General features: G+C 39.1%; 1 protein-coding gene and 1 non-coding gene across 4 annotated transcripts; both read right to left on the reverse strand.

Moving 5' to 3' along the window:
• Positions 1–26,826: 26,826 nt before the first annotated feature.
• Positions 26,827–26,933, reverse strand: LOC145151702 (small nucleolar RNA R71). Its single transcript, XR_013732262.1, has one exon. It is a non-coding gene; the product is annotated as a small nucleolar RNA R71 (small nucleolar RNA).
• An 11,595-nt stretch (positions 26,934–38,528) lies between these two features.
• Positions 38,529–45,746, reverse strand: LOC145153540 (kinesin-like protein KIN-5D). 3 transcript variants are annotated; one of them, XM_079075479.1, is made up of 23 exons: positions 45,571–45,746; positions 45,038–45,208; positions 44,796–44,925; positions 44,547–44,705; positions 44,001–44,456; positions 43,826–43,923; positions 43,580–43,736; positions 43,426–43,495; positions 43,271–43,347; positions 41,558–41,590; positions 41,398–41,478; positions 41,209–41,320; positions 41,052–41,138; positions 40,786–40,961; positions 40,544–40,705; positions 40,354–40,461; positions 40,097–40,255; positions 39,926–40,009; positions 39,632–39,837; positions 39,408–39,509; positions 39,193–39,293; positions 38,911–39,062; positions 38,529–38,828 (listed from the first exon to the last, which is right to left on the reverse strand). In XM_079075479.1, exons 2-23 carry the CDS (start codon positions 45,178–45,180, stop codon positions 38,664–38,666), a joined length of 3,018 nt encoding a protein of 1,005 aa, XP_078931605.1. In that variant the 5' UTR covers positions 45,181–45,208; positions 45,571–45,746; the 3' UTR covers positions 38,529–38,663. The 3 variants fall into 3 exon arrangements, with proteins under 3 accessions (XP_078931605.1, XP_078931604.1, XP_078931607.1); XM_079075478.1 differs by lacking the exon at positions 45,571–45,746 and adding an exon at positions 45,389–45,516; XM_079075481.1 differs by lacking the exon at positions 45,571–45,746 and adding an exon at positions 45,288–45,516.
• Positions 45,747–72,089: the final 26,343 nt, after the last annotated feature.

Consider the following 72,089-nt stretch of genomic DNA (forward strand, 5'->3'; position numbering starts at 1 on the left):
TGGTTTTGACGATTCACATGGATAAGAACACATACACCATAAAATCTAAGAGTCATAAGGTTTCTCTCCGATTCATGAAAATGATGGTGAGGAAACACTTCCACCAAGTAGATTTGAAGTAGATGGCAAAAGGTCTAAACAATTGAGACTATGATTACGACATCCCTTTTCATAGTTCTGAAATTGTTTAGACACGCATGCATGCTATCTAAGGAAACGTGTATGATTTTGATAAAGTTTTATCAAAGCATCTCGTATCAGAAATCTGAACTTTGGTAAGAAAGTCAATAAAGTATTGATTTCTAGAAGTCCAGTTGATTTCTGAGTACATGTCAAAGCTAGTGGGAGCATAAGTGTTATGCTAATAATCATCATGTTAGTGGGAGCATGATAATTATTGTTAGTGTTGCAAGTTAGCAATGTTAATTATAGAAAACAAAAGTTTCAATTCGTGAGGCTGCAGGGATTGAAAAAGTTGTTTTGCTATAATTAAGGGAGAGGATATACTTCATTTCAGTTCTAAAGGCTTAGATTGAGACCTTAACCATCTTTAGTCAAGAATATATATATGAATTTCATGTTGGATTGGTTCAACTTAAGGAAATTCTATATATTGCGTTCTCAAAATTCGATTATGATTACGGCATCCCTCTTCATAGTCAAATTTTGAAAACATGACAAATAAAAATATTGTAGCAAAAGACTGGTCTAGAATCATGTCTTTTATGTGAGACATCATGAATCGTGTACCATTTGCTTTGGGTACAGGATCGATTGCATGTGCTATAATATTTGTCATTTCTAAATTTTTCCAAATGCCCAGAGGCATTAAGAAGGGAAAAGGTCTAGAATTGGATATGACTAAAATGATTAAGCAATTGTCGAGGACAATCTGAGGTTTACCAAAGATTGGTTGCTCAGGGACAGTTGGAAGTATAGTGCTAATTTTGGAAGGACCATATTGACATATTCTGAAAAGAGGCATCTCTTATTCAGAAGTTATAGTCAAAATGAGAATATGGAGTTGTCTCCATAGGTGGAAGTTATCTGTGTAAGATTAGAAAACTTAATGCAAGAAGCATGTCCAAAGCAATGTACTTTGAATATGAGACTTAGTTTCCATGGAGTTGATCTCCATTGGAATACCTTATAATGACTGTTGACAAGTCTTTGTGACTTTGTACATATTCATTACATGAGGGTCAGTGCATATAAGTTTAAAATCTAAACAAATTTCGATAAATGATAGGAATTTGAAATTCTCACATTTTTCGATAAGGATTTGGGAGTGTGAAATTAGAATCATTGAAATTATGTTCAATTGGTTTATTTCACAAAGTAAGGATCATAGACAAACATGGAGTGCATACTTGGTGTATGGCAAAGCTATTGTTTAAGAAAAACATAGTGTACATGCTTGGAGCATGGGACAACTAGTGTTTTTAATTCAAGTATAAAGTTGATAAAACCGAAACAATGAATAATGAGTAATCAGTATGGTGATAAATAAAAGTGTTTATTTATATTCATAGGGTTTGATACCATATTTGATTCATTTATTCTTGTGTTTCACTTTGCATGTTTTTACTTCCAGAATAACTAAGTCGCTCTTCCTGAATGATTAAGTTATTCAAACCATCCACAGTCGGTCATATGTTGGAAGTAGATATGAATCAAGACTGTCATGGGTTGGTTTGTAGAGGTCCAAGTTGGTGGACAAAGTGGTGCTACAACACTCATGAGTGCTCATAAGTTCTGAGTATTGGATTCAACCCGCGCTCATTTGAATCACTTCATGGATTTTATCACGAGTGATCATGAGACGATAATATCTTATATTCTTCAAACCTAGAGATATGAGTTGTTACTATGAGTTGGTTATACATTGATTGCACGAAAACGCATTTGGTAACTCGATGTTATAAAACTTGCCTTTGTGTATGATTCAACAAGTATTAGAACAAGCCATATGAGTCGAAGTTTATCCATTCCTTTTACCTTCGGGATAAAACCGATATCTGTGGGCCCCTCGATGATTTAGCGATGACACATGTGAGTGCTTGGCCAAGCCAGGACTGATTTGATTTGTTCAATCAGTCAGTCATCATAAATCGAAAATCGGGAAACAACAAATGCACAGAGAGAATGATTATAATCCATGTCTCAGTCCATATGATATCTAGAATGGAGGAATATATGATCCCTTATCTAATGGACAAGTCATTGACAAGGTCAGAGTTCGACAGCGACTTTAAGAGCTACGCTTGCCAGTTAGGTTTTGAAGTCATACTCAATAATAGTTTTAGACTTATCCAAGTGGGAGACTGTTGGATTAATGTCTAAGTCCATAACTATATTTGGTATGTACTTGACCCGACCCGGCATGGTCCATTTTGTTTGCACTTCACCGGCACAATTTATATGGATAGTCTTTTGAGAATAGTATATTTATGATTTATATTAATATATTATAAGTTTTAATATATTAATATGGAATCATATTATTTAATTAGTATTGATCAAGAATTAATTTAGAATTAATTAAGTGATCAAAAAGAACTAATTAAATATAGACTCTTATATATATGTAATGGGCCAAGTTCATTTAGGTTGGGCTAAGCTTTCATGGATGGTCCATGGAGCTTTTAACCCATGGATCCCATGTAAATGAAATGTCATGGGTATTAGGGTTTACATGGATGTAACCCTAATCCTCCATAATATATAAAGGGGTCCTTGGCTCACAAAATTGGAACAAGTGTGTGAAAATAAGAGTGGGCCGATTTTAGTGTGCATACATATTCTCTCAAGTTCTTCCAAGGTGTTTTGGTGATTTGTGATTCCATTTGAGGCTTCCACACTATTGGGGCTAAGCTCTTAAAGCTTGAAGACATCAAGCTACATCAAAAGGTATGTCATCTAACTAGAACTTTGTAGTATAGGTGTTTCATAATATGCTAGTTAGGATGAAACCTTGGAATAGTTAATATTTGCATGTATAATAGAGAAAACATAGATCCAAGGTTTATAGGGTTGCATGTACACCATAGGAGTGTTAGAATGATCAAAACCCAATAGATGCGCCCTGCAACTGATCGAAGAGATCGTCTATCCTCAGGAGTGGGTAACGGTTCTTCACCGTTAACTTGTTCAACTCCCGGTAGTCAATGCACATCCGGTGCGAACCGTCCTTCTTCCGAAAAAAAAAAGAATCGGTGCTCCCCATGGAGAACTGCTAGGTCGAATGAAATGCTTGCCCAGCAGTTCCTGTAGCTGTGATGACAACTCCTGCATCTCTGGCAGTGCCAATCGGTATGACGCCTTAGCGATAGGGGCCGCACCTGGCACCAGGTCGATCCTGAACTCGACCTGCCTTTCCGGAGGTATCCCTGGCAACTTCTACGGAAATACGTCTGCAAACTCCCTGGCCACCGAAACATCTGAAACCAAAATCTAATCCCTCGCTCGCATATCCAATACATACGCTAGGTAAACCACACCCCCGTGTTGAATATATTGTCGAGCCCTGGCGGCAGAACAAAACCCTGAACTCGATCTGGTTCCCTCGCCATATATGATCAACTCTCCCCCACTTGGGGTTCGAAACACTACTCGCTGACCCTCGCAATCAATCACGGCACCGAAATGACTGAGCCAGTCCATCCCCACAATCACACATACTGATGGGTTTTGAGCACTACATCAATCCTATGGTGTACATGCAAACCCTAATACCTTTTGGATCTAGTTTGTCTAATGAACATGTAATTGAATATCCAATGCTATAAACTCTAGATCTAATAAACTATAACTGAAAATAGGGTCTAGATCTTATCTTTGATTGTTATATAGTAATAACAATCAATTCCTTGCTTTGATTGGCTTCAGAAAGCATAGTGCCTCAAGTGTTGCACCTCTAATGGAGTCACAAACACCACTAAGCAATTGGATGAAGGAGAGAAGAGAGGGGAGGCACCAAAAACGGATGGAAACCCTAAAGGAACACTTAGCCACGTTTTTGGGGCATAGGGGGCCTTTATATACATGTAGGCTATTAGGGTTTGCAACTAGGAAACCCTAATCTGACTGCTTAGGCCCTAAGCAGCCCATGGACTCCTTTAACATATCCCTTGGACGAATTCGTTATGGGCTTCCCATAGAATTCGTCCAACCTATATATTATTAGGTGATCCATAGCCCAATTGTAATTATCTTATAATTACAACTCCAGTCCCCTAAGTTTAATTAATCTCTTTTTGTCACAAAATTAATTCTTAATTAATTCTTGACTAATATTAATTAAACAATATGATTTCTCCTTTAATATATTATTCTTATAATATATTAATAAATCATAATTAAACCTTTCTCTCCTTAATTCATCCTACATATTGTTATGGTGAAGGCAACCCAAAAGGACCATGCTCACAATCGGGTCAAGTACATACCAAAATAGTTATGGACTTAGACACTAATCCAACAGTCTCCCACTTGGATAAGTCTAATAACTATTCTGCGTATGACTTCAGAACCTGATCAGCAATCGTAGCTTTTAAAAGCCGCTGTCAACTCTGATCTTATCAGATATGCGTGTCCTTTAGATAAGGGATCATATATTCCTTCCATTCTCAAGATATCGTATAGACACGAGACATGGACTTAAATCATTCTCTCTGTCTATGTATTGTTTCCCGACATCTGATTTATGACGACTGACAACAAACTACAATTGAACACATCAACTTAGTCCCAGCTTGGCCAAGCGCTTAGGGTGTCATCACTAAATCATCGAGGGGCCCACATATATCGCTTTTATCCCACTTTGGATAAAGGAATGGATAAACTTCGACTCAAATGCTTACTTGCACCTACTAATCGAATCACACACAACAATAAGTTTTATAACACCAAGTTACTGGTGCGTTTACTTATCATCAATGTGCAACCGACCAGCAAATAACAACTCACACGTCTCGGTTTCAAGAATATACAATGTAATCGTCTCACTAATCACCCGTGATAAATCCATGAAGTGATTCAAGTGAGCGTGGGTTTAATCCAATACTTTAATATTATTAAAGCACTCATGAACTCTGTAGCAAACTTGTGCTATGTCTAAACACTTTAGACAATCTACAGACAAATTCATGACAGTCTTGCTTCATACCTACTTCCAACGTATGACCGACTGTGGAGGTTTGAATAACCCAGTTATTCTGGAAGTCAAAACATGCAAAGTGAAACACAACGATAATACTCAATCCTATATGGTCCCAAACTCTTGAGTATAAATAAAACATCTTTTATTTAGTCACCATATTGATTACTCATTATTCATTGTTTAATGTTTCGGAAAATCAACTTTATTCCTCGAATTATAACCACAATTATCCCATGCTCCAAGCATGCACACTTTGATTTCCTATGGTCCATACTTTGTAAAATTAGATCAATTGAAAAACTTTTTCAATGAAACTCATATCACAATCCCCAATCCTTATCATTAGCGTAAAAATACCAAATTCTTGCCACTTTTAGAATATGTCAGATTCTAACATTTTATGCAACGATCCTTTCGTAAAGTCATAGCACAAAAGTCATCAAGACTTGGCCAATGAAGTCACAAAGTACTCTATCAGAAATTGTCAGAAAACAATTCTATAGATGTGATGTCTCTCACTCAAAGTACATTCCTTCGAACATCCTTTTGCATAAAAGTTTCTAATCTACATAGATTCTTAATTTCCAACTCCCATTTATGGAAACATTTCCATATTTGCAATATGAAAACTCATTCTAAATAGAATCTTATCTATTCATAATAATGTCAATATAGTCCATCCAGTACTATACTTCCAACTACTCACAAGCGACAAATCCTCAGTGAACCTCAGATTGTCCTTTGATAGTTGTTTAATTGTTTTTAGTCAAAACCGATTCTAGTCTCTTTTTCCCTCTTAATGCCCTAGGCATTTGGAAAATTTTAGAACGGTCAAATATTATAGCATATGTAATCGATCATATACCTAAAGTGTATTGGACACGATGCATAATGTCTCACATAAAGACGTGATACTTTATCAGTCTTTCGCCATAATATTTTGTTAGCCATGTTCTCACAATTCGAACTATGAAGAGGGATGCCGTAATCATAATCGAATTTTGAGAACGTGTTATGTATCCTTGACTAAATTTTATTAACATTTCTTGATCTAAGCTTTTAGATTTTGACTAAATTTTATTCTCTCCCTTAATTATGTAACGCCCCAATTCTGGTATGTGATTTAAATAAAGTAATTTTCATTTTCTTAAGGGATACTCGACGAGTCTGTAGCCCAACTCGTCGAGTAGAGACGGGTTGATCACGCGTATTAAGCTGGCTACTCGGTGAGTCCATATGCTGGGACTCGGCGAGTCCACTTGTCTGGATGAAGCCCTAATTTTAAGGGTCTGCACCCTATTTAAACACATTTATGCGCCCCAACCTCGCCTCCATCACCCTCAAAACATTTCTTATCAAACCCTAGCCTCCTTAAAGAGTGTGTGAGTGGTTGTTGCCTTGTGAAGGAACTTTTGGTGAATTTGGAGCAAGTAGAAGAAGGAGAAGGTTGAAGAGTTCAAGGAAGAAGAAGTAGATCCGGGACACACTCCTTTGTGGTCATCTTTTCTGGTAATAAAGTCTCCATCTTGTTTATTGATCTAATAGATCTAGTTTGTCCCCAAAATTGTTGATATTAAGCTCAAAAACCCAAATCTCTTGTAATAAAGCCTTATGATTGAGTTATACTTCAGATCTAGCCCCTCTTGAACTCCAGGAGCTCATTATAGCCACCTTTATGCAATCTTGGCCTTGTTCCAAACCCTAAGTGCTTAGTAGTTGATGATTTTGGGTATTTTAGCCTCATACCCTTGTGTATGCACGTAAAGTTGGAAACTTTATGTGTAAAACCAGTCCCAGAAGCTCAGATCTATGATTTAGAAGCACTGAAATCGATTAGAATCGACTGTATAGTAATAGCATGCTTGGGACTCGGCGAGTTGTTCTTCAACTCGGCGAGTTGTTCTTCAGACTCGACGAGTTGTTCTTACGACTCGGCGAGTCGCAGACTGGACGTATTCATATGATGAAGGAGAACTCGACGAGTTGTTCATACAACTCGGCGGGTCGGATGAAGTTAGACTCGATTTATGTATCGAAGAAGAACTCGTCGAGTCTTCGCCAAACTCGACGAGTAGAAGCGACTAGAGGACTAGAACGGATGAAAGGGACTCGGCAAGTTGGCAGCCCAACTCGGCGAGTCCGGTCAACTGGAAGTTGACTTTGACCAGGAAGTTGACTTTGACCAGGAAGTTGACTTTGACCGGGGGTAAAATAGTCATTTCACCCTCAGTTTAGTTATCAGTATATGATTGAGTATATTATGGGAATTGTAGCCGGGGAGATACCGGAGCAGCAACAGACAGTTCCCGAGTAGCTTTTTCAGCATCCAGCTTACAAGGTGAGTTTCCTTTCAGTAGGAACGGGTCTACGGCCACAATGCCGACCCGTTTAGTTAGCAGTAGTCCCGGACTTTGGTCCGATGCAGTAGTTCAGTGTGCTTGATGTCTTTGTGATTCGAGCATGTCTTTGTGTTATGTGTTCCGGACTTCGGTTCGATGCAGTATGCAGTATATGTTTTTATGTTAGTAGATATTATTATGATATGCTACCTTCAGTCAGTTTCCGGACTTCGGTCCGATGCAGAGGGCAAGGACCTGGTTAGTTCCAGACTTCGGTCCGATGCAGTTTTTGGGCTTCGGTCCGATGCAGAGGGCAAGGACCTGGTTAGTTCCGGACTTCGGTCCGATGCAGAGGGCACAACCCTGGTTAGTTCCGGACTTCGGTCCGATGCAGTTTCCGGACTTCGGTCCGATGCAGTGGGCAAGGCCCAATAGTTGTTTTATATGTTATTGTATGGTATGTGGTAGTTTGGGGGGAACTCACTAAGCTTTGTGCTTACAGTTTCAGTTTTGGTTTCAGGTACTTCCGCTAGCAAGGGGAAGAGCTCGAGATGCTGGCATGGCACACACCACAGCTTCAGTTTAGCCTGGGAGTTCACTCTGATAGTTTGATATGATTTGACACATTTTCTGATTTGATACATTGATTATAACTTATTGAGATACACGTTCCATGATTTTATGATATGACGTTTGATGTTGTGATTTTTAGTAATGTTGAAACAAAAATTTTTGGGTCGTATTTTTGGGTTGTTACAAGTTGGTATCAGAACCTTGGTTTGAGGGATTCAGGCACACTCTCGTGTGTGACTGGACTTAAACTAAGGAAATGGTAAAAAGATTTTCAAAAGAAAAACGTTTTCAAGAGGATTTTGGAAAAAGAAACTTAAAAAAAAGAGTTTTGAGAAAAGAAAAAGGGTGTGGTGCATGCGATCAGCCGAGCTCAAGTAAGTACTCCCAAATTACCCATACAAGTTTATGTTATGTATATCAGTTCCAGTTTCAGTAGAACAACATGCTAGAATAGGACTAAGGATCTAGGAGGATGCCTTATGTGCCTGCTATATGTGTTTCAGCTTTATGAGAATTACATGCTAGTATTGAGTAGACAGTAGTAGGATAGCCTGCTTAGGTTATGCCTGATAGTATGAGTTTAGCATTGTATGCTAGTACAATTTCTTATTATGAGGATATAATTGCTTGAGTAGTCTCCTGTGTCTAAATGTTGCTTGCTTCGTGCTTTGTGGGACTCGGAGTGATGGGAATTGGCCATTAGGTGAATACGACACGTCAGATGTGAACAGGGTTGAATAATCTCAGAGTGCTAGATTTGGCCCTATTGCGCAGCTCTTGTTTGAGTCTAACCGTTATAGGGACGAGTCTTTTACTCGAAGGATTATCTGAGCCTCGCCACATATGATGGTATTCAGGTGATGGCTAATTGGCATTACAAGGAGGCCTTCAGCAGCTGAGGACTGGATTGGGTGGAGTCAGAGATTTCCCTAGGGCAAGCCTAGGATGAGAGTGGTAGAAATCAGTAGCAGTAGAAGTGACTTGGTGGAGTCGAGGCAGTACTTGAGGAAAGTACAGATAGATGTGGAAGGTAGTATGGGCCCGTACTACTGAAAGCAGAGGATCCGTACTTGAACCAAGGAAAGATGAGATGAGACCAGGAAACTGGTAGTAGTAGCGATCCCTCGAGATATATCAGTGTTTCTGACGTTTGTCATGATGTGTTTTCAGAATGGTGGTTTTACGCCCTAGACCAGCAGTCGGCAGTTCAGGTGCCGGAGAGGGATCAGGATCAGGCCCGGAGGCCGGGCAGTTGGACGAGCAGACTAGGGAGTTTCTCTCTTCAGAGATTACTTGCACTATACTTGAGTAGACTCCTGTGATCTTCGGTTCGATCAAGGAGGGTATTTTAGAGCTGATGGACGAGAGGTTGAGCACCTTCCGTGCTGAGGTGGCGGCTATGATGGGGTCGCACACACTCACCTTCAGGGAGTTCCGGGCTTGTGGAGCTCCAGACTACCATGGGTCACGGGATCCCATTGCGAGTACCAGGTGGTTGGCGGATGTCGCCAATGCGTTCCGCACCAGCAGATGTCCCGAGGCGGACAAGGTCAGACTAGCATCCTGTCTTCTGAAGGACAGGGCACGAGATTGGTGGGAGGAGGTCCGGAATGTCATCGGGGATGACGCAGCGCTTGATGCCATGACTTGGGCTGGTTTTACTACCAGGTTCAGAGCCGAGTTTGCACCGGTTATTGAGGTGCAGCAGTTAGCCAGGGAGTTCCAGGATCTCACCCAGACTATAGAGACAGTGGCGGAGATTACCGCCAAGTTCAGGGAGAGGGCTCTTCTTGTTCCTCAGTACGCAGCTGACGAGGAAATGAAGAAGGCCCGTTATCATGAGATGTTGCGGAGTGATATCCGCCAGTTTGTGAGCCGGTCCAGCTGTAAAACGATGGATGATATGATTGCGAGGGCTCGGGAGAGGGAGATAGATCTGGAGATGGAGAGGAAGAGGAAGCCAGAGGTGGCTTCTGGTACAGGGAGTTCGGGCAAAAAGCCCAAGATGTCAGATCACAGATCCAGAGGACAGCAGAGCCACAGTCGGTGTGGCAAGTGTGGGAGATTGCACGATGGGGCGTGCAAGGCAGGTAGTGCCGGTTGCTATAAGTGCGGCCGGACCGGGCATATGAGTAGAGATTGTACAGCTACTACTACCGCCACCACAGCAGTTGATCTGATTTGCTTCCATTGCAATCAGAGGGGACATAAAAAGTCCTAGTGCCCGAGTTTAGCAGCAGCAGGGAAGGTGGCAGCACCTGCCCCTGCTACCTTGAGGATTACAGACGGCCGTCAGGGCCGAGGTGAGACACCAGTGGCGAAGAGTAGAGCTTTCCAGATGACAGCAGAGGAGGCGCGAGCGACTCCTGATGTGGTGACAGGTATATATTTTCCTTTTATCTCCTTATTGATATTAATCGTTTCTCAGGGTTATATGTTTTCGTATAGGGTCGTTCTTAGTGAACGGCATTTCAGCTACAGTATTGTTCGACTCGGGGGCTACCCGATCATTTGTGTCTCTTGCGCTTAGCAAGAGGTTTAGCAGAGCTCCGGGGGAGCTGGATTGCCCCCTAGAGGTTGAGATAGCTGATGACAGGACCGTCAGGGTCGCGAGAGTTCATAGGGCGTGTTCGCTGCAGTTATTCGATGAGCAGTTTTCAGTGGACTTGGTTCCCATTCCCCTGCGAGGGAATAAGGTTATAGTGGGTATGGATTGGCTGAGCCCCAATGGGGCAGTGATTGATTGTGAGCTGCAGTTAGTGAGGGTTCGCACTCCCAGTGGGGGAGAGTTAGTGATTCAGGGCGAGAGGCCACAGCGCGGACCGATACTGTGTTAAGCAGCGAGAGCGAGGCGCTACGTTCAGCAAGGTTGCGCAGGGTATGTCGCCTATGTCATAGATGCCCGGGAGAAGGGTAAGGCGACGGTTGACGATGTGCCAGTAGTAAGAGAGTACCCAGACGTATTCCCAGAGGATTTGCCTGGAATACCTCATGGGGAGCCCCGATCCTTTTCGTGAGGAAGAAGGATGGGTCGTACCGTATGTGCATAGATTACCGGGAGTTGAACAAGGTAACGGTGAAGAACCGTTACCCACTTCCGAGGATAGACGACTTGTTTGACCAGCTTCAGGGAGCATCTTCGTTCTCCAAGATTGATCTATGGTCAGAATATCACCAGATGCGGGTCAGGGATGAGGATGTGCAGAAGACCGCTTTTAGGACCCGCTACGGTCATTATGAGTTTTGGTGATGCCGTTCGGGCTCACCAACGCCCCAGCCGCGTTCATGGATCTCATGAACCGCGTATGCAGACCGATGCTGGATCGGTCTGTGATAGTGTTCATTGATGACATCTTGGTTTATTCCAAGACTCAGGAGCAGCACGAGGAGCACCTGAGAGAGGTGCTAGAGACGCTGAGGAGGGAGAGACTTTACGCGAAGTTCTCCAAGTGCGAGTTCTGGTTGCGCGAGGTGCAATTCCTTGGACATCTCGTCAACCAGAAGGGTATACTAGTGGATCCGGCCAAGATAGAGGCCGTGATGCAGTGGGAGGTCCCGAGATCTCTAACTGAGATTCGGAGCTTCCTAGGATTAGCAGGGTACTACAGGAGATTCATTCAGGATTTCTCCAAGATAGCAGTTCCGCTCACCCGACTGACCAAGAAGTCGGTGGTGTTTCGTTGGGGGCCTGAGCAGCAGGCAGCATTTGAGACCCTCAGGCAGAGATTGTGCGAGGCGCCGATTCTCACCCTGCCAGAAGGAGTAGAGGATTTTGTAGTTTACTGTGATGCTTCGATCACAGGTATGGGAGCAGTGTTGATGCAGCAAGGGCATGTGATAGCTTACGCCTCTAGACAGTTGAAGCCTCACGAGGCTAACTATCCGACACATGACTTAGAGTTGGGGGCAATAGTGTTTGCCCTCAAGATTTGGAGACATTACCTCTATGGGGTCCGCTGTATCATTTACACGGATCACAAGAGTTTGAGGTACCTCATGGATCAGCCGAATCTGAATATGAGGCAGCGCCGATGGTTAGATGTGGTAAAGGACTACGATTGTTCTTGTTCTACTACTTGTTGAATCATACACAAAGGCACGTTTTATAACATCGAGTTACCAATGCGTTTTCGTACAATCAATGTATAACCAACTCATAGGCAACAAGTCATATCTCTTGGTTTGAAGACTTATATGATATTACCATCTCGCGATCACTCGAGATAGATTCCATGAAGTGATACCAGCGAGCGTGGGTTGAATCCAATACTCAGAACTTATGAGCACTCATGAGTGTTGTAGCCATGTCCAACATCTTAGACCTCTACAACCAACTCATGACAATCTTGATTCATACCTACTTCCCATATATGACCGACTGTGGAGAATTCGAATAATATGATATACCAAACATAATTATTCTGGAACTCAAAACATGCAAAATGAAACGATAGTAAATGATTGACAAAAGATAGCAACACTTTACTCATAAATAAACACAACTTTTATTCATCATCAAACGCCAATTACACTTTACACATTTCAAAGCTATCTAACTACTAAAATTAATATCATCCTGCAGCCCTATGCGCCTCACATGCTGGAGATGCTTAACCATGCACAGTCCCTTTGTGAGGGGATCTGCCGGGTTCTCATCCGATGATACCCTCTTTGCTACGAGGAGTCCTTCTTCTATTCGATGTCTGATGAAATGATATTTTCCGTCGATGTGTCTGGATCTCCCGTGATCCCTTGGTTCCTTTGCTAAGACAACTGCACTTTCACTATCACAGAAAATCTCGATAGGCTCCTTTCTAGATGGTACAACTCCAAGGTCTCCAATGAAGTTCTTTAGAAATATAGCCTCCTTCGCTGCCTCGCTTGCCGCTATATACTCTGATTCGCAAGTTGAACCAACCACTGTCTCCTGCTTGGAACTTTTCCAAGAAATTGCTCCTCCGTTTAAGGTAAAGACCCAGCCTGACTGAGAGCGGAAATTATCCCTATCAGTCTGAAAGCTAGCTTCACTATACCCCAATACTCGCAAGTCATCACTCCCACCGAGGGTAAGGACCCAGTCCTTAGTCCTCCGCAGGTACTTGAGAATGTTCTTTACCGCAATCCAGTGAGCCTTGCCAGGGTTCCCCTGATATCTGCTGACCATGCTCAAGGAAAAAGCCACATCAGGACGAGTACAAGTCATAGCATACATGATCGAGCCTACAACGGAAGCATAAGGTACTCAACTCATATCAACTATCTTAGCCTCTATACTCGGACTCTGAGTCTTACTCAGTCTGGCGTTACTCTGGATCGGTAACTCTCCTTTCTTGGAATTCTGCATGTTGAACCTATTGAACACCTTATCCAAGTAGGTACTCTGACTAAGTCCAATTAGTCTTTTACTCCGGTATCTCAAAATCCTTATCCCTAGGATATAAGCAGCTTCTCCAAGGTCCTTCATAGCGAAACACTTCCCAAGCCAGGACTTCACTTCCTGCAGAGTTGGGATGTCATTTCCTATGAGTAGTATGTCATCCACATACAATACCAAAAAGCTGACTATACTCCCACTAGCCTTGACATATACACAAGATTCATCTTCACTCCTCGAAAAGCCAAACTCTTTGACCTTCTCATCGAAGCAAAGATTCCATCTGCGAGGTGCTTGTTTCAATACATAGATGGATTTCCCAAGCTTACACACTCTGTTAGGGTACTCTACACTGACAAACCCCTCTGGCTGGCTCATGTACACATCCTCAGCCAGCTTTTCATTAAGGAAAGCGGTTTTGACATACATTTGACATATTTCATAGTCATGAAATGCAGCAATGGCTAGCTTAACCCTAATAGACTTAATCTTGGCTACTGGTAAAAAATGTCTCATCATAATCAACTCCCGGAGTTTGAGAAAAGCCCTTTGCAACCAGTCATGCCTTATAAGTGTGTACATTACCATCCATGTCGGTCTTCTTCTTGAAGATACACTTGCACCCAACTGTCTTACGACCTGGTACATTGTCAACCAAGTTCCAAACTTGATTGTCATACATAGATTGTATCTCGCTGTCCATAGCCTCTTTCCATTTAGCAGCCTTAGGGCCTGCCATGGCTTCCGTGTAGCTGTTAGTGTTGGATTAATGTCTAAGTCCATAACTATAATTGGTAAGACTTGACCCGACCCGGCATGGTCCATTTGGGTTGCATGGCATCATGCATTTGGATAGACTATAATGAGAGAAATAACACTTAAGGTTGGTTAATATATTATAAGTTCTAATATATTAATAAGGTTATTTAATTAGTATTGATCAAGAATTAATTTGGAATTAATTAAGTGATCAAAAGGAGACTAATTAAATATATGGGTTGATTGTGTAAATCATTCATTCTTATATATGTGGGCTTGTGATCCAAGATTCCTTATGTTGGACTAAGTCCATGGGGTGACCCATGGATACTCCATGGAGGTTAAAATCCATGGAGCATAAGGAATGGGTAAAGTTATGAGTTACATGGTGTAACCCTAATAGCCACCATATAAAAGAATCCCATGGCTCAAGAAATCGTGGACTAATGTGTGAGTGTGAGGGCTAGACGATTTCAAGGAGTGTTCAAGTTTCTCTCAAGTTATTCCAAGTGTATTTGGTGTTGTGTGAACCATTTGAGGTGTCACACTTGGGGCACTAGGCACTCAAGCTTCATGAAGACATTCTACATCAAAGAGGTATGTATTCTATCTTGTTATATTTATTATTTTGTATGCTAGATTAGGATAATACCTTGGATGTTCATAATTGTATGTATAATAGAGAAAACATAGATCCAAGGTATTTAGGGTTGCATGTACACTTAGGAGTGTTAGAATGCTCATAACCCAACAGTGGTATCAGAGCCTAGACTTGTTTTCTTGTTATACTTGCAAAAGTAGCTGAAAAATCGAGTTGGATGCATATATTCGATTGTTTTGGCTGGAATTGGACTAGGAACATTACCCTAAGATGTTTTTGGACTTATAAACTTGTTTTTGATGTGGTAATGTTCATGCTAATCCAATTTCTAAGATAATTGTCATAATTTCAAGATTTGTATTAGTTTGTATGTTCATGCTAATTTCTTGAAGATTGATGATTTGAATTATCTTGTTCTTATGAGGTTCTTAGATTAATAGAAAAGTTGTGTGAAATAGTTGTTTTCAATCCATTTTAATCTAAGAGTTGATTCCAAAGTGTGTTTTTGTAACTTGTCCTCAAGTTATATGAAAAGTCACATTTAAGAATCATAAAACTCATAAAAGTTGGCAAAGGTTACAAAATGAAGAGTCTCTTCATTAAATTAAAAAAAAGTGTAACCTTAATTAGTTCCATAAGTTACAATAAAAAAAAGGTTATTTTTTTTTTATTAATTAGTTTAAAGTCTTCCATAACTTGTCCTCAAGTTATGGAACTTGAAGAGTTTTTTTTTTTTTAATTAAAACTATTTTAAACTCATAAGTTATGGAATTAATTAGTTTTGAATAGTTTCAAAACTTGCCCTCAAGTTTTGGAATTTGAAAAGTTTTCACTTATGAATACTTTAATTCCAAGTTAGCCCTTAGAATTTTAAAAGCTAAAATTCAACCCTTATACTTTATAATATTATAAGTTAATAATATTTATATATATGTATAAGAGTAAAGTCAGTCTTACAGTTAGTAGGCCTCATTCACGAAGCCGGTCTATAAGGGGGGTATAAGGTTACTGCCTATAAAATGGCAGTTTAATGGGTGTCCACTCTCACCCACCGCTTCCTTGACTGGTGGAGGGTCGTTAGCCGAACGGGTAAGACAAGGACTATAATTCTCCTTTCATTAAAAGTATTAATGATAAATACTAAGTAACTAAACTCTTATTAATATCCAATCTTAGTTACTTAGGAAAATGTGAATTTGGTGCTAACCCATGAAATTACACTTTGCACTTTGCTTAAGTCGTTAGTGGAGCGTGTGTGGTTAACCGGCACACTAACCTGGACTTAACAAGGTAGGCAAAGGATAACTTAATATTTATCATAGTATCGGTGGAGCGTGTGTGGTTAACCGGCACACTGATTAAGGGGTAAATATTAAGGCTACCAAGTATATTTGCATGGTTATTCACACCTTGTTTTGTGATCCTCGGCATCCCAGTCACAAAACTTGAAGGGCACACTCGAGATTGAAACATGCCTTTGAACAGTTCAATGAATCTCAAAGATCTAGGACTTTCAAATCCAATTAAAACCTAATAAATTATTTCGTTTTTCATGGTGGAAATTGGTGAATCGTCATTCACCTACCTTCAAATATTTTATAGCTTGGATTACGACATCCCTCTTCTAAGTTATAAAATAGTTTGTTGGGTCCTAGCCTTAATATTTCATATTGGGTGTCATATTAAGGACTTTAAATCAACTATCTTGAATATCTCCCAAAAAGATGTCTGGTCTAGACATTTATGAGCTTCCCAAATCTCTTGAAACATGCTTTCCTAAATGAAGATGATGTCCCATGGATATCATACTTCTTTCACCTCCTCCAATTATTCTCCCTAACCCACAAGTTCCTAAAAAGTTTATGGTCACTCAAGCCCTATTGGCAAGGCAAGGTCTATGTGTGATTACATCTTGGAGATGTAGTCACATATTGACAAGCCGGGAGAGTTGGGTGTCAAAGTCTTGAGAAAGTTGGTGGCTCAACTACTTTCTAAGTCACATAGTGAGTTCTTTTGGGAATCCTATGAAACAGACTAAGACAAGACCCTTAATGATCTTATATATTTGCTAAGATCAACTTCCTAAAACGCTATGGACATTGACAATGATGCCATTGGATATCCAGTAAAGCTCTCTCTTCCCAATGGAAAGGGATCGGCCATAGTCAACTCTGTTGACCCAATGGTAAAGAGAGAGGCGAAGTCTGAGATAGTCCCATTATCAAGGATCCATAGGTAACTATTGCCAAAGGAAGGGGCATTGGTTACGAAGCTGCCAAATTTACCTAAGGATGTTAAAGTCAATAAGTTTGGCTCTACTTCAGGTAAAGTCCATTGTCTAACTCTATTAAGTACATGCTGATTCATATGGATAAAGTCCATGGTTCGGTGATCAGAATTTTGGGCTATTACTTAAGAGTTATGATATTATATTGCTTAGGAATAGATAACAACAAGGTTTTCATATGGATTGTAAGGATAAGTTTTTCCGCAAAGTTTTAAAATAAAAGAAAAAAGGTTTTGATTTTATTTATTTTAAGTATCCTTACAATGGCATTTGTGAAAAGTTGTTGCTTATAAGATTCCATTGATAGCTATATTGGAAAAATGGATTTGATTCTTTCGGTTGTGGTAGTGTCTAATATTACCAAATAAGGAAAGATTCTCATCACCCAAGGTTCAATTGGACCGAAACTTGGAATCATACAAGTTGTATAGTATGATGAATGAGAACTTTCAGCTTGGAAAATTAAGACTAATTCCTTATGTGAATAAGGAAAGGACTAAGGGATCGAGTACACATTCTTGTGCACTGGTCAAGTCCACCACAAAAGATCAAGAAGACTATTCGTCATGATTTACTTAAGTTCAGTAAATATGGTTATACTTATAAGTTTAAGTATAAGTCTGTAGCATTGGAGAAGTTTCAATGTGAGACAGAACGAATAAGAAGAATCAAAGTATGACAGAAAGATAAAAGTTTCTCAAATCTGAAAAGATGGGAGAGTACTTTAGTATCATGTTTATGATCATCTTAATGATTAAGATACCATATCACAATTGGTCCTCTAAAGTCAAGAAGAGGAGTCATGAATTGTTGAAATGGTTAAATCAAAAAGATGAGTCATACTTCGTTCCAAAACAATTCTTAGAGTCATACTCCAAGATTGTAACTTGAGTGACATATCTTAAAGAGGGTTTGTTAACACTAGTCAAATGTAAGAGTAAAAGGTTATCTATTCTTGTACATTTGAAATTGGTAAGTTGTGATGTTTTGGATAAAACAGAGACCAACTTAGGCCAATTTCGTAAAGTGTTAGTCTTGATAAAGAATCCGCACTATCTCTTGAATATTTGACAAGGGAGTCTTATATGTCAAGAGGACAGTGGGAGTCTTAAAGCTCTTGAAAGTTTCAAGACTTAATCAAGAATAAAACCTAAAGTCCTTCACTAGCACACGACTTGAGGTTTATAACCTATCGTGTTGAAATTTTTGTGCCTATTCAAGTTGGCTTTGCATAGGAGTTCTGAGAGTTCTCAATTGGTTGCACAACTACTTGGAAGCAATGGCAGGCACCTGATCTGCCAAATGGCAAGAATTTAAGATTGCACAAGTTTAATCAATATGAGTTTGGATTTGTCACTAACCTTGTCTTGTGATTATGGTTTTGACAAATTCACATGGATAAGAACACATACACTATTAAATCTAAGTGTCATAAGGTTTCTCTCCGATTCATGAAAATGATGGTGAGGAAACACTTTCACTAAGTAGATTTTAGCTAGATAGCAATTGTGATATTTGCATTCTCAAAGTCGTTAGTGGAGCGTGTGTGGTTTACCGGCACACTAACATGGACTTGTGAGAAGTGGCAAAGGTCTAAACAATTGAGACTATGATTACGACATCCCTTTTCATAGTTCTAAAATTGTTTAGACACACATGTGAGCTATCTAAGAGAGGTGTATGATTTTGATAAAGTTTTATCAAAACAATCTAGTATCAGAAATCTGAACTTTGGTAAGAAAGTCAGCTGATTTCTGAGTACATGTCAAAGCTAGTGGGAGCATAAGTGTTATGCTAATAATCATCATGTTAGTGGGAGCATGATAATTATGACAAAGGTTGCAAGTTAGCAATGTTAATTATAGAAAACAAAAGTTTCAATTCGTGAGGTTGCAGGGGTTGAAAAAGTTGTTTTGCTATAATTAAGGGAGAGGAAATTATACTTCATTTCAATTCTAAAAAGCTTAGATTGAGATTTTAATCGTATTTAATCAAGGATATATATATGAATTTCATGTTGGAATGGCTCAACATAAGGAAATTCTATATATGGGTCCATTATTTGCGTTCTAAAATTCGATTATGATTACGGCATCCCTTTTCATAATCTGAATTTTGAGAACTTGGCAAATTGAAATGGAAATATTATAGCAAAAGACTGGTTTAGTCTTTATGTGAGACATCATGAATCGTGTCCCATATTCTTCGGATATAGGATCGATTACATGTGCTATATTCATCATTTCTAAAATTTTCCAAATGCCTGGGGCATTATGAAGGGAAAAGGTCTAGAATTGGATATGACTAAAATGATTAAGCAATTGTCGAGGACAATCTAAGGTTTACCAAAGATTGGTTGCTCAAGGACAGTTGGAAGTATAATGTTAATTCTGGAAGGACCATATTGACATAATCTGTAAGGAGGCAACTCTTGTTCAGAAGTGATAGTCAAAATGGAATATGGAAATGTTTCAAAGTTAGAAATTATTCAATCTGTGTAAGATTAGGAAACTTAATGAAAGAAGGATGTTTCCAAGGAGCTGATCTCCTTTGGAATGCTCTGTAATGATTGTTGTCAAGTCTTTCTGACTTTGTGCATAATCATTAAGAGGATCAATGCATATAAGTTTAGAATCTAACAGATTTCAGTAAATGGCATGAATTTGGAATTCTTGCATTTGCAGTAAGGATTTGGGACTGTGAAAAGAGGATCATTGGAGTGATGTTCAATTGATCTATTTTACAAAGTAAAGATCATAGACAAACATAGTATGCATACTTGGTGTATGGCATGACTAGTGTTTAGAAAACATAGTGTACATGCTTGGAGCATGGGACAACTATTGTTTTAAATTCAAGTATAAAGTTGATAAAACCGAAACAATGAATAATGAGTAATCAGTATGGTGATAAATAAAAGTGTTTATTTATATTCATAGGGTTTGATACCATATTTGATTCATTTATTCTTGTGTTTCACTTTGCATGTTTTGACTTCCAGAATAACTAAGTCGCTCTTCCTGAATGATTAAGTTATTCAAACCATCCACAGTCGGTCATATGTTGGAAGTAGATATGAATCAAGACTGTCATGGGTTGGTTTGTAGAGGTCCAAGTTGGTGGACAAAGTGGTGCTACAACACTCATGAGTGCTCATAAGTTCTGAGTATTGGATTCAACCCGCGCTCATTTGAATCACTTCATGGATTTTATCACGAGTGATCATGAGACGATAATATCTTATATTCTTCAAACCTGGAGATATGAGTTGTTACTATGAGTTGGTTATACATTGATTGCACGAAAACGCATTGGTAACTCGATGTTATAAAACGTGCCTTTGTGTATGATTCAACAAGTAGTAGAACAAGCCATATGAGTCGAAGTTTATCCATTCCTTTTACCTTCGGGATAAAAGCGATATATGTGGGCCCCTCGATGATTTAAAGATGATACATGTGAGTGCTTGGCCAAGCCAGGACTGATTTGATTTGTTCAATCAGTCAGTCATCATGAATCGGAAATCGGGAAACAACAAATGGACAGAGAGAATGATTGATAATCCATGTCTCAGTCCATATGATATCTAGAATGGAGGAATATATGATCCCTTATCTAATGGACAAGTCATTGACAAAGGTCAGAGTTCATCGACAAGGTCAGAGTTCGACAGAAGCTTTTGAGAGCTACGATTGTTGATCGGTTCCTGAAGTCATACGCAATAATAGTTTTAGACTTATCCAAGTGGGAGACTGTTGGATTAATGTCTAAGTCCATAACTATAATTGGTAAGACTTGACCCGACCCGGCATGGTCCATTTGGGTTGCATGGCATCATGCATTTGGATAGACTATAATGAGAGAAATAACACTTAAGGTTGGTTAATATTTTATAAGTTCTAATATATTAATAAGGTTATTTAATTAGTATTGATCAAGAATTAATTTGGAATTAATTAAGTGATCAAAAGGAGACTAATTAAATATATGGGTTGATTGTGTAAATCATTCATTCTTATATATGTGGGCTTGTGATCCAAGATTCCTTATGTTGGACTAAGTCCATGGGGTGACCCATGGATACTCCATGGAGGTTAAAATCCATGGAGCATAAGGAATGGGTAAAGTTATGAGTTACATGGTGTAACCCTAATAGCCACCATATAAAAGAATCCCATGGCTCAAGAAATCGTGGACTAATGTGTGCGTGTGAGGGCTAGACGATTTCAAGGAGTGTTCAAGTTTCTCTCAAGTTATTCCAAGTGTATTTGGTGTTGTGTGAACCATTTGAGGTGTCACACTTGGGGCACTAGGCACTCAAGCTTCATGAATACATTCTACATCAAAGAGGTATGTATTCTATCTTGTTATATTTATTATTTTGTATGCTAGATTAGGATAATACCTTGGATGTTCATAATTGTATCTATAATAGAGAAAACATAGATCCAAGGTATTTAGGGTTGCATGTACACTTAGGAGTGTTAGAATGCTCATAACCCAACAGTTAGGTTCATCCAAACTTACCAGTGGGCTATCACTGATAAGCGTATCACCTTCCGCAGTAATAGGGAAACCATAGTAATGCTCAGGTGCATTCGTAACTCTCGTGGAACGCCTCATAGGTACAGACTCTTCTGTCGGATCAACAAGAGTTTCCTCCTCAGGTTGATTGCTAGGGTTTGAGGGTCCTTCACCACTTGACTCTTGAATTTATTCAAGGTCAATTTGCCTCCCACTGTTTGCTTGGCTTATAAATTCTCTCTCTCGAAAGACTCCTCTCCTTGCTACAAAGACCACATTATCACTGGGTCTGTAGAAGAGGTAACCAAAGGATCTCTGTGGGTAGCCGATGAAAATACACCTCTCACTTCGAGGTTTGAGCTTATCGTGAGACTCACGCCTCACACAAGCCTCGCAGCCCCAAATATTGATGTGGTCCAGATTGGGAACTTTTCCGGTCCAAATCTCATGAGGTGTTTTGGCAACCTTCTTAGTAGGAACTAGATTGGTAGCGAAGCTCGACTCATCATGGAACGAACCATGTCCAACAAGGTCCGATTACGCCTCTCAGCCACACCATTCAACTGTGGTGTCCTGTGAGGGCTCAATTGTGAGATAATCTCACATTCCTTAAGATATTCAAGGAACTCTATACTAAGATACTCACCACCTCGATCGGATCGAAGCATCTTAATGTTCATGCCCAATTGATTCTCTACTTACTGTTTAAACTCTTTAAACCTTTCAAAAGTTTTTAACTTATGCTTGATTAAGTAGACATAACCATATCTACTATAATCATCAGTAAAAGTCACATAATAACAATTAGCATCCCTTGTGGCAGTTTTGAAGGGTCCACACACATCAGTGTGTACGAGATCCAACAAACCTTCACCCCTAGCACATGTACCAGTGAAGGGTGACTTTGTCATTTTCCCAAGTAAGCATGATTCACAACTGTCATCTGACTTTAGATTAAATGACTCCAAGACTCCATCCTTTTGGAGTTGGCCTATGCGTTTCTTGCTTACATGTCCAAGACGGCAATGCCATAATGATTCTTTATCGAAGTTATTATTAGAAGAATCAATACACAACACATTATTTCCTAGTTTGTCTACAACCGACACAGCTTCATACACACCATCACAAGGTAATGCTTTAAAATAAAGAACATTATTAAAGAAAGCATAAATACCACCACTATCATTATCAAATGAAAAGGTAAACCCTTGTTTGTACAAAGCATAAAAGGAAATAATATTTCTTGCCATTTCAGACGAGTAACAACATTTATTCAAATCTAATGTAAACCCACTACTTAGCAACAAAGAATAAACTCCAATCTTGGTGATAGGTGAAGCTTTCCTATTCCCCATGATCAAGTTTATCTTTCCATGCTCCACATTCTCACTTCTTCTTAGTCCCTGCAAATCAGAACAAATATGAATACCACAACTGGTATCAAGGACCCAAGAGTTAGAATAGCATGAGTTATTAGACAATATAGTGTAAATACCTGCGTGGTTGGGTTTTACTTTCCCATCCTTAAGATCTTGCTGGTACTTTGGGCAGTTTGGTTTCCAGTGCGACTTTTCATGGCAATAGAAGCATTCAGCCTCTTTTGGGTCAGAAGAAGGAGTGACGAAACCTTTCTTGGTTCCACTTGAAGAGGAGCCATCAAGGAACTTTCCCTTGGTACCCTTCGAAGGGTTCTTCCTCTTCTTTCCTCTACCTTTCCCGATTGCCAAGACAGGGGCCGCGGTAGGAACAGGAGTAGTAACAACCGACTTACCTTTAAGACCACTTTCTGCGGTCTTCAAGAGTCCTTGAAGCTTGCTGAGGGTAACTTCCTCCTTATTCATGTGGTATGTCATGCGGAATTGATCATAACACGAAGGTAAGGAGTGAAAAATGATATCTATTGCCAACTCCTCGGGGAAGTTCACATTCAGTTTCAGCATACGGTCCACATACCTTTGCATTTTCTGTATGTGGCCCATGATGAGTTCACCATCCTTCATCCTGGTTGTTATCATGGAGGAGATTATTTCATATCACTCTTGACGAGCACTCTGATGGTAGCGGTCCATCAAATCCTGGTGCATCTCAAAAGGATAGTAGTCCTCACAGGACTTTTGGAGCTCGGCTGTCATAGTGGCCAACATGATGCATGCCACTTTGGTAGCATCTCTTTCATGTGCCTGATATTCAGCGACCTCCTCATGAGTAGCAGTCGGCTCGAGTTCTTTAAGCTCCTTGTCGAGGACATATTCCTTGTCCTCATACCGAGTGACCATTCTGATGTTCCTGATCCAATCCATAAAGTTGGATCCATCAAAGATGACTCTCCCACAAAGGTTCATGAGAGAGAAGGAGCCGATAGGGTTTGAGCCACAAGCAGTATTGTTGGAAGACATCTGAAAAGAAGAAAGACAAGTTTAGATTAGATATAAAGATAGTCCTTAATAAAACATCCGAATGTAACATTAAGGATAGGACCCAACCACAATATATTATGACTTAGAAGAGGGATGTTGTAATCTAAGCAATATAACATATTTGAAAGGTAGGTGAATGACGATTCACCAATTTCCACCATGAAAACGAAATAAATTATTAGGTTTTTAATTGGTTTTTTGAAACTCCTAGATTCTTTAAGATTCATTGAACTTTTCAATGGCATGTTTCAATCTCGAGTGTGCCCATCAGGTTTTTTGACTAGGGTGCCGAGGATCACAAAACAAGGTGTGAAGTAACCATGCAAATTACTTGGTACCCTTAATATTTACCCCTCAATCGATGTGCCGGTTAACCACACGCGCTCCATCGATACTATGATAAATATTAAGTTACCCTTTGCCTACCTTGTTAAATCCAGGGTAGTGTGCCGGTTAACCACACACGCTCCACTAACAACTTAATCAAAGTGCAAAGTGTAATTTCATGGGTTAGCACCTTATTCACATTTTCTTAAAGTAACTAAGATTGGGAATTTTATAAAAACATTTAGTTACTTTATTTTTCATCATACTTTTAATGAAGATTTAGAAGTCCTTGTCCTACCCATTCGGCTAACGACCCTCCACCAGTCAAGGAAGCGGTGGGTGAGAGTGGACACCCATTAAGCTGTCATTTTATAGGCAACAACCTTATACCCCCTTATAGATCGGCTTCGTGAATGAGGCCTACTAACGGTAAAATGACTTTGTTCTTATACATATATAATTATTATTAAACTTATAATATTATAAAGTATAAGGGTTGAATTTTAACTTTTAAAATTCTAGGGGTTGGAACTTAAAGTTTTTTAAAGTGACTTTACATGTTCCAAAACTTGAGGGCAAGTTTTGTAACTTTACAAAACTTTTCATTTCATAACTTACGAGTTAATGGTTTAATAAAATGAGTGAATTTTCATTTTATGTAACCTATGTGTTTCTTTAATGGACTTTAAAAGAAAGACTTTTGGTAATCCATAACTTGAGGACAAATTATGGATTCCATTAAAACACATAAAGCTCATGAATTAAACATTAAACAAGTAATTCCTATGATCTATCAAGAACTCATAAGAACATGAATACTACTATCAAAATTTCAAGAACATATGAACACATATAGACATGAAATTTTGATATTAGCCATTGTAAATGGATTAGAACAACCATTACTCCAACTAAAACAAGTTTTATAACACCAAAACAGTTTAGGGTAATGTTTCTAGTCCATTTCCAGCAGTAAAACTCGAAAATCTGCATTCAGGGGCTCCTACTCGTCGAGTGCAAGAGCCTACTCGTCGAGTAGGATGAATTTGGTCATGGACTCGTCGAATCCCCCCATGGACTCGGCGAGTTCATGCTTCAGAATACAGAAAAACTGAGTTTTTTCACAATTTTGCATCAAGTATCAAACAAACAAGCCTAGGCTCTGATACCACTGAAGGGTTTTGAGCATTCTAACACTCCTATGGTGTACATGCAACCCTAGACACCTTGGATCTATGTTTTATCTATGATACATGCAAAATTGATTTTCCAAGGTTCATAACCTATCTAGCATACATGGGGAACTTTTAAACATAAAAGTTAGTAGGAAATACATACCTTGTAGTAGTTAGGATTCCTTGAAAACCTTGTGAGCCTAGCACCTCAAGTGTGATGCATCAAATGTCTCACACAACACCAAATACACTTAGAATGACTTAGAGAGAAATGATACACTTCTTGAAATCGGCTAGCCTTCACTTGTATGATCAGTGGCCGATTTTTGGTGAACATAGGGATTCTTATATAGTGTATTACAATTAGGGTTACACCATGTAAACCCTAATTGTCATGACTTTTATATAGTGTATTACAATTAGGGTTACACCATATAACCACCTTGGAGCATCCTATGGGTTTTATTCCAACTTGATAATCCATGGAGCATTAGCCCACTATACAAGTATGGATGATTTACACAATCAACTCATATATTTAATTAGTCTTCTTTTGATCAATTAATTAATTCCAAATTAATTCTTGATCAATACTAATTAAATAATACTATTAATATATTAGAACTTATAATATATTAATAAACCTTAAGTGTTATTTCTCTCATTTTAGTCTATCCAAATGCATGATGCCATGCAACCCAAATGGACCATGCCAATCGGGTCAAGTACATTCCAGAAATAGTTATGAACTTAGACACCTAATCCAACAGAAAGTGGGAGAATCCAGCATCTCTTCAGTGGCGGACGAAGACCCGAAGAAGGAGGATACCGAGTACGAATCTGAAAAGGAAGAAATCGATTTTGAAGACGGAAGCGACATAGAGGGCGAACTAGCTAACACCATGGCTAACATCAATGAAGTTCCCATGGGTGAATGGAAGAAAAGGATGTGTGACGACACCGGCCCAGGACTCGTGCAACCCGCGATTCCCGTAACTGCCACCTTTGAACTTAAGGGCCACATACTTGCTCAACTTAAGGAAATTCCATTCTTCGGGAAGGATCATGAAGACACATACAAGCATCTTGACGAGGTCAATGACATAGCCGGCTACTTCAATGTCCCTAATGTGGCTCGCGACACTGTTTTGCTTCGTATGCTACTAGTCACATTCAAGGGAGCCGCGAAAGATTGGCTGAAATCACTCCCTCCAGGATCCATCACTACTTGGACTAAAATGAAAGCGAAATTTATAGACCAATTTTGCCCTCCCTCAAAGATAGCCAAATTGAAGAAAGCCATCGCCAATTTTGAACAACAAGCTGGAGAGTCACTTTATGAAGCATGGGAAAGATACAAAGGCTTACTAAGGAACTGCCCACATCACGATCTAAACAGCCAACAAGAAGTCTACATTTTTCTATGATGGAGTAAATGTGACAACCAGACAACTCCTTGATTCGCAAGGACCACTCACAAAGAAAGCACCCCTAGTGATAAAGGCCCTAATTGAAGAATTCTCTAAGCACTCTAGAGAATATCATAACCCAAGGAATGACTTAACTCGAGGGGCGGTGAATTCTATTACCGATGACATGGCAACAATGATGGCAAAATTGGAAAGCATGGACCGAAGAATGACTAAGATGGACCAATCCATTCATGTCATTAGAGTGGGATGTGAAAATTGTAGAGGGCCCCACCTTACTAAAGATTGTGACCTTGATGAGAACGGGAACCGGAAAGTACAAGTGTGTTATTCAAGTGGTGATAGGTATGATGACAATTGGCGAAAACCCAAGAAAGAATGGCTACCATATGATGAGTACAAAAAGACAAGGGAGGAAAAATATAAGCAAAAAGATCGACGCTTTTTTCAAAAGGAGGAGCCGGTGCAAGAAAAGAAATCAGATTTGGAAGACATGCTTACAAGATCCGTGGCCGCGTCCGAAAAAAGACATAATGATACCGATGCTGCAATCAAAAATCAACAAAATATGTTGAGAGAACACCAACTTATGATGAAAGATCAACAAGCTCTGCTTAGGAATCAGCAAGCATCTATTCTTAACATAGAAGAGCAGTTGGGCCAACTTTCACAACAAGTAAACGAGAGACGACCGGATGGACTTCCTAGTAATACCGAAAGTAACCCAAAAGGTGCACATATAAATATCATGACAACTAGGAGTGGGAAGATTATAACTCCTCTGGCCCCTATTCAGCAAGAAGATCCTAAGCTGGTTCAAGAGGAAGAAGCAGAACACGAAGAATCACAAATTCCTGACCCAACTCGCCGAGTCGAAGTTACGGACTCGACGAGTCCCCCACCTGAACAGAAAAACAAGCCTCCTGTCAATCCATATCAGCCTCCACTACCATTTCCAGCTCGAGCTAGACAAGAAAAGAATGATGTTGACTACCAGAAGTTTCTAGAACACATAAAGGCTCTTCAAATTAATATGCCATTCATAGAGGCGGTTGGACAAATGCCTAAATATGCCAAATTCCTCAAGGATCTTCTAACTAATAGAAAGAAGATGGAAGAGGTGAAGAAAGTGGTCCTAAATGAGAACTGTTCAGCTGCCATGTTGAACAAACTACCTAAGAAGAAGGGTGATCCGGGAAGCTTAACCTTCCCTTGTCAATTCGGAAACTTAGCTACCATTTATGCATTGGCTGATTCAGGGGCAAGTGTAAATCTCATGTCGTACTCATTCTTCAAGAAATTAGATCTTTCGGAGCTGAGGCCAAGTCGAATGGCAATTCACCTAGCAAATAAAATGGTCACATTCCCAAGGGGAATATGCGAAGATCTATTGGTGAAAGTTGCTAAGTTCGTGTTCCCCGCGGACTTCATAGTATTAGATATGGAAGCAGACCCTCAAGTCCCGATCATACTTGGAAGACCTTTCCTAAACACTGCAAGTGCTATAGTTGACATGCAACATTCTAAACTTACTCTTCGGGTGGGAAACGAATCAGTTACTTTTGGGGTTGATCAAGCCATGAAGCATGCAAGGATTAGTGATGACACGACATTTTCGGTTGATATGTTGGAAGAGTTAATGGAGGAATGGAATGAATATGAGCCAAACAAGTCCACCGTCAACCTTGAAGAAGAATTTGATGATGAAAGAGACCTGCTGGAAATAGAGAGACTGCTCAAGGAAGCTGAATATAATGATCTGATCAGAAGTGCAGAACACCCGACTCGCCGAGTAGCATCGATCGACTCGACGAGTCCATTCGAAGAAACCCAATCAGTCGCGAGTTTTATGAAGGACTCGACGAGTCTCCTCACTGAACTCGACGTGTTCAGCATTCAGAACACAAAAACTGAACTTAAAGCACTACCAGATCACTTGGAATATTCATTTCTTGAAGATGTCCAACAAAAACCAGTAATTATAGTTGCTGATCTAGCCAAACATGAAAAGGAAAGCCTTCTGGGGTATTAAAGAAGAGGCAAGGTGCCATAGCATGGAAGATAACCGATATCAAGGGAATTAGTCCAACTTATTGTTCTCATAAGATTAACTTAGAATATGGAGCTAAACCTATAGTTCAATGCCAAAGAAGACTTAACCCAAACATGCAGGAAGTTGTGAAAAAGGAGGTGGTTAAACTACTAGATGCCGTGATAATTTATTCAATATCCGATAGTCCATGGGTAAGTCCGGTGTAAGTGGTACCAAAGAAAGGAGGAATGACGGTGGTTATTAATGAAGATAACGAGTTAATTCCAACAAGAACAGTAACCGGGTGGCGCATTTGCATCGACTACAGAAAACTAAATGATGCTACATGCAAGCATCACTTCCCGTTGCCATTTATAGATCAAATGTTAGAAAGGCTCTCCGGTCATCTATATTATTGTTTTCTCGATGGCTTTTTGGGGTATTTTCAAATTCCAATCGACCCACAAGACCAAGAGAAGACCACTTTTACATTACCAAGTGGAACATTTGCATATAGACGCATGCCTTTTGGGTTATGCAATGCACCAGCTACTTTCCAAAGGTGCATGATGGCCATTTTTCACGACATGATCGAAAAATTTATGGAGGTCTTTATGGATGATTTCTCGGTGTTCGGGTCATCTTTTGAAGATTGTTTATCTAATTTGGATTTGATGCTAGCTAGATGTGAAAATACAAACCTTTTCCTTAATTGGGAAAAGTGTCACTTCATGGTAAAAGAAGGAATTGTGTTGGGACACAAAGTTTCAAGGAAGGGGATAGAAGTTGATAGAGCAAAAGTGGACACAATAGCTAAGTTACCCCCTCCAACAAATGTAAAAGGGGTAAGGAGTTTTTCTAAAGAATGTAAAGACTTCTCAAAGATCACTAGGCCTTTGACTCAACTACTCTTGAAGGATGCTCCATTCGATTTCTCTAAAGAATGTCATGAAGCATTTCAATTATTAAAAGGAAAGATTGACCACTACTCCTATCATGATAGCACCAAATTGGGACCTTCCTTTCGAGCTAATGTGTGATGCTAGTGATTATGCTGTGTGTGTTGTTTTAGGACAAAGGGTTGATAAAAAATTTCAACCTATCTACTATGCAAGCAAAACTTTGAACCCAACCCGAGAGAACTACACTACTACCGAGAAGGAGCTGTTAGCAGTGGTATACACTTTTGATAAGTTCCGACCATATTTGGTATTATCCAAGACAATAGTTTTTACCGACCATTCTTCCCTAAAGTATCTTTTTGCTAAACAAGATGCTAAGCCCATATTGATACGTTGGGTCTTACTTTTACAAGAATTTGATATTGAAATAAAAGATAAAAAGGTAATGGAAAATGTAGTTGCCGACCATTTTTCAAGATTAGAGAACCCGCATTTGGAGGAGTTGGAAGAAAACAAGATTGGAGATGATTTTCCCGATGAGTATCTTTTAGTAATAGCAGGAGAGGAGCCATGCTTTGCGGATATAGCTAATTACTTAGCTACTGAATATATTCCAAAAGATTTAACCCGCCAACAAAAGAAGAAATTCTTTTCAGAAATCAAGTACTACTTTTGGGATGAGCCATACCTTTTCCGAAGCTGCACAGACGGAATGATAAGAAGATGTGTATTCGGGAAAGAAAGTCGGGAAATCTTGGAACACTGCCATAGCGGGCCCGCTGGGGGACATCATAGAGCACATTACACTGCTAAAAAGATTTTTGATATTGGGTTTTATTGGCCCACAAGTTTTAGAGATGTTGCTCAATATTTCAAGGAATGTGATTCATGCCAAAGAGCGGGGAACATATCATCCCGAAATGAGATGCTCCAACATAATATTCAAGTTTGTGAAATATTTGATGTTAGGGGGATTGACTTTATGGGACCTTTCCCAATGTCAAAAGGGAATAAATATATCTTGGTGGCTGTCGACTACGTATCTAAGTGGGCGGAGGCACAAGCATTACCTGCTAATGATGCTCGGGTGGTGGTGCGATTTCTAAAAAAGCTATTCTCAAGATTTGGAGTTCCTAAAGCTCTTATTAGTGACCGGGTCACTCACTTTGCAAATGATCAATTAGCCAAAGTGTTGAAAAGGTATGGGGTACATCATAGGTTTTCCACATCCTATCATCCACAAACAAGTGGACAAACTGAAGTGACAAATCGGGCATTAAAAAGGATTTTGGAGAGATCAGTTGGAGGAAATTGAAAGGAATGGTCGGATAAACTTGATGATGCACTTTGGGCCTTTTGAATAGCTTTTAAAACACCTATTGGTACTACACCATATAGGCTAGTTTATGGAAAGAATTGTCATTTGTCGGTTGAAATAGAGCATAAAGCTTATTGGGCTTTAAAAATGTGTAATTTTGAGTTGGCTGAACTTCGTACCAACCGGTTGATGCAAATCAATGCCCTTGAAGAGCTTAGAAATGAGGCCTACACTAATTCCTTGATATACAAAGAGAAGACCAAGAATTGGCATGACAAAAGACTAAAGGGTAATAAGGACTTTCATGAAGGACAAAAGGTGTTACTCTTCAATTCGAGGTTAAAGCTTTTCTCGGGCAAGCTGAAGACAGGGTGGGATGGACCTTTTATGGTGAAACAAGTTTTTCCACATGGAGCTATTGAGCTTATATCAAAAGATGGAACCCCTTTTAAGGTTAATGGACATAGGGTGAAGAAATATGAAGAAGGAGTCTCAAAAGATGAAGGACTTGAAGAAGGGTTGCATTTGGAAGAAATTACAGAAACGTAAAGTGGGAAGGAGTCCAGCTAATGACTCCTTAAAAAGAAGCGCTTCCGGGAGGCAACCCGAGTTTGTTTTTTTCTTCCCTTTCTTTTTCATTTTTATTTCGTTTTTTTAGGATCTGCTATTATCAATCTTCTTCTATGATTAAAATGATTGCTTTGAGGGAAAGAAATGTTCAAGTGTGGGGTTGGTGGCATAAAATTTAAGAACTCAAATTTTTATCAAACATAACGGAAAACTCGTCGAGTCTATGCATCTACTCGGCGAGTCCATTTGAAAAATCCCGAAAAAACGCAGATTCGTGTATCTACTCGGCGAGTAGGAACGTGTACTCGGCGAGTCCACGTATTTACCCGAAAAAAATAATAATTTTCACATTCTGTAAATAAGGGGTTTTAACCCTAATTGGTAAAACCCAATTGCAAACGCAGCCACCAGCCGCTCGACTAGAATCTCTCTCTCTCTCTCTCTCTCTCAAGCTTTCATCTCCATTTTCTTATTACTCCTTGCAATTCCGACCAAAAAGGTAATATTTTTCTACTTAATCTTGTTTAAAGTTTACATCTTAGGAGGATTTATGGCCATAATTTGTGAAAAACCGGATTTTGGGGTTTACTCCAATCCTAGGGTTTTGATTTTTCAGACAAATTAGGTTGTTATAGACAGAATTTCTTGCAAATTTATGCTTAATAGACATACTAAGACAAACCCCTGCACTAATTTGTGTATTTGGATGGTTGATTTTGTCCGAATCGGAATGGCGACTCGCACAGTTCATGCGACTCGCCGAGTTGGTTCATGTACTCGGCGAGTCCATGTTGCAGATACCCAGAATTTTTACATTGTTAATTTTTATGTGTTTTGTTTGTTGTGTTTTGGGTTTTGTTTTGCAGAAAGCATGTCGAGGCGAGGTCAGAGCTCGCGAGAAGGTGGTCATGGGGACATCCCATGGCTAAACTTTCCACAAATCCCTTCTAAATCCTCACTAGCTCGTGCCAAAAACAAGCTGGAAGCACTAAAACGCAAGGCGATATATGTTCCTAACGAGATAGACTGGCAGTGGATAGGTTAATCCGGTTTGGAGGAGGAATTGACTCCTTATTTGGTCAAGTCCTTTGTGAATGATGGGGTGACAATAATTTGTGATGGGTGGAGTCGATTGTTCAAGATTCAAGAACCCGTCTACCAAGAACTATGCTGGGAATTCTTTTCTACCATCTCCTTCCAAGGTGGTAATGATTATTATAATCCGGGCATTATCACCTTTTGTCTTGGAGGGGAGCTGCGTCAATGCAGCATAGCGGAGCTTGCATGGAGGCTAGGGATCTATGATCAAAATATGATCATGTCTGAAAGTTTTGAGTCATTCCTAGAACACTGCCACAAGGACTTGACCGAAGAGGTGGTTGCATATACTTGGTGGAATACAATTGCTAACCGGGTCTACATTCTGTGTTCTGCTCAAGAGGGAAGCATTTGTTCCCCCATCCATCGCTTGATCCATCGTCTTATCGCAAGCACCATTAACATGCGAAAGGACGATGATAAGGTCCCCACTCTCGATATCTTCTACATGTGGAACATCATTACCCCCAATGTTTTTTGCAATTTGTCATATTGTATGGCAAAATACTTAGCGGAGGGGGCGGTCAAGGAGAGGATTACTTCCAAAATCAATGGTGGCATGTTTGTAACAAAGCTGGCTAGGACGTATGGGATCTTGGACCGAGGGGCGGCAAGGGTGTTGATAATGATTCCTTCTCCTCCTTTTAGCACCACATTATTTAGGAGGGCAAGGATCATTGAGGATTATGGTGGGGGCATATTGGAATTCCAAATGCGGATGAGGTGTTGGCACCCGAGGATCCGGGAAGAAGGGTGAAGCAAAGAAGGGAGCATGTCCAAGAAGACCCACCGGTCATTCCGGTGGAAGAGGAGTTACCAATGGATTGGTATAATATGGAGACGAGAAGGTACCAAGATGATCTTGGGCGAAGCATGAATTACCACAATGACTCATTTGTTTATTTGTTTGAACAAATGAATATTGCGCCAAGGCCCGGGCCCAGATACCCTTATGTTCCAAGTTGGGAGGAAAGGATAAATCAAAGAAGGAATCAAGCCGGTAGTAACCGAACGGGAGGAAATGAAGAAGATGTTGAAGATTGATGTTTTGTGGTTTTTATTTGGTTGTTTGAAAACTATTTTTATTTGTTTTGTGTGTTTTGAACTTTTAGTACTAGGTTTAAGTAGGAGTTTGTTTATTGCTATCTATCACTTGTGGTTGTGTTTATCTTTTCAGTTTAAAGCTTAGGATGCATGCAAGAGTCTAGATGTCGAAGCTAACCAAGAAAGAGTAGCTAGATGAGGATGAGGAAGTTTTGAGTTTAAGATCGAGTCCGTTAGTAAAGAGGGGTAAAGAGTGTTATTTACTGAAGAAAAATAACGGATGGATACTAAAATGTCATTGCCAAACACCTCAGAACGAATTCAAAGCAGAAGATTTATTTTCCAATCAGCGTTGTACTCGCTGAGTGCATAACTTGGACTAGAAGAGTCCCTTTGCAATTCTGCGACTTTTCTGCTAGAAACACTTCTACTCACCGAGTTGTCATATTTACTCGACGAGTCACTCAGTATTCCATTCCCAAGGCTTACATTTTAACCACATTTGAAATGTGCCTTACTCATATTCTTTGAAGATTAATTCCTGAAGATTTTCGAGATTATTTTCCTGCATATTTGGAGTCGTACCACACAATATTTGGCACCCAAGGCATGGATGAGTTGTTCCCATGCTTAAAGTCAATTGAAGAAGGAGCTCAAAAGAAGAAAGATCGACCTAACCACTACTATCCCAGGGGAGTTTGTTCCAATTCCCTCTTTACATTGTTATTTTCTATATCATGCATGATATGCAATGGGGACATTGCATAAATTAAGTGTGGGGTAGGGGGTTGATTATATTAGTTACATTAGAATCCTAATTTAGGTAGGTTGATTATATTAGTTACATTAGAATCCTAATTTAGGTATAATTTTGAAAATTTTGCATTAAAAAATTACTAGGACTTACTTTAGAAAATTTTGGTAAAAACAATTAGGATTCCATGCTAGTGTTATGTTTGATGATTGCATGAAGACCCAAATGTTTAGTTGAGCCAATATACGTTCTAGTGCATTTGTGGCCCCCTTTATTCTAGTGAAATCATGAGACAAAAACACAACCTCGCTTAGTTTGAGGGATGCAATATGTTTAGCATCGTGTACTTGAAATGTATCCAGGAAAACTAATATCTTTAACCAATAAAGGTTGAAGTTGAGTGCCCCTGCTTAAGCATGTAGGATTTGAGTGAAAAAAAAAAGTGAGTTACATGTGAAAAAAAAAGAGAGAATTACAAGAAAAAGTTGTAAGAATTTTGGAGCAATCAAAGTGAAGATCAAAAGATCAAAATTCTAAAGAAGTTCAAAAGTTGAAGATACCAAAAATCAAACAACAAGGTGGTGAATTCAAAGAAATCAAAGATCACATATCAAAAAGTGAAGAATTCCAAATAAGTTCTATAGTGGTATCAAAAAGTTGTAATTGTCTAGATTATGTATGCTTGGGTTGCTCAACCAAAAATACCTAGAGGTTAGAAAGTTTTATGCGGATGGATTCGGAGGGATGCATAAAATGAGCGTTGTTCAAAAGAAGTGGGCGAATGTTTATGAGGATTGTAAGTATTTAGAATTGAGGGGGGTCCTTAGGAAAATTTGTAGACACAAATGCATGCGTTGCGGTCTTGGCATAATGGATGGGTTCAATTGGTATTGTCTTATATGATATTAGTATGTTAAAATTCAGTTTTGCTTGGGGGCAAGCAAAAGTGAAGTGTGGGGTATTTTGATATGTGCATATTTAGCTATATATTTAGTATAGATTTTTGTTATTTATTGGCTAATTTATTGCAATTTATGGACAAAAGGTACTTAATTGTGTTTAAATTGTATTTTCAGTCCAAAAGATATGCTCGGAAGCAAAAGGAAGCAGGAGATGCCATCGGAAGCTCGGAAACTGAAGAAAGAAGGAAAAGAACCAAATCCTGAAGGACTCGGCGAATATACGTTCCTACTCGACGAGTACCCACGAATGTTCGCGAAGCAAAACACAAAGTCCTTGCCGTACACGGAATCTATAGAAGGGACTCGGCGAGTCGGTTACCTACTCGGGGAGTAGACCCTGTTTTCTGAAATCTATAAATAGAAGTCATATTCCCGAATTGAGGCGCTCTGGAATCTTTGGGAGAATTACTTGACGACCAAGAAGGCATCTGGAGCTCTGGAAATCGGGAGAGAAACCCTAATCTTCAATTCTAAGGAGATTCAAGGCAACATAAGTTTATTTTTCACTTTATTCTTGAATTAAACTACGGTTGAATTGTTAGATTTCGTTTTTGGATTGCTATCTACTGTAATTATGAGCTAAATCTTACAGTTTCTGTTTAGGGTAGATAAGTTTATAACTATGGATTGATTTATGGTTGGATTAATAGTTTATTGGTGAACGTTGTTAAATTAAGCTTGTTAAAGAACCTTATGCATTAACCATAACTATTTTCAGTTAGTTGATAAGTAATTAAGCTGCATGAACATCTCTTAATTGCTTACCTCATGTGATTTATGTGAAAACATTGTTATGTGCCTAGGAATAGTGAATGTGAAACTAGGGTTAACTAGAAAATGGATAAATTAATTTGTGAGCTTGTATGATAAACCATCAACAAGAGGTTAATTGAATTATTAATTTGATTAGCTAATTACAAGTCTTATTTAATCCGAATAATTAAACTAGGAAATTCATTAGTTTAATCACTTGATCACTGCTTAAGTTAATTTGTTTCCTAAGGATTGGTAATAGCGAATGTGAATCTAATCACCTTAATCGGTAACCAATAACAATTAATTCATTGCACTTGTCATAAATCAACCATAGAAGTAAACGAATCGAACCAAAACAGAAACCTTTTTATTATTGAATTTAGTTAGTTTTTACTTGTTTTTAGCTGATTAGTTACTTAATCTGCGTGGTAGTTAGTGTGTTAAAGTTTCTAGTCTTGTAAAACTAGAGAAAACCTTTTACTTGTATTATTTGTTTAGTTAATTCTAGTTATTAGTCTAATTTCCGTTCCTCGAGTTCGATACCTTACTTGCTCAACTATACCACTAAAAGACAGGTTCACTGCCTTTGTGTGTTTAAATTACATCTTAAAAGTAGAAATAAAACCGGTGCATTTTTATACACATCAAACGGAAGACTTTTTAAAATAACTAATTTATTTTAAGATCGTTTAAATAAAACCTCCAAGAGGATCCAAATACAAGAACTAGAAAAATGATAACAATCATAGGATATTTAAGAGATAACCTTTGAAGCCTTTGATCCCACTTGTGATTGGGGAGTTGATGAAGATAGCAAAAATTCAAGAATATAATTTATGTACGATGTATCCACCATCATGACTAAGACACTTGGAATGCTAGTTCTCATCTTGTATGAAGTACTTCTTAAGCCTTTAAGTGCTTATCACAAATAAGCACTAAATCATAAGTACTTCTAAGCATCAAATCTTCACTCGACTTCAAAAAACAAGAAGAAGAGAAGGAGATATGATAGATTCATCCATCATGAAGAATAGAAGAAAAAACTAGCCAAAAAGAAGCTTCATGCATCCTATGCAAAACAAGTCCTTAAAACTTTCGGCCATGGAGTGTGTGAGAGACAAAATCATTTTCAAGTTAGAATAATTAGTTAAAGGTAACTAGTAAGTTACTCCAAGGTTAACCAAGGTGTCCAAAACTTTGTACATGGGCTCATCTTCATTGTCTTCATTACATTTACCAAAAGTCTATTGTCCCTCGTTTAACTAAAAATCTTCAAAGTGTTTCACAACTTACACACGATAACAATGTTTTTATGGAATTTTGGTTTGATCGTTGTTTTGTTAAGACCTTACAGGGCACACCAATTCTCCAAGGCCACGTTGAACAGGGTCTCTACCGCTTGAATCTTCCATATAATAAAGTATCATCTATTATGGCTCTCTCCATTATGCGCACCTCCTTATCCAATTGGCAAAATAGGCTTGGTCACCCACGTAAAGCCATCCTTCGATGATTAGTTTCTACTTTTCAATTATCGGTTTCTTCCAGTAATTTGTCTCCTGTTTGTGAACCATGCCAATTAGGCAAAATTCATCGATTCCATCGACCATTCATCATGTTTCTTGTTCCAAGCCTTTTGAGCTCATGTATTCTGATGTTTGGGGACCATCCCCTATGTTCTCAATAAATGGCCGTAGATATTTTCTGTTATTTATTGATTATTTCTCAAAATTTGTGTGGATTTATTTCTTTTCAAACAAATCCCAAGTACTTTAAACCTTTGTACATTTTCACACAATGATAAAAACTTAATTTTATTGTGATATAAAAATTTTTCCATCAGATTGGAGCAGAGAATATCGAAATGTCTCAACTTATCTACACAAACATGGCATCAACCATCGTGTTACCTGTCCCCACACCTCCAAGCAAAACGGTGTTGTAGAATGCCGGCATCGTGTCATTATTGAAAAGGGCTTATCTCTTCTTGCTCAATCCTCTCTTCCACAAGAATACTGGGAACATGTGTTCAAAACTGCAACCTATATTCATAATCGTACTAAAACACCTACCCTAAATTCCTAAATTAACACGTCCCAAGATAAATGCAACACGTGACTTGACATACAATTTAATAAATATTATTTAAGATTAAAACCTTAGCACCCGAAAGTTGAGTTCTTGAAATAGCTTCTAGCCAATAACAAAAGCTATAAAAAGAGGTGAAAAAAAAAAGATCATTGTACATAAATCTTCACCCTCCATTGATGATCCCTAAAAAAACTCCATTTGCATCTCCACTTTCTTGTACTTTTTGAAATGAATCCAACAACACCTCAAATGGTGGAGTATTGAGTTCTGCGTTTAGCTTGCTAGGTAATTTACAGAATTTTGGTGTTGAGAAAAAAGAATCATCCACCTGTTTGTTGCAAAAATAACTTAGAATATTTTTCTAAAAAGTAAAATAAAAACAGCAATTTTTTCTTAATATTTTCCTATACCATGTATTCATTTATCAAGCACTTTTCGGTATCTTTTGTGATCTCAATTATTTTGGAAGAGTGAGCAGTTTCCATATCTTTCATAGCATCACGAGAATTTCTTGTTAAGGAATCAATCCCCTCATTTTCTTCCTCGTTAAGCTTCAAAAAATCTGCACAAATTCAACAGAAAAATAAATTAAACATAAAATTATTAAAACCTAATACAATTATTAGTTTAATCAAGAAATATTTTAAAAAAGTTTTATGTCATTACAAATTACATAAATAGAAATGGCTTACATTCAGTGGATGTGAGAGATTGACTGTGTACTTCTTCTAGTGTCGTGGAACCCACAGATGACAATTGATTATGGATTGCTTGATTTGTTTCAAGAGCATCCCTGAATTAGGAAATCATCCAAATCATAAAAATTAAACAAATAAATAAAACACTCTTGAAAGTAATATTGACCTCAAAAGTCAACGTAACTTTTTTTTTTTTTACATAAACTTACTTGATTTTGGAATCAAAAGATTCTAAATGCATTTTCTGTAGACTGTTAATAGATTCTTGAACTTGGCTCCACCCTTCGTTACCCATTTTTGCCTTTGTTGTCCTTTTCATTTTCAAGTAAAAGTAGAACATGAAAAATATACCCAAATTATAACAATTTTTATAATACGAAAAGAGTTTGAAAGTAAATTGCTATATTTTGCTATAATGCATAAATTCTTTTACCAGTTTTGGAATATGGATATCAAAACATCTTTCCCATTTTGAGTTGTGTTTTTATCCTCAATGTAATTCTTTTCTGTTTTTCCCAAAAAACTTGCATATTCATCTTCTGTTGATGATGTGAGACTATGCATATTTGACATTTTGTCATGAAGCGTGTAGGTGTTACTCCCAATATAGCTTCGAATTCCATCCACTTCTGTTTGAACCTATAAAAAAATCAACATTCTTTAATAAGCACATTACAAAAAAAAAAAAAAAAAAAAAAAAAAGAATGCTTTACTTTTAGTTAATTACCATCTGTTTCTTCTTGGCATTTGAATTTGTTAAAAGCTCTGCCATTTTGTCTAAAAGTTGCTTGTTTTCATCATCGGCATATTCCTAAAAAAGTAATTTTTTAAGATGATTATAGAATGATTGTAATTAAAGATGAAAAGGGAGTTATTGGTGTAATGGATGATATAAAACCTCATATTTTTTGCTGAATTCATCTAATTTCTGATCATACATCCCTTTAGCTTCTTCCAACATTTGAATCACACTCAAAATGTCTGTGCTTAGAGTCTTGAAGAACTTCACTGTAATACTAGATGCAGATTGAGTTGTCTGATAAGCTCTCAATTGACTCTGGTTACACAGAAAAAACGCAAAAAAGGTTAAATTCATACTCTTATTTGTCATGGTCAGGGGTATTTCAGACATTTGACTAATATCTATTTATGTACCTCATGCTGTTTTTGCCAAATTGCAGCTATACTTTGCTCCTGATCATCAAGGTTACCATGCAAATCATCAAGTATATCACCAACTTTGATCGAAGCTTCTCTTATTAGCTAAAAAGCACCATAAATATTGTGAACATCAAATCAAGTTTTTGAATAAAAATCGTAGTTGAATAAGATTTAGTTTACTCACTTCTGCTAGGGCTGAAGAATGCTTCACGACTTCAGAATTTATATTTCCAAGTGTTGTCTCTGAATTACCACTGAATTCAGTCGCTAATTCAACTAGGGATTTGATTCCACTAGCAAATACGTCATTAATCTTTTCTACCCGAATTTGAAGTCCTTCAGCAGCCTATTCATTACATCATTACATTTTGACGGCTGAATGCACACCAAGTGTTTGATGAAATGCCTAAAAGAGATGTAACTTACCGAATTGTGTTCAGAAACAAAAGATTTCATATGTTCTTCGATTGCATTTAGTTGTTGCTCTTGATGCGTTACTGAATCAACAATCGTCTTGTGAAGAACTTCAAGATGTTGAGCTAAAATCTTCTGAAAGCTCTTGATCACCGCTTTATTTCCTTCTTCTATGTGGTTCTTGTGCTCTATATAACACGTAAAATACAATATTGTTACAATCTTTTATATATCAAACTTTAAGAAAAGACTCTGTTTTTCAAACAAAAGATACAAACCAATTTTCGCGAACAAGCTTGATACCTCTGATGTTGCATTCTCAAGCTCACTATGAAGCTTAACTGCTCTTTCAGTGAGTGTTTTCTCTAAACATTACTAAAAATTGTTAGAAAATGCAACTTTTTTGTTAGTGAATATCACTTTAAACCTACTCACCTGACCCGAGAAGATTAAGTATAAAATATTCCTTTTCTTTTGTCGTTTCATTCGCTTGTTTCAGTTTATTTTCTAGATCCGAGATATCCTGCTTACTTTGCTTGAGTTCTCTCTGAAGTTAAAAAAAAAAACAAATCATACTTAAATTGTAATTAAAATAAATGAACCATTTTTGGAATGCAATCTAACCTCGGTGTTCACAAGTTTTTGACTTAGTTCTGAAGTCAAATTTTGCTGATGAATTAAGAGTTCTTGAAGATCTATAAGTTCCTATTGAAAATAATCAATTTCTTAGTGTTTGATAGTATAATGAGAGGAGATGTATAATATTGAAAAATAGATATTTTACCTTACTTTTTAACTCTAACTTCTCGGATGTTACCTACAAAAAATTGATAACTGAAATTAAATCATCCATGATTTTGATTTTGATACTATTTTTATTACTTAAAGGGTATTTTGGACATTTGAGTACTAATCAGAACCTTTAATTAACTTAAGGGAAAATGACTTCTCAAGATAATTAACTTTTCAGAATGTTCACATCTGGATAACTATCTTTTTTTTGTACACATCTAGGTAACAAACTTGTTGGAAGTGTTCACATATGACTATTATGACCTGCTGTAGCAGGTTACATCCTAGATGTGAACAATTTCAACAAGTTCGTTACCTAGATGTGTACAAAAAAAGTAGTTACCCAAATATGAACAAAACGAAAAGTAAGAGTAAATTACACGAATGGTCCCTGTGGTTTCGGGGAATTTATGTTTTTGGTCCCTAACTTATTTTTTTAACTCGAATGGTCCCTACTGTTTATTTTTGTTGCACGTTTCGTCCCTGTCTTACCTGAAAAGACTATTGTGCCCTTATTAATTTATTTTTTAGTTAATTTTATTATTTATGTATTTATTTTTTATATATTTAAAAAAATTAATAGACCCTACATATTTGTATCTCCTCACCGTAAACCTGAAACCACATTTGAGAAATTTAATTTGGGTTTCACCGGTCACTATCCTATCTCTCATACTCCTCAACTTCTATTTCTTTTCCATCTTTAGTGTCATCGACGTCTTCACCATGCTTCTTTTTTTGGTCCTTCAACTCTGGCGAACCAACACCATAATCCACTGTCTCTTCATCTTTAGTGGGTTCACTCGGTTGTGGTGTTAATTCGACGGAGTTGAAGGACGGAAAAAAGAAGGGATGGTGAAGACGTCAATATCACTAAAGATGAAAAATAAAATAGAAGTTGAGGAGGATGAGAGATGTGATGGTGAGGAGATACAAATATGTAGGGTCTATTAATTTTTTTTAAATATATAAAGAATAAATACATAAATAAGAAAATTAATTAAAAAAATTAATTAATAAGGGCACAATAGTCTTTTTAGGTAAGACAGAGACCAAACGCATAACCAAAATAAACAGTAGAGATCATCAGAGTTAAAAAAAATAAATTAATTAAAAAATAAACAGTAGGGATCATCCGAGGAGATACAGATATGTGGGGTCTATTAATTTTTTTAAATATATAAATAAGAAAATTAATTAAAAAATAAATTAATAAGGGCACAATAGTCTTTTTATGTAAGACAGGGACCAAACACGCAACACAAAAATAAATAGTAGGGGACAATCCGAGTTAAAAAAATAAGTTAGGGACCAAAAACACAAATTCCTCCAAATCACAGGGACCATTCGTGTAATTTACTCTTATTTTTCGTTTTGTTCATATTTGGGTAACTATTTTTTTTGTACACATCTAGGTAACGAACTTGTCAAAAGTGTTCACATCTAGGATGTAACCTGTTACAGCAGGTCATAATGGTCATATGTGAACACTTCCAACAAGTTTGTTACCTAGATGTGTACAAAAAAAAGATAGTTACCCAGATGTGAACATACCGAAAAGTTAATTACCTTGATAAGTCATTTTCCCTTAACTTAACGTGGAGTCACACAATGCTACACTTTCATTAAATTAAGCGTTAAGTAACACATGCAGTTTTCATGAGATTGAATAAGAAAAAAATAATATAGACTAATAGAAGTAAACCTTCTTGGCAGCTTCTTCACTCATGTAACGATCATGTGGTATGTAAATTCCATTTTTCTCCCTTGTAGCATGTAATTCTAATGACACAAAGAAAAAAAAAAGTTATGTATTTTTTAATTCTCAATAACCACAAAAAATAATATGATTTTTTTTACCTTGTTTAAGACTTTTTATTTCCGTGTATAACTCCTTAACAGACGCTGATTTTGTCACCTTATGGTTAACCTGATTCCAAATTAAAAAATTAAACTTTTTTGATAAAGCAAGTTGCTATTTTCCAAATTTGCCCTTCTAGAAAAGAACACTAACCTCTGGTCTATTCTTGATGCTTTTAGCCTTGTATGCATAATCTAAAGTGTTTTGTGTTTCTTCCAAATAGTGAATAGAAGAGGACACAGTAGCTATTATGCATGTCTTTGTTTTCCCTCCTAAAGAATCTCTCAACAACCTCGTTAATTTACTATCCCTGATATTTTCAACCATCATATTATTATTCACCACAAATTCAATAAAAACACTTTATATTATTAATGTTTTTTTGTAACAAATTATTACCTATAAGGAACATGTCCCGAGTGATCAACCAATGCATTTATAACACGACCAAGTGTAAGCAAGCTTTTGTTTATCTCACCAGCTTCCCTTGCTCTTCCCTGTCATAAACATAAAAAGTCAACATTTTGACTTTGACCAAAAAAGTCAAACTTTGTTTAGTGGAATTATTGTGTACCTCACGCGCACCAGAACGTAATATGTTTTCTGATCCAGCAAGATCAACTAGATTTAGCTTTCCACATTTGATTACTTCTTCCCCAATTGAACTAATTTCCTTAATTTGAATTGTGATTGTGAACAAAGAATGTGATCGATTGCTTTGTGTGTTTATAAGAGTGTCAGCTGTGTGTTTTCTAGCTGACCCTTTTTGTAAAATTTGGTGTATTTCATCTGCACTGTTTACAAGTTCTTCTTCTAAACCTCTCATAAAAACTGCACCTTTTCCATCTTCCATTAAAGATATGTGTTTCTTTAACTTTTCATCTGTAGCCAAAAGATCTGTTATTTCCTCATTGTAAAGCTCTATGTATGTCACTTTCATGGAATATTCTGCTTTTTGAGCTTCAAGAGTGTCGAAAAGTTGCTCAACAGCTCTTGGAATAACTCCAACATCTTCATGAAACTCTCCATTCTGCACACAAACAAGAAAACAATCTAGTTCTTATGCTACGGTTTTAGTTTGATTTTCCAAGATTTGACCTCAAAAGTCAAAAGTTTTGACCTTGGATTTTCCTCCTTCACCTTCCATTGTGTAAGTCTTTCCTGTTCCAGTTTGACCATATGCAAAAATGGTCCAATTATAGCCTTCAAGAGCTTCTTTCACAATAGGATCAACCACTTGATCATATAAATCCTTTTGTTTTGAAGATGGACCAAACACCTATATAGAAAAAGGAGATCTTTTATCAAGAAACAAAAATGGAATTCGATATAAAACTATAAATAAACACCAATTAAGAAACAAACAAACCTTATCAAAACAAAAGATTTTATCTGTCTGCTTATTACCAATGTTTTGGGTAACAATAACTTCTTGTTTATCTTCATTACAAGTAACCACCACTGGTGTTTTTGCCCTTACATCGTCCTCGCTAAATGGCCTGAAAAGTGAAAAACACACATTAACAAAGAAATTAACCTCGATAAACAGAAAGAATTTCAGTTTATGTTAATTATAAGTTAAAAATACAGAAAAAGATGCTTGAAACAAACCTGCAACGGAGGATAACTTGAACGTTGACACCTTTATCATCCTTGATACACGTGGTGCCATTTTCACTTGACCATAGCATCTGCGTTGGTGAAAGAGGGATTAAACTCCCTCGTCTCTGTTGATGCAGCTTCGTATTATCCATATATGAAGCCCGATTAGCAACTCGTTGCCTGAAAATTCATAAAAAAACGAAAGTTATGAGCGCAGAGCATGTCAAAAAACTTGAATCGATTATAGCTATATGATTACCATATCAAAATTACGGATTAGAAACACGTTTGGAGTCAAAAATTCACGAATTACTAAAAATTTATGGATGGGGCATATTTACAAACATGTGGGGAACGTACATGATTCCTTGATTAGTGCTATAGTGATTAGATTAGATTGATACAGTGATCCCCTGATCAATAATTACAAAAGTTTCAACGAAAAAACAGTGAAATAGTGATGAAGAAAGTTGTTAAACAACCACAGCCGGCTGATTAGAGACAAGTCAAGGAGTCAACAAACGATCGGCGATGAATACTACCTTTTTCTCGAGAAAAACAAAATGGTAATTTTGTATTCTTGTGCGTGTGTTAGAGAGAGGATTACAAGATTGAAAAGCTACAGAGAGCTATGAGCTATGGCGTTACGAAGAACATGTACAAAGAAGATTTACTTGAAGGATGATTAATGAGCGTTTAGCAACTTTGACTGTTAGCATTTGAAGCATTTATAGTTTCCTTTTCAAATTTCCGTCATACATGTCTTAATATTTGTTTCAATTAAATTTGAATTTAAATATTACATAGAAAGATGCTGCTAACAGATTTAAAATTTGTATTGTTCCTACAAAATAAAGGGTTAGATGATGCAAATGCAATAATACCTTGTTATAATATGGATCAATACAAAGGTGCTCTTGGAGTGGGGGTGTGCTGTCCCTATTGGGTGGGTTGGTGGGCCTTGGATATAATTTTTATTCAGAATAACATATTTTAGTTTCCATTTATTTTGGGACTAAATATTTGAGGATTTTTACATGGCTGTTACTTATGGCAACCAATAATACAAAATTTACATATTAGATCACTAAAGTTTTAATTGTATCAAACAAATTTTTTTTGTTTTATTATACCATTGATATCGGTGATAGTGGGTTACCAACCAACATGGAGTCCACGCCACCGGTTGTGTCCACGTAATCGATGGTACAATAGAACCGAAAAAAAATTGTTGGTCAACGGAATACAATTATATAAGTTTAGTGACTTCAAAAGCAAATAAAATATTATTGGTTGCTATTTTATGACATTTTCATAGAAAATATTATAAAACTTTTACACACCATTTATATATCTAAAATATTCGATTTTGTCTCAACTTAAATATTCAAACCAACCATAAGACAATTCAGATCTTTTTCAACAAGAATTTGTTATTTTCTTCTAACTTTATTGTTGAACTCATATAACTATTTCTAAGACTTAACGATTTATGCATTATATATTCAAAGATATTAAAATTTATTTTGTTTATTACATTATTTCTTTTCACAAACAATTCACTACATATAAATTGTTAAGACTTAGAAATGGTTATATGGGTTTAACAATGAAGTTAGAAGAAAATAAAAAATCATCGTTGAAAAAAATATTAATTGTTTTATGGTTGATCTAAATATTTTTAAGACAAATAAGTTGAGTCAAAATCGAAGATTTTGGATATATATATATATATATATATATATATATATATATATATATATATATATATATATATATATATATATATATATATATAGTGTTTAAAAGTTTTCTAATATTTTCTATGAAAATGTAATAAAATGGCAACCAATAACATTTTATTGGTTTTTTAAGTCACCAAACTTATATGATTGTATCCAATTGACCAACAAACTTTTCTTTTTTATTCTAATCTGTAACGACCCAATTTTACAAAGAAAATTTTTCATTATATTTTTCTCTTTTAAAAACCAAAGCCAATCTCCTAAACCATAAAATCCCAAAACATATATTTTCAAATCAACATTCATTACTTCATTGTTTTCCTTTTTAAAACATCAGAGGGTCCCAAACACATCAAAAGAGAGATAGAGTGCACGCCACGTCATCACGCCTTGCCCTTGCCCTTAGGCTCGGAAGTACCTGAAACAAATCAACAACCTGTAAGCGAAAGGCTTAGTGAGTTTCCCAGAGCATACCACACACATTCACATACACATATCCTGATACCTATAAATAAGCAATAAACATGCCACAGAAGCTATGCAATACGATTCAACAAGAGTGTCATGGGCTACCCCACATGGTCTTTACCTAGGACCGCCATGGGCTACCCCACATGGTCTTACATCCAATGTCATAGGCTACCCCACATGGTCTTTACCTAGGACTGCCATGGGCTACCCCACATGGTCTTATATTCAATGCCACGGGCTCCCCCCCGGGGTCTTCCATACCAACATAATATCACAAAACATATCAATTCATAAATGAATAACACACACATAACATGATCACATAATGGGCCGGCCTTGGTGCCGTAGACCCATAGGTATGGTGAGAAGACTCACCTCCGTCCGATGAATACAATTACTGCCCTCCCAATAATCCACAACCTACCGAGCTGAATAATAACAATAATATATAATCAATGATAAGACCTTAAATCACCCAAGGAAAGGCCCAACCTTCAAACTCTACCCCCACGGCCCAATTACCCCTTTCTTGCAAATTGGGCCCCAAAATCCAAATCCAATATCCTTAATGGGCCCCTTGGCCCAATAAGGCCCAAACAATAAGTCCTTGGCCCAAACAGATGAAAAGGCCTCAATCTTACAGGGTCCAACAAGCTCATTAGCCAAAAGAGGCCCAAAGGCCCAAAATAGATTAGGGCACATCTGAGTTGCGTACGCCCAGCGTACCTCCCTGGTACGCGCAGCGTACTGAGGGTCTAGTGACTACGCGCTGTGTACAGACAGTTACACCCAGCGTACCATCGTATTAAGCACTTTTCCCATCAAGTGCTTAATGCTCGAATCTCTCACGTCCAGAAGCTAGATCTAAGATTGAAAAGATGTCTCAAGGCATAAAGTTGGCAACTTTATGCCCTTGCATGTCTCAAACACTCCCAACCACCCCATTAAGACCTTTTCAAGGTCTTTTACCCAAGCATGAGGTCACAACTCTCATCAAGCTTCCATTTTTATACTTCTAAATGACCAGGGGACCTCAGATCTGACTTTCATATCAAAAGGGAAGGCTTAACTCCACAAAAGAGGTCCAAAGTTCATAAAAGGGACAAACCACCAAAACCCTAGCTAGATCTAAAGATTAGAAAGGAAAGATGCAAGCTTTTTACCTCCAGAAGCTTTGCAAGATGTTTTTGGTGCAGGATCTTGAAGCACCCTCTTGATCCAAGCTTGCTTGACCACCCCTTCTTCTTGAAATACACACAAAAAGGCCACAAATGCACTCTTTAAGGCCTAAGAATGATCTCACAAGGTTTCCAGGAGTATATGGACGTTCTAAGGCTGTGGAGGCTCTCTAGGGTTTAGTCCAAGGGACTTAAAGTTGTTTAAATAGGCCTCAAGTCCGGAAAAATTAGGGTTTGCGTCCCTGGCTCGTACGCCCCGCGTAACTCAAGGTACGCCCGGCGTACCCTGAATCCCCCGCGACCATTTTTTATGCGGTACGCTAAGCGTACACTTAAGTACGCCCAGCGTACTTAAGGGACCAATCATGCAAACTTATCATTTCTTAGGGTTTCAGGACATACCAAAATTTTGGATGTTATAACTCTCCCCCACTTGAACTAGACTTCGTCCTCAAAGTCTGCAGCTGAAAACAGTTTGGGGTAATGCTCCCGCATTTCCTCTTCTAGCTCCCAGGTCCATTCGGAGCCCTTTCGGTGCTGCCATTGCACTTTTACCAACTTTACTTTCTTATTCCGAAGTCCCTTTGTCTTCCTGTCTAGAATGGCAACCGGCCTCTCGACATAATTCAGGCCCCCATCCACCTGAATATCGTCCAAGGATATAACCGCGGACTCATCAGCAACACACTTCCGAAGCTGAGACACGTGGAAGGTGTTGTGAATCTGACTGTAACAACGTAAAATTTTAAAAACAATTTTTCATTTTTAAAACATGCTTCCATTCATAAAATATCAGAGTAATCCAATGTATCACATGTTATCATAATACAAATCCCAAGATCTCCAAATACATAAATCCTCTCAATGTGTACGAATCATGCCGGCGCCTTCCCCCGGTCCTCGCTAGTACCTGAAACACATATCACCACAACTGTAAGCATAAATGCTTAGTGAGTTCCCCAAAATACCACATACAACACATACGCCACTCGAGGCTACAGTACGACCCTCCGGTCGATGTGTCTCAGCGGGACCCTCCAGTCCCGTAGCTCGTTGGACCCTTCGGTCCGGTCTATATCGTTGGACCCTTCGGTCCGGTCTATATTGTTGGACCCTTCGGTCCGGTCTATACAACACATAACATGCATATATCACATAACACAAAATCTCATACATACACATAGCACACAAGACCCTCCGGTCTACACATAGATACCACTCTAGGTAATGTATAGTGAGAAGACTCACCTCGTATGATGTCTAGTAACTCACGTGCTCGAAAATCCTGAATCTCGAAATAACGACCTAGCCCCGCCTAATCACATAAAGTAATTATTTCAAATCATTAACGGCTCTAAGGCTAGACTAAATCCCTTTCTACAATCCCACAGAAGGGTAAAAGACCATTTTACCCCTCCCTGACCCAAAAGTCCACATGTTGACCAAAACCCTAAAAGTCAACGAAAGTCAACAGCAAGCAGTACGCGGGGCGTACCAGCTCTTGTACGCGGGGCGTACTCCAGCGATCCAGAATCGGGGTCTCGGACCCTTACGCTGCGCGTACTGAGAGTTACGCCCAGCGTAAGTCTCAGTTTCAGCCATTCCAAGGTTTTTGGTCTTAAACGGTTAAGACACTTCTTCAACTTCCAGATCTGACTCTCCTTAAGCCTCTTATCCCATAAAGTCGGAACCTTTAAGCCTTTGCATGGCTGTAAAGGTCCCTACACCCTCTAACACCTTTCCTTTCTCCTCCAAAGGTCTAGATCTAATGCATGGCTCAATATTTACGTCCAAGATTGCATTTTTATGAACATACAACTCATCTAGTCCTGAAATATGATAGATCTAGGCCAATGGAGACCATTTGCTCATAAAGTCTCCATCTTGGGACCAAAAACCCTAGAAATTGGTCCAAGAAGCACACAACACAAAAGACAAGGCAAATTTTGAGCTTTTTACCTCAGGAAGAAGCTCCAACCTCTGAAAAGCTCGGATCTACTCTTTCCCACAAACGTCTAGCTTCCAAAATGGCCTCTTCTTCTCTTCCACCACCTTGAAATGACACTTAGAATCTTAGAACACCAACACACCAGCTAGAAACGAAGGAGGACTCTCTTTTAGGGTTTCACTCTCTGGAATGGAGGCTGAGGTCAAGGCCAAAGCATTCCTTTTATAGTGCACAAGCCCCAAATTAGGGTTTTCACCTGGGCCAGTTATGCCCGTCGTAACCTTGGGTACGCCCAGCGTACCTAGGCCCCTCCGCGTCCAAAATAAGCGCATGAGTACGCACAGCGTACTCTTGAGTACGCCCAGCGTACTCATTTGCTACAAATTCCACTTAAGGGCTAATCTTGACAATTTGACAAAAGAGAAGTATTAAATAGTTGTACCTGAATTTCAGGATGTTACAATTCTCCCCCACTAGAACCAGACTTCGCCCTCGAAGTCTCATGCTACAAATAACTCCGGATGCTGCTCCCGCATCTCTGACTCTGTTTCCCAAGTCAACTCAGACCCCCTCCGATGTTGCCACTGAACCTGAACCAGGGGCACCTCCTTGTTTCTCAGAACCTTGATCTTTCGATCCACAATCGCGATTGGCCTCTCAGCATAATTCAGGCTCGCATCCACCTAAATATCCTCCAGTGGTACCACCGCCGACTCGTCGGCTATACACTTCCTCAACTGAGACACGTGGAAGGTATCATGAATCTGGCTCAGCTCCTCAGGTAGCTCCAACTGATATGCTACCTTGCCCACCCTCGCGGTCACCTTGAACGGACCGATGTACCGGGGCCGCAGCTTGCCCCTCTTCCTGAATCGGATCACTCCTTTCCAAGGAGATACTTTCAGGAGTACGAAGTCCCCTACCTGGAACTCAAGCTCGGATCGTCGTCTATCCGCATAACTCTTCTGACGACTCTGGGCCGTCAGCAACCTCTGTCTAACCTGCTGTATCTGCTCTGTCGTCTGCACCACTATCTCAGTGCTACCCATCACACGCTGTCCTACCTCTCCCCAGCAAATGGGAGTCCGACACCTCCTCCCATACAACAACTCGAAGGGAGGCATACCAATGCTAGAATGGTGGCTGTTGTTGTAGGAAAACTCAGCCAACGACAAGTACGTGTCCCAACTTCCTCCGAAGTCCAACACACATGCTCGAAGCATGTCCTCGAGCGTCTGAATCGTTCGCTCACTCTGTCCGTCCGTCTGGGGGTGGTAGGCGGTGCTGAAATGCAACCTCGTGCCCAACTCCTCGTGAAACTTCTTCCAGAACCTGGAAGTGAAACGTACATCTCGATCTGACACAATCGAGATCGGCACCCCATGCCGCGATACCACCTCCCTCACATACAACTCGGCCAACCTCTCATCAGAAGAGCCCTCACTGATAGCAAGAAAATGCGCGCTCTTTGTCAGCCGGTCGACGATCACCCAAATTGCATCGACACCTCTCGCGGTCCTCGGTAATTTAGTGATGAAATCCATGGAAATATGTTCCCACTTCCACTGGGGAACCTCAAGCGGCTGCAACTTGCCATGCGGACGCTGGTGCTCGGCCTTAACCTGGCGACAGGTCAAGCACCTCTCGACAAACCACGCGACATCCATCTTCATACAGGGCCACCAATAATCTTTCTTCAGGTCCAAATACATCTTCGTGGCCCCGGGATGGATCGAGAACCTCGATCTATGCGCCTCCTCCATCAGAATGGCACGTGCCCCACCTGCATATGGCACCCAAATCCGACCTTGAAAGGTCATCAGCCCTCGACTATCGGTAACGAACTCGGAAACCTGCCCGATCACCCGCTCCCTCTTGCGGTTCTCCGGTATCACGGCCTCTGCCTGGGCCTCCCGAATGGTGTCCAACACTGGAGTCATCACTGTCAATCTCAAGCAAACATCTCGCATCGGGGTGCTCTCCGCCCTACGGCTCAGAGCATCAACTACCACATTAGCCTTGCTCGGGTGGTACAGGATCTCACAATCGTAATCCTTTACCACGTCCAACCATCTCCTCTGGCGCATATTCAGGTTGGGCTGATCCATCAAATACTTCAAGCTCTTGTGGTCCGTGTATATAGTACACCAAACCCCATACAGATAGTGACGCCAGATCTTGAGGGCGAACACCACTGCCCCCAGCTCCAGATCGTGGGTGGGATACGTCGTCTCATGAGGCTTCAGCTGCCTTGATGTGTACGCTATCACATGCCCCCTCTGCATAAGTACTGCACCCAACCCTGATATCGACGCGTCACAATACACCACAAAATCATCCATCCCTTCCTGGAGGGCTAACACCGGGGCTTCGCATAATCTCTGGCGAAGTGTCTCAAATGAGGTCTGCTGCTCCGGACCCCATGAAAAAGTAACGCCCTTCCGGGTCAACCTGGTGAGAGGCACGGCGATCTTGGAGAAATCTTTAATAAATCTCCTATAGTAGCCGGCCAACCCCAGAAAACTCCTGATCTCGGTGGGGGTTCTCGGCTGTGACATCCCCAAAATCTCGGCCAGAAAAGACCGGTTTTATTTATGCTTTTAAAAATATTTTCAGAGTAAATCTTTTTCTTTTATTCAAAAGAGTTGCGGAATTTGTCCCAAAACAAAATATGATAAAATAAAGTTTATCAAAGCATTTTATCAAAGATGCATAATCATTTTATAACAATATTCGGGATGTCATGTTCCAATAAACAGACCAAAAGCATAAACAAATATTACAAGCAATTCAACAGTTGAATTCGTATAAAGGCTCATAAACAAAACAACTTGATGATTCATCCATCTTATGCCCTTGCGCCACTTCCTGTAATACAAATAAACTGAGTGGGTCAGGCTTGGGAGCCTGGTGAGCATATAGAGTTTTCAACCCACAATAAATAATTATATTTAATTTTTACCGACCAACAATAACCCGATTACCCATTCCCGTTATCCTCACTTTACATCCCTAAAATAACATCTATCTAAAGGGACCTAATCTAGGAAAGTTCATCGGGACGGACATTACTGCTAAGGGGTTTCCTCAACAATAGATGTCCTAAAGGCAACCATGTGGGGGAGTAGAGTACACCGGTGAACACGTCGTTCACAACACCTACAGGTTATGAGCCTGCTAGTGTTCCACTGGACTGCCTAGAAGAGTCCGTGGTCGTCATCCATACTCCGCTAGATGACTAGATCAACAACAACATCGAGGCCTCTCATCTGTTTATCACACATCAACTATCTACCCATGTTCTACCCAACATATTAGTAGATAAAAATATATATTTTTATGCATAGTTTTAAAACCTGTAAAGCATGTTCATTTAATATATATTCCACATAACAGATAAGGCACACACATATAACACATATTTCATAGATAATATATCATATATATGAGATAGAAGAAAGTGAATATACATTCACACATATAACAACCAAATATACACATCACACATATTTTATAATAAATACTTCATAATATGCGTTAGAAGAAAGTAACTACACACTCACTTGTTCAGAAGATAACCGGACAGCACTACGACTTGTAGAAGTAGTATTCTTCGGTAGACCTGGAAGATCTTCACAAAAACCGAGCTTCTCGCGAGCAGAGCTTCGGCTCGAGAGTTGCACTTCTCGGGATCCTCGGGGCTTCAAAACTTGCTTCGGGGCTCGGGAATAATATCGAGGCTTCGGGATATTATTGGCACGCAAACCAAGGCAAAATCTAGAGAGAAAGAATGAAGAATGGCAAGGAAATATGGCTGATCTCGGTCTCTATTTATAGGGGCTGGAAACCCCGATTACGCTGGGCGTAACTTCAAGTACGCTGGGCGTACTCAGTACGCTGGGCGTAATCTCAAAGTACGCCGGGCGTACACGACGTCACTGCATACGTCACCTAACAGTACTCGATTAGTTGTCAGCTCCTTTTCCTTTTCTCCGGTGTAAAGTAGATTCCTCCGGTCGAATAATAAATAGATAATTAAAAATAAATATTAATTATTTTAAAAACTTTGGAAATTCATATCTTCTTCATATGAACTCCGTTTTCGACGTTCTTTATATTCACGCGTAGGCGGGAACGTAATCTACAACTTTCGTTTAGACTCCGTCGGCTAATTTTGAATTTATTTTAACAGTTATATTTTTAACAGGCCGGGACAGGATTAGTCCGTTAAAAATTCATAACTTCTTCATCCGACGTCCGTTTTCGTCTGTCTTTTTACCGTTGCATTACTATTAACGAGATCTTCAATTCTCGTTTAGGTTGTGTCGGCTAAAAACCGCTCGATCTCAAATCGAGTATTTGGGCTGTATACCGCTAAGCTGAAACTTAGAAAAATCATAACTTCCTCATATGAAGTCAGATTTGGGCATTCTTTTTATGCACGCTTTCGGTTTAACGAACTCTACGACTTTCGTTTAGATCGCTAAGGCTAAAACTCGCTTTATCGTAAATTCACTATTTACGCTTCCCGGTATCGTGTCGGTTCCGTCGTGAAACTTCGTCGGGTCATAACTTCTTCGTTATAACTCGGATTTTGGCATTCTTTATATATTCGGAAACCGCGTCACGACCACTACCACATCCTTCATAGATATCGGGTTTATCTAACATTTCATTTTGACGCTTATTTTTATTCTTTATTAATTATACATTCATAATTAAATAATAAGCACATAAATTCACATAATTCGCAAAATACTCAAATATTTCATTTTTATTACATCAAAAGAGTTACAATAGTTGACCTAGACTATTACATCGTCTAAAAATGCTTAGCCCCGAAACCCGGGCGTTACAATTCTCTCCCCCTTAGGATGATTCCGTCCCGGAATCATGCGTCAGCAAACAGATGCGGATAGCGACTCATCATGTCATCCTCTGTTTCCCAAGTGAGATTCGGCCCATTCGAATGTTTCCATCGGACTAGCACTAAGTCGACCATCTTGCGTCGTAACTTCTTAATCTTACGGTCAACAGTTGCCTCGGGCTCTTCGATTAGCCTCTTATTCTCATCCATTCTTAACTCCGAGATCGGAATTATGTCGGGAACTTATCCCGTGAATTTCCTCAGATAACATACATGGAAGGTGTTATGAATACCATCGAGTTCTTCGGGCAATTCCAGCTTGTAAGCTTGGTTCCCAATCTTCTGAAGAACTTTGAACGATCCAATAAACCTTGGACTCAGCTTTCCTCGTTTCCCGAATCGTATAAGTCCTTTCCACGGTGAGACTTTAAGCAAAACGGAATCCCCAACTTCGAAGGTCATCGGTCGTCTTTTCTTGTCAGCATAGCTCTTCTGACGATCCTGAGCTGCTAACATCCTTTCCCTGATCACCTTCAGCTTCTCAACAGTCTCATGGACTATCTCGGGGCCCATAAACTGCTTTTCGCCAGCCTCAAGCCAACAAGAAGGCGTACGACACTTTTGTCCATACAAAGCTTGATAAGGTGCCATCTTGATGCTCGAGTGGAAACTGTTGTTGTAGGAAAATTCTACCAAAGGTAAGTGCTCATCCCAGTTACCTTGGAACTCGAGGGTACATGCTCTCAACATATCTTCAAGCGTTTGAATCGTTCTTTCACTCTGACCATCAGTCTGCGGATGGTAAGCTGTACTCAGACATAACTTCGTACCCAATTCCTCTTGTAGACTTCTCCAAAACCTTGACGTGAAACGACTATCACGATCCGATACAATTGTTAGAGGAACACCGTGAAGTCTCACAATTTCCTTCACGTAAGCATTTGCAAGCTTATCCATAGACCACCTTTCATTGGCAGCTATGAAGTGTGCACTCTTTGTGAAACGATCCACGACCACCCAAATCATGTCGTGACCGTTCTTCGTCCTGGGTAGTTTAGTCACAAAATCCATGGTGATGTCTTCCCATTTACCCATGGGTACAGGTAAGGGTTCTAAACTCCCATATGGTTTCTGATGTTGTGCCTTAACTCTTGCACAAGTTACACACTCGGCCACATATTTCGCAACGTCGAGCTTCATCGTCGGCCACCAGTAGTAGGGTTTTAGGTCCCTATACATTTTAGTGCTACCGGGATGAATCGAGTACATGGTCTTGTGAGCTTCTTCCATCAGAAGATCTCTTATTCCTCCAGTCTTAGGTACCCAAATCCGATCTTGGAATACCTTTAGTCCTTGACTGTTTGTACCAAACAGTAATGTTTTTCCCAAACGTTCTTCTTTTCGGTCACTCTTCTCTGAGGCTTCTTCTTGAGCTTCCCTGATACTTTCCACAATGGTCGAGACAACTTCTATTCTCAACGCTCTTGGCCTTTTTCTTTCAAGGTTGACTTTTCGACTGAGAGCATCAACGACAACGTTTGCTTTACCGGGGTGGTAAAGTATCTCACAGTCATAGTCCTTGAGTAATTCTAGCCAGCGTCGTTGCCTCATGTTCAATTCTTTCTGATTAAAGAGATATTGGAGACTCTTATGATCGGTGAAAAGTTTGCACTTCGTGCCATAGAGGTAATGCCTCCATATTTTTAGAGCGAAAACTACCGCCGCCAACTCCAAGTCATGAGTCGGGTAGTTCTTTTCATGTTCCTTCAACTGTCGAGACGCATATGCGATCACCTTTTCTCTTTGGGTCAAAACACAACCCAACCCAACACCAGACGCATCACTATAAACAGCGAAGTCTTCAACTCCATTGGGTAGAGAAAGTATCGGTGCCTCGCATAGTTTCTTCTTTAGCTTCTCGAATGCTTCTTTATGCTTATCACTCCAAGCATAGGTAGCTCCTTTGTGGGTTAACGTTGTTAATGGACTAGCGATTGAAGAAAATCCTTGGATGAACCTTCGGTAATATCCGGCTAATCCCAAAAAGCTTCGGATCTCCGTGGGACTTTTTGGTTGTTCCCACTTCATTACCGCTTCAATCTTTGCTGGATCGACCATTATCCCTTCTTGGTTGACCACGTGACCCAAGAATTGGACTTCTCGAATCCAAAAATCACATTTGGAGAATTTAGCATACAGCTTCTCCTTCTTCAAGACTTCTAACACTTCCCGCAAGTGTCTACCATGCTCTTCTTGGCTTTTCGAGTAGATGAGAATGTCATCTATGAACACTATCACAGATTTATCGAGGAATGGTTTACAAACCCTGTTCATCAGATCCATGAATGCTGCTGGAGCATTAGTTAGTCCAAACGACATAACCAAGAACTCGTAGTGTCCATATCTCGTTCTGAACGCAGTCTTCTCAATATCCTGATCTCTCACCTTCAGTTGATGATATCCTGACCTAAGATCGATCTTTGATAAATAACTTGAACCTTGCAGTTGATCAAACAGGTCATCAATCCTTGGCAACGGATATCTATTCTTTATTGTTGCCTTGTTCAGCTCTCTGTAATCAATACACATTCTCATACTTCCATCTTTCTTTTTCACGAATAACACCGGAGCTCCCCAGGGTGATGAACTAGGTCTAATGAAACCTTTGTCCAATAACTCCTGAAGTTGCATCATCAGCTCCTTCATCTCCGTCGGTGCTAATCGGTAAGGTGCTTTTGCTATTGGTGTCGTTCCTGGTAACAAGTCAATACGGAATTCTACTTGTCGATCAGGCGGTAATCCGGGAAGATCTTCGGGAAATACTTCCGGATAATCACACACGACAGGAATGCTCTGTATCACCTTCTTTTCCTTCTTAGCATCGATCACGAATGCTAAATATGATGTACATCCCTTGGTCAAACATTTTCTGGCTTTCATTAGAGAAATGATTCCAGAATTTACCCTGCGTTTGTCCCCATACACCATAAACGACTCTTTCCCAGGCGGGTTTACTTTTACAATCTTCTTTTTGCATAGTATTTCTGCATCATTGGTGCTAAGCCAATCCATTCCCAACACGATGTCGAAACCGTTCAGTTCGATAGGCAATAATTCCTCGTGAAACTTATTCCCATTCAAATCAATTAAGATGTTTTTCATATGATGGTTAACAGGTACAAACTTGCCACTAGCAACTTCGACTAATAAGGCATTATCTAGTCTATCGACAGGCAAAGCTAGCTTTCTACCAAATTCATGCGAAATAAAGGAGTAGTTGGCTCCAGAATCAAATAAAATTTGGGCAGGAAATTTGTTTACGAGAAAGGTACCTGAAGCGACATCAGCTTCTTCCTTAGCAGCTTCCAGTGTCATCTGGAAGGCTCTAGCCTTCGGCTTTGGTGGAATGTTGGGTCTTCCTGCTTCCTTCTTCTTTGGGCAGTCCCTCGAAATGTGCCCCTCCTCGTTGCACTCATAACAGACCTTCTTAGTGAATGTGCATTCATTGGCATAGTGCCCAGGCTTCCCACATTTGAAACAAGTGACCCCTCCGTCGCACTTCCCAGAGTGCTTCTTCTTGCACTTGTCACACCACTTCACTTCGCCTCCTCCACCTCCTTTCGAACTAGACTTTGAGAATTTACCCTTTTTGCTGGACCCCGAGGGTCCGTCAAACTTCCTCTTCTCACCAACCTCTGACCTTTCCAGACCTTTCTCCCTGATCTGGGTCTCAACATTTCTGGCAGCCCAGATGGCGGCTTTCAACGTGGTTGCTTGCTTAACCATTGGACCATAGTCCGCTGGTAGTCCAAAGGCAAACTTATTGACCTTTGAGAGTTCTGTTGGAACTAGGTATGGGATAAGCTTCATTTTCTCCGTGAAACTTGCAGCGTATTCAGCAACGCTCATCTTTCCCTTCTTCAAATTCTGAAACTCGTTATTGATTTCCAGTAGGTCCTGCTCTGAGCAGTATTGCAGTTTCAGTTGTTCCACAAAATCTTCCCAAGACAATTTACTCGCTTCTCCCTTGGGCATAGAGTCAGCTAACAGCTTCCACCAACTCAACACGCCAGATTTCAACAACGGGATAGCAAGAGCGGTCTTCTGCCTGTTGCTGCATTCGCAACTTTCAAACATTGTCTCTATTTCGGAGATCCAATCCATAATTTGCACCGGCGTCGGGCTTCCAGATAGACTCGGTGGCTTGGATACCATGAAATCTTTGTATTTGCATCCACGTCCGTCATTTCCTCCATCCTGGTGGTTTTGCCTAACTATTAGTGGGTTGGCTTGACCAACAGTACCACTGAAGTTTCCACCTTCCGATGGCCCTCCATTCACTTCGGGCTCTTCAACTTGGATTGAAAGTTCTTCACGATTTTGTCGAAGCAGATGTCTAGTTTCTTCCATCTGATTATCCAACATCGCCTGAATCATCAATTGTACACCAGCCATCGTTACTGGCTCAGGTGCTGCAGCTACAACAGGTATTTGCTCAATTACAGGTGGTCGATTCATGTTTTCGTTTGCGTTTCCAGCTCCACTGCGGGTTCTTGCCATTTTGATCTATACCCCGAATAAGGTGAATTTAGATCTTTATTCAGGATAGACGTTTAAATCATCCTTATCTCTCCGAAACGTTTACATGTTAGTTCTAATATCGTAGTCGTACGTTTAGAATCCTAAACACATAAGGTTTCCAGATCCGGTCGGCAACAGACCATAGATCCGAACAAATAACAGCATATAAGGCATAAATCATTTAGCACATAAAAGCATTTTAGGCACAATTCCTAAAATAAGCTAGTGCTCACACCTCACAATCATCGCTTAGCATTCTACATTTAAGTCTAGAAATCCTACAAATTCCTAGTTCGCTTAAACTAATGCTCTGATACCAACTGTGACATCCCCAAAATCTCGGCCAGAAAAGACCGGTTTTATTTATGCTTTTAAAAATATTTTCAGAGTAAATCTTTTTCTTTTATTCAAAAGAGTTGCGGAATTTGTCCCAAAACAAAATATGATAAAATAAAGTTTATCAAAGCATTTTATCAAAGATGCATAATCATTTTATAACAATATTCGGGATGTCATGTTCCGATAAACAGACCAAAAGCATAAACAAATATTACAAGCAATTCAACAGTTGAATTCGTATAAAGGCTCATAAACAAAACAACTTGATGATTCATCCATCTTATGCCCTTGCGCCACTTCCTGTAATACAAATAAACTGAGTGGGTCAGGCTTGGGAGCCTGGTGAGCATATAGAGTTTTCAACCCACAATAAATAATTATATTTAATTTTTACCGACCAACAATAACCCGATTACCCATTCCCGTTATCCTCACTTTACATCCCTAAAATAACATCTATCTAAAGGGACCTAATCTAGGAAAGTTCATCGGGACGGACATTACTGCTAAGGGGTTTCCTCAACAATAGATGTCCTAAAGGCAACCATGTGGGGGAGTAGAGTACACCGGTGAACACGTCGTTCACAACACCTACAGGTTATGAGCCTGCTAGTGTTCCACTGGACTGCCTAGAAGAGTCCGTGGTCGTCATCCATACTCCGCTAGATGACTAGATCAACAACAACATCGAGGCCTCTCATCTGTTTATCACACATCAACTATCTACCCATGTTCTACCCAACATATTAGTAGATAAAAATATATATTTTTATGCATAGTTTTAAAACCTGTAAAGCATGTTCATTTAATATATATTCCACATAACAGATAAGGCACACACATATAACACATATTTCATAGATAATATATCATATATATGAGATAGAAGAAAGTGAATATACATTCACACATATAACAACCAAATATACACATCACACATATTTTATAATAAATACTTCATAATATGCGTTAGAAGAAAGTAACTACACACTCACTTGTTCAGAAGATAACCGGACAGCACTACGACTTGTAGAAGTAGTATTCTTCGGTAGACCTGGAAGATCTTCACAAAAACCGAGCTTCTCGCGAGCAGAGCTTCGGCTCGAGAGTTGCACTTCTCGGGATCCTCGGGGCTTCAAAACTTGCTTCGGGGCTCGGGAATAATATCGAGGCTTCGGGATATTATTGGCACGCAAACCAAGGCAAAATCTAGAGAGAAAGAATGAAGAATGGCAAGGAAATATGGCTGATCTCGGTCTCTATTTATAGGGGCTGGAAACCCCGATTACGCTGGGCGTAACTTCAAGTACGCTGGGCGTACTCAGTACGCTGGGCGTAATCTCAAAGTACGCCGGGCGTACACGACGTCACTGCATACGTCACCTAACAGTACTCGATTAGTTGTCAGCTCCTTTTCCTTTTCTCCGGTGTAAAGTAGATTCCTCCGGTCGAATAATAAATAGATAATTAAAAATAAATATTAATTATTTTAAAAACTTTGGAAATTCATATCTTCTTCATATGAACTCCGTTTTCGACGTTCTTTATATTCACGCGTAGGCGGGAACGTAATCTACAACTTTCGTTTAGACTCCGTCGGCTAATTTTGAATTTATTTTAACAGTTATATTTTTAACAGGCCGGGACAGGATTAGTCCGTTAAAAATTCATAACTTCTTCATCCGACGTCCGTTTTCGTCTGTCTTTTTACCGTTGCATTACTATTAACGAGATCTTCAATTCTCGTTTAGGTTGTGTCGGCTAAAAACCGCTCGATCTCAAATCGAGTATTTGGGCTGTATACCGCTAAGCTGAAACTTAGAAAAATCATAACTTCCTCATATGAAGTCAGATTTGGGCATTCTTTTTATGCACGCTTTCGGTTTAACGAACTCTACGACTTTCGTTTAGATCGCTAAGGCTAAAACTCGCTTTATCGTAAATTCACTATTTACGCTTCCCGGTATCGTGTCGGTTCCGTCGTGAAACTTCGTCGGGTCATAACTTCTTCGTTATAACTCGGATTTTGGCATTCTTTATATATTCGGAAACCGCGTCACGACCACTACCACATCCTTCATAGATATCGGGTTTATCTAACATTTCATTTTGACGCTTATTTTTATTCTTTATTAATTATACATTCATAATTAAATAATAAGCACATAAATTCACATAATTCGCAAAATACTCAAATATTTCATTTTTATTACATCAAAAGAGTTACAATAGTTGACCTAGACTATTACATCGTCTAAAAATGCTTAGCCCCGAAACCCGGGCGTTACATCGGCACCTCCCAACTTATCACCGCCTCAATCTTGGACGGATCGACCAATATCCCATTCTGATTAACGAGATGTCTCAGGAACTGGACCTCTCGTAACCAGAAATCACACTTGGAGAATTTGGCTTAAAGCCTCTCCGTCCTCAATATCCCGAGAATCTCTCTCAGATGCTCCTCGTGCTGCTCTCTAGATCTCGAATACACCAGTATATCGTCGATGAACACGATCACCGAACGATCCAACATCGGTCTACACACCCTGTTCATGAGATCCATGAACGCTGTTGGTGCATTGGTGAGCTCGAAAGGCATCACCACGAACTCGTAATACCCATAACGAGTCCTGAACGCCGTCTTCTGGATATCCTCATCACGCACTCTCATCTGATGATATCCAGACCTCAGATCAATCTTGGAGAACCAAGACGCTCCCTGCAACTGATCGAACAAATCGTCGATCCTCGGTAATGGGTAACGGTTCTTGACCGTCAACTTGTTCAACTCCCGGTAATCAATGCACATCCGGTGTGAACCATCCTTTTTCTTGACAAAAAGGATCGGCGCTCCCCATGGCGAGCTACTTGGTCTAATAAACCCCTTCCCCAGCAGCTCCTGAAGCTGCGAGGATAACTCCTGCATCTCTGGCGGCGCAAGGCGATAGGGCGCCTTGGCGATAGGCGCCGCTATCGAAACCAAATCGATGCGAAACTTCACCTGTCTCTCGGGAGGCACACCCGGAAACTCCTCGGGGAAAACGTCCGGGAACTCACGCACTATCGGCACATCATCAACAGAACTAGGTCTCTCCGCTGCTACTCATGTATCCATCACATAGGCCACAAACCCACTACAGCCCTGCTGTAGACTCTGCCTCGCTCTAGCAGCCGAACAGAATGCTGACCCTGAACGGGTACCCTCTGTTGGGTTATGAGCATTCTAACACTCCTAAGTGTACATGCAACCCTAAATACCTTGGATCTATGTTTTCTCTATTATACATACAATTATGAACATCCAAGGTATTATCCTAATCTAGCATACAAAATAATAAATATAACAAGATAGAATACATACCTCTTTGATGTAGAATGTCTTCATGAAGCTTGAGTGCCTAGTGCCCCAAGTGTGACACCTCAAATGGTTCACACAGCACCAAATACACTTGGAATAACTTGAGAGAAACTTGAACACTCCTTGAAATGGTCTAGCCCTCACACTCACACATTAGTGTACGATTTCTTGAGCCATGGGATTCTTTTATATGGTGGCTATTAGGGTTACACCATGTAACTCATAACTTTACCCATTCCTTATGCTCCATGGATTTTAACCTCCATGGAGTATCCATGGGTCACCCCATGGACTTAGTCCAACATAAGGAATCTTGGATCACAAGCCCACATATATAAGAATTAATGATTTACATAATCAACCCATATATTTAATTAGTCTCCTTTTGATCACTTAATTGATTCCAAATTAATTTTTGATCAATACTAATTAAATAACCTTATTAATATATTAGAACTTATAATATATTAACCAACCTTAAGTGTTATTTCTCTCATTATAGTCTATCCAAATGCATGATGCCATGCAACCCAAATGGACCATGCCGGGTCGGGTCAAGTCTTACCAATTATAGTTATGGACTTAGACATTAATCCAACAGTCTCCCACTTGGATAAGTCTAAAACTATTATTGCGTATGACTTCAGGAACCGATCAGCAATCGTAGCTCTCAAAAGCTTATGTCGAACTCTGACCTTATCGATGAACTCTGACCTTTGTCAATGACTTGTCCATTAGATAAGGGATCATATATTCCTCCATTTGTAGATATCATATGGACTGAGACATGGATTATCAATCATTCTCTCTGTCCATTTGTTGTTTCCCGATTTCCGATTCATGATGACTGACTGATTGAACAAATCAAATCAGTCATGGCTTGGCCAAGCACTCACATGTATCATCTTTAAATCATCGAGGGGCCCACAAATATCGCTTTTATCCCGAAGGTAAAAGGAATGGATAAACTTCGACTCATATGGCTTGTTCTACTACTTGTTGAATCATACACAAAGGCACGTTTTATAACATCGAGTTACCGAATGTGTTTTCGTGCAATCAATGTACAACCAACTCATAGTAACAACTCATATCTCTAGGTTTGAAGAATATAAGATATTATCGTCTCATGATCACTCGTGATAAAATCCATGAAGTGATTCAAATGAGCGCGGGTTGAATCCAATACTCAGAACTTATGAGCACTCATGAGTGTTGTAGCACCACTTTGTCCATCAACTTGGACCTCTACAAACCAACCCATGACAGTCTTGATTCATATCTACTTCCAACATATGACCGACTGTGGATGGTTTGAATAACTTAATCATTCAGGAAGAGCGACTTAGTTATTCTGGAAGTCAAAACATGCAAAGTGAAACACAAGAATAAATGAATCAAACATGGTATCAAACCCTATGAATATAAATAAACACTTTTATTTATCACCATACTGATTACTCATTATTCATTGTTTCGGTTTTATCAACTTTATACTTGAATTAAAAACACTAGTTGTCTCATGCTCCAAGCATGTACACTATGTTTTTCTTAAACAATAGCTTTGCCATACACCAAGTATGCATATTATGTTTGTCTATGATCCTTACTTTGTGAAATAAACCAATTGAACATAATTTCAATGATTCTAATTTCACACTCCCAAATCCTTATCGAAAAATGTGAGAATTTCAAATTCCTATCATTTATCGAAATCTGTTTAGATTTTAAACTTATATGCACTGACCCTCCTGTAATGAATATGTACAAAGTCACAAAGACTTGTCAACAGTCATTATAAGGTATTCCAATGGAGATCAACTCCATGGAAACTAAGTCTCATATTCAAAGTACATTGCTTTGGACATGCTTCTTGCATTAAGTTTTTTAATCTTACACAGATAACTTCCACCTATGGAGACAACTCTATATTCTCATTTTGACTATCACTTCTGAATAAGAGATGCCTCTTTTCAGAATATGTCAATATGGTCCTTCCAAAATTAGCACTATACTTCCAACTGTCCCTGGGCAACCAATCTTTGGTAAACCTCAGATTGTCCTCGACAATTGCTTAATCATTTTAGTCATATCCAATTCTAGACCTTTTCCCTTCTTAATGCCTCTGGGCATTTGGAAAAAATTTAGAAATGACAAATATTATAGCACATGCAATCGATCCTATACCCAAAGCAAATGGTACACGATTCATGATGTCTCACATAAAGACATGATTCTAGACCAGTCTTTTGCTACAATATTTTTATTTGCCATGTTTTCAAAATTTGACTATGAAGAGGGATGCCGTAATCATAATCGAATTTTGAGAACGCAATATATAGAATTTCCTTAAGTTGAACCAATCCAACATGAAATTCATATATATATTCTTGACTAAAGATGATTAAGGTCTCAATCTAAGCCTTTAGAACTGAAATGAAGTATATCCTCTCCCTTAATTATAGCAAAACAACTTTTTCAATCCCTGCAGCTTCACGAATTGAAACTTTTGTTTTCTATAATTAACATTGCTAACTTTCAACACTAATAATAATTATCATGCTCCCACTAACATGATGATTATTAGCATAACACTTATGCTCCCACTAGCTTTGACATGTACTCAGAAATCAGCTGGACTTCTACAAATCAAGACTTTATTGACTTCCTTACCAAAGTTCAGATTTCTGATACGAGATGCTTTGATAAAACTTTATCAAAATCATACACCTCTCTTAGATAGCATGCATGTGTGTCTAAACAATTTTAGAACTATGAAAAGGGATGTCGTAATCATAGTCTCAATTGTTTAGACCTTTGCCACTTCTCACAAGTCCATGTTAGTGTGCCGGTAAACCACACACGCTCCACTAACGACTTTGAGAATGCAAATATCACAATTGCTATCTAGCTAAAATCTACTTAGTGAAAGTGTTTCCTCACCATCATTTTCATGAATCGGAGAGAAACCTTATGACACTTAGATTTAATAGTGTATGTGTTCTTATCCATGTGAATTTGTCAAAACCATAATCACAAGACAAGGTTAGTGACAAATCCAAACTCATATTGATTAAACTTGTGCAATCTTAAATTCTTGCCATTTGGCAACTCAGGTGCCTGCCATTGCTTCCAAGTAGTTGTGCAACCAATTGAGAACTCTCAGAACTCCTATGCAAAGCCAACTTGAATAGGCACAAAAAATTCAACACGATAGGTTATAAACCTCAAGTCGTGTGCTAGTGAAGGACTTTAGGTTTTATTCTTGATTAAGTCTTGAAACTTTCAAGAGCTTTAAGACTCCCACTGTCCTCTTGACATATAAGACTCCCTTGTCAAATATTCAAGAGATAGTGCGGATTCTTTATCAAGACTAACACTTTACACAATTGGCCTAAGTTGGTCTCTGTTTTATCCAAAACATCACAACTTACCAATTTTAAATGTACAAGAGTAGATAACCTTTTACTCTTACATTTGACTAGTGTTAACAAACCTTCTTTAAGATATGTCACTCAAGTTACAATCTTGGAGTATGACTCTAAGAATTGTTTTGGAACGAAGTATGACTCATCTTTCTTGATTTAACCATTTCAACAATTCATGACTCCTCTTCTTAGTCATAAGAATGCACTAAGATGACTTTAGAGGACCAATTGTGATATGGTATCTTAATCATTAAGATTATCATAAACATGATACTAAAGTACTCTCCCATCTTTTCAGATTTGAGAAACTTTTATCTTTCTGCCATACTTTGATTCTTCTTATTCGTTCTGTCTCACATTGAAATTTCTCCAATGCTACAGACTTATACTTAAACTTATAAGTATAACCATATTTACTGAACTTAAGTAAATCATGACGAATAGTCTTCTTGATCTTTTGTGGTGGACTTGACCAGTGCACAAGAATGTGTACTCAATCCCTTAGTCCTTTCCTTATTCACATAAGGAATTAGTCTTAATTTTCCAAGCTGAAAGTTCTCATTCATCATACTATACAACTTGTATGATTCCAAGTTTCGGTCCAATTGAACCTTGGGTGATGAGAATCTTTCCTTATTTGGTAATATTAGACACTACCACAACCGAAAGAATCAAATCCATTTTTCCAATATTGCTATCAATGGAATCTTATAAGCAACAACTTTTCACAAATGCCATTGTAAGGATACTTAAAATAAATAAAATCAAAACCTTTTTCTTTTATTTTAAAACTTTGCGGAAAAACTTATCCTTACAATCCATATGAAAACCTTGTTGTTATCTATTCCTAAGCAATATAAATATCATAACTCTTAAGTAATAGCCCAAAATTCTGATCACCGAACCATGCGATTGAAATCCATCTTCACGATCAGAATCAGCATGTACTTAATAGAGTTAGACAATGGACTTTACCTGAAGTAGAGCCAAACTTATTGACTTTAACATCCTTAGGTAAATTTGGCAGCTTCGTAACCAATGCCCCTTCCTTTGGCAATAGTTACCTATGGACCCTTGATAATGGGACTATCTCAGACTTCGCCTCTCTCTTTACCATTGGGTCAACCGAGTTGACTATGGTCGATCCCTTTCCATTGGGAAGAGAGAGCTTTACTGGATATCCAATGTCATCATTGTCAATGTTCATAGCGTCTTAGGAAGTTGATCTTAGCAAATAGATAAGATCATTAAGGGTCTTGTCTTAGTCTGTTTCATAGGATTCCCAAAAGAACTCACTATGTGACTTAGAAAGTAGTTGAGCCACCAACTTTCTCAAGACTTTGACACCCAACTCTCCCGGCTTGTCAATATGTGACTACATCTCCAAGATGTGATCACACCTAGACCTTGCCTTGCCAATAGGGCTTGAGTGACCTTAAACTTTTTAGGAACTTGTAGGTTAGGGAGAATAATTGGAGGAGGTGAAGGAAGTAAAGTTCCAAGAGATTTGGGAAGATCATAGATGTCTGAACTAGACATCTTTTGGGAGATATTCAAGATAGTTGATCTAAAGTCCTTAATATAACACCCAATATGAAATATTAAGGCTAGGATCCAACAACCTATTTATAACTGGAAGAGGGATGCCGTAATCCGAGTTATAAAATAGTTGAAGGTAGGTAAATGACGATTTACCAATTTCCACCATGAAAAACGAAATAATGTAATTAGGTTTTTAATTGGATTTGAAACTCCTAGATCTTTTGAGATTCATTGAACTTTTCAATGGCATGTTTCAATCTCGAGTGTGCCCTTCAGGTTTTGTGACTGGGATGTCGAGGATCACAAAACAAGGTGTGAATAACCATGCAAATATACTTGGTACCCTTAATATTTACCCCTTAATCAGTGTGCCGGTTAACCACACACGCTCCACCGATACTATGATAAATATTAAGTTACCCTTTGCCTACCTTGTTAAGTCCAGGTTAGTGTGCCGGTTAACCACACACGCTCCACTAACGACTTAAGCAAAGTGCAAAGTGTAATTTCATGGGTTAGCACCAAATTCACATTTTCCTAAGTAACTAAGATTGGGTATTAATAAGAGTTTAGTTACTTAGTATTTATCATTAATACTTTTAATGAAAGGAGAATTATAGTCCTTGTCCTACCCGTTCGGCTAACGACCCTCCACCAGTCAAGGAAGCGGTGGGTGAGAGTGGACACCCATTAAACTGCCATTTTATAGGCAGTAACCTTATACCCCCCTTATAGACCGGCTTCGTGAATGAGGCCTACTAACGGTAAGACTGACTTTACTCTTATACATATATATAAATATTATTAACTTATAATATTATAAAGTATAAGGGTTGAATTTTAACTTTTAAAATTTTAAGGGCTAACTTGGAATTAAAGTATTCATAAGTGAAAACTTTTCAAATTCCAAAACTTGAGGGCAAGTTTTGAAACTATTCAAAACTAATTAATTCCATAACTTATGAGTTTAAAGTAGTTTTAATTAAAAAAAAACTCTTCAAGTTCCATAACTTGAGGACAAGTTATGGAAGACTTTAAACTAATTAATAAAAAAAATAACTTTTTTTTATTGTAACTTATGGAACTAATTAAGGTTACACTTTTTTTTTTAATTTAATGAAGAGACTCTTGAACCTCCATAACTTGAGGACAAGTTATGGAGTCATAAAACCATTTAATTAGAACTAGACTCTTCATTTTGTAACCTTTGCCAACTTTTATGAGTTTTATGATTCTTAAATGTGACTTTTCATATAACTTGAGGACAAGTTACAAAAACACACTTTGGAATCAACTCTTAGATTAAAATGGATTGACAACAACTATTTCACACAACTTTTCTATTAATCTAAGAACCTCATAAGAACAAGATAATTCAAATCATCAATCTTCAAGAAATTAGCATGAACATACAAACTAATACAAATCTTGAAATTATGACAATTATCTTAGAAATTGGATTAGCATGAACATTACCACATCAAAAACAAGTTTATAAGTCCAAAAACATCTTAGGGTAATGTTCCTAGTCCAATTCCAGCCAAAACAATCGAATATATGCATCCAACTCGATTTTTCAGCTACTTTTGCAAGTATAACAAGAAAACAAACCAGGCTCTGATACCACTGTTGGGTTATGAGCATTCTAACACTCCTAAGTGTACATGCAACCCTAAATACCTTGGATCTATGTTTTCTCTATTATACATACAATTATGAACATCCAAGGTATTATCCTAATCTAGCATACAAAATAATAAATATAACAAGATAGAATACATACCTCTTTGATGTAGAATGTCTTCATGAAGCTTGAGTGCCTAGTGCCCCAAGTGTGACACCTCAAATGGTTCACACAACACCAAATACACTTGGAATAACTTGAGAGAAACTTGAACACTCCTTGAAATGGTCTAGCCCTCACACTCACACATTAGTGTACGATTTCTTGAGCCATGGGATTCTTTTATATGGTGGCTATTAGGGTTACACCATGTAACTCATAACTTTACCCATTCCTTATGCTCCATGGATTTTAACCTCCATGGAGTATCCATGGGTCACCCCATGGACTTAGTCCAACATAAGGAATCTTGGATCACAAGCCCACATATATAAGAATGAATGATTTACACAATCAACCCATATATTTAATTAGTCTCCTTTTGATCACTTAATTAATTCCAAATTAATTCTTGATCAATACTAATTAAATAACCTTATTAATATATTAGAACTTATAATATATTAACCAACCTTAAGTGTTATTTCTCTCATTATAGTCTATCCAAATGCATGATGCCATGCAACCCAAATGGACCATGCCGGGTCGGGTCAAGTCTTACCAATTATAGTTATGGACTTAGACATTAATCCAACACCCTCGCCGTACACCGTAAGAACTCCCCCACTAGGGTCTCGTGTCGTCACCAACTGTCGCTCGCAGTCTATAACTGCCCCAAAACGGCTCAACCAATCCATAACCACTATAACACATACGTCCCCCATCGCAATCGGGACCAGATCAATCGGAAACTCAACCCCGAAGATCTCGAGTACACATCCCCGAATCACCTCCGTAGCATATACCGCTCGTTCGTCAGCTATGGAAACTCGTAGAGGTCGACTCAACGCCTCTCGCTGGATACTGATGTGCTGACTAAACGCTATCGACACAAAAGACCGACTCGCACCCGAGTCAAATAACACCAAGGCAGGTACAGAACTCACAAGAAAAGTACCTACGCATATCATAATATAAGCACAATATCTCAAACTCAGCATAAATAAATGAAAGAATACATACCAGCCACGACATCGGGCGCTGCGCGGACCTCCTCCGTTGTCAACTGAAAAGCTCTCCCGCGAGCCCTCGGTGCCTCGGCCTTCACTGGCCGGGTCTCAGTAGCTCGAGCAGCTGGCACAGATCCCTGCGCTGATCCCTATAGTAGTTGTGGGCACTCGACCTTCCGATGGCCGGTCTGGTTGCAATGAAAGCAAACTGTGAACCCCTTGGGGCAATCCCTCGCATAGTGCCCCTCCTTCCCGCATTTGTAACATACCCCAGCTCTGCACACTCCCTCGTGGCTCTTGCCGCACTTCCCGCAAGTGCGGCCCTTCGGACCCCCAGATCTTGAATCAGCGGGCTTTGCCCGCTTGGCTGCCGGCTGCGCCTGTGCCAGTCGCCTGTCCCTCCTCTGAGACTCGGCCTCCTCCCTGACCCGAGTCTCCAGCTCGATCTCTCTCTTCCGGGCATTCGCCTGGAGCTCGGCAAATGTCCGTTACGACGAGTTCGCCACGAACTCACGGATATCCCTCCTCAGTATGCTCAAGTACCGACTCATACGTGCCTGCTCAGTCGACACGTGCTCAGGGCAAAACAACGCCCTCTCATGAAACATCCTAGTAATCACTGTCACAGACTCAGTTCCCTGCTTGAGGGACAAGAACTCCTGGGCTAGATGTTCCCTCTCCACAGGGGGAACATACTCATCTCGAAACATCGTGGTGAACCTCTCCCAGGTCACCGCAGTCAGCTATGCCGTAGTGAAGTCTGTCGTCACAAACTTCCACCAGTCCTTCGCTCCCAAGCGAAAGCTGGTTC

The sequence above is a fragment of the Lactuca virosa genome, chromosome 1, assembly GCF_052849685.1.
Source record: "Lactuca virosa cultivar CGN04683 chromosome 1, Lactuca_virosa_CGN04683_v6, whole genome shotgun sequence".
Classification (NCBI taxonomy): domain Eukaryota; kingdom Viridiplantae; phylum Streptophyta; class Magnoliopsida; order Asterales; family Asteraceae; genus Lactuca; species Lactuca virosa.

Coding starts and splice junctions, on each gene's coding strand:
- LOC145153540 (XM_079075478.1), bottom strand. Junction 44,457..44,546: donor GTGAAGGAGGAAAATCCAAG/GTCAAAACTTTT, acceptor GTTTGTGTGCAG/AATGGAGAGTTTCATGAAGA. Junction 41,479..41,557: donor AGTTAGAGTTAAAAAGTAAG/GTAAAATATCTA, acceptor TATTTTCAATAG/GAACTTATAGATCTTCAAGA.